The 71,552-nt window shown below is 37.4% G+C and overlaps 6 protein-coding genes and 1 pseudogene across 7 annotated transcripts; 5 read left to right on the forward strand and 2 right to left on the reverse strand.

The window, feature by feature from the left end:
- Positions 1-13,177: 13,177 nt before the first annotated feature.
- On the forward strand, positions 13,178-17,355 carry LOC141848362 (pollen-specific leucine-rich repeat extensin-like protein 4). Its single transcript, XM_074736389.1, has 5 exons — positions 13,178-13,209; positions 13,689-13,710; positions 14,814-16,003; positions 16,196-16,341; positions 16,415-17,355. The coding sequence occupies exons 1-5, from the start codon at positions 13,178-13,180 to the stop codon at positions 17,353-17,355; spliced, it is 2,331 nt and encodes a 776-aa protein (XP_074592490.1).
- Positions 17,356-23,356: 6,001 nt separating this feature from the next.
- On the reverse strand, positions 23,357-24,572 carry LOC141811728 (uncharacterized). Its single transcript, XM_074699774.1, has 3 exons — positions 24,392-24,572; positions 24,235-24,310; positions 23,357-24,146 (listed from the first exon to the last, which is right to left on the reverse strand). Exons 1-3 carry the CDS (start codon positions 24,431-24,433, stop codon positions 23,455-23,457), a joined length of 810 nt encoding a protein of 269 aa, XP_074555875.1. The 5' UTR covers positions 24,434-24,572; the 3' UTR covers positions 23,357-23,454.
- A 1,125-nt stretch (positions 24,573-25,697) lies between these two features.
- Positions 25,698-29,925, reverse strand: LOC141848483 (serine/threonine-protein phosphatase BSL1 homolog). Of its 2 annotated transcripts, XM_074736516.1 has the most exons (12): positions 29,882-29,914; positions 29,751-29,800; positions 29,426-29,642; positions 29,192-29,362; positions 28,882-29,120; positions 27,879-27,963; positions 27,702-27,800; positions 27,434-27,633; positions 27,257-27,332; positions 26,562-26,697; positions 26,338-26,477; positions 25,698-25,982 (listed from the first exon to the last, which is right to left on the reverse strand). In XM_074736516.1, the coding sequence occupies exons 3-12, from the start codon at positions 29,618-29,620 to the stop codon at positions 25,899-25,901; spliced, it is 1,425 nt and encodes a 474-aa protein (XP_074592617.1). In that variant the 5' UTR covers positions 29,621-29,642; positions 29,751-29,800; positions 29,882-29,914; the 3' UTR covers positions 25,698-25,898. The 2 variants fall into 2 exon arrangements, with proteins under 2 accessions (XP_074592617.1, XP_074592616.1); XM_074736515.1 differs by having other exon boundaries at positions 29,751-29,925.
- A 4,141-nt stretch (positions 29,926-34,066) lies between these two features.
- LOC141811906 (RINT1-like protein MAG2) lies at positions 34,067-42,836 on the forward strand. Its single transcript, XM_074699984.1, has 5 exons — positions 34,067-34,443; positions 34,540-34,650; positions 35,042-35,142; positions 35,221-37,381; positions 42,542-42,836. Exons 1-4 carry the CDS (start codon positions 34,152-34,154, stop codon positions 37,063-37,065), a joined length of 2,349 nt encoding a protein of 782 aa, XP_074556085.1. The 5' UTR covers positions 34,067-34,151; the 3' UTR covers positions 37,066-37,381; positions 42,542-42,836.
- A 1,690-nt stretch (positions 42,837-44,526) lies between these two features.
- LOC141811924 (protein DMP3-like) lies at positions 44,527-45,233 on the forward strand. The gene has a single exon (XM_074700004.1). The coding sequence runs from the start codon at positions 44,562-44,564 to the stop codon at positions 45,162-45,164; it is 603 nt and encodes a 200-aa protein (XP_074556105.1). The 5' UTR covers positions 44,527-44,561; the 3' UTR covers positions 45,165-45,233.
- Positions 45,234-57,382: 12,149 nt separating this feature from the next.
- On the forward strand, positions 57,383-64,338 carry LOC141811446 (cation-transporting ATPase HMA5-like). The gene is made up of 9 exons (XM_074699479.1): positions 57,383-57,709; positions 59,200-59,814; positions 59,956-60,385; positions 60,595-60,920; positions 62,107-62,165; positions 62,252-62,594; positions 62,694-62,891; positions 62,982-63,239; positions 63,691-64,338. The coding sequence occupies exons 1-9, from the start codon at positions 57,383-57,385 to the stop codon at positions 64,165-64,167; spliced, it is 3,033 nt and encodes a 1,010-aa protein (XP_074555580.1). The 3' UTR covers positions 64,168-64,338.
- Positions 64,339-70,677: 6,339 nt separating this feature from the next.
- LOC141848363 (AAA-ATPase ASD, mitochondrial-like) overlaps positions 70,678-71,552 on the forward strand; it is a 1,498-nt pseudogene continuing 623 nt past the window's right edge.

Raw genomic sequence — 71,552 nt, forward strand, 5'->3', positions numbered from 1 at the left:
CACGCCCCGAGAAGGCCGTCCGAAAAATTTCGGCAGCATCTTCCCAGTAACTATAACAATTCCCCTAAATACATGCATAAATACACGGCCACAGGCAGCCGGGAATAGGACTACACGTCCAAGAAACACACACAACAATCAACAAATATAAAATAAAGGCCTACACGGCCATACACCACTAACACATGCATACTACACAACCCAGACAGGATATAAGGCCTACACGGCCATAACAACCACAAAATGCAAATGAACCACCAAAACATTAACCACCAAAAATTCCACACACCATATCTGAAACCTCGAAACCGAAAACTCCAAGAAACCACAAAACATGAGTCCATGTCCACGAAACACAAATAAACCATACTAATAAACGTTAAACCAACTGCAAATCAACAAAAACCTCCCGAGGTGAGATAGCAGCAGTCGACCCAAATCTCCAAGCTCCAAGTACCTATCTGTTACCTGGGGAGAAAACAAAACAATCCCCAGGGTTTGGGTAGTGAGCATTAGATGCTCAGTGAATACAGAAAATAGTGCATGTAGATATATCAGAACGGATAACCAGGATATAATAACCAGGATAATCAAGTATAGAAGAAACAAGATATACATGGCAGCAAGTATCAACAGAGTATCAAAAGTATCAACTGATCAAACAAGGTATATCAACTTAGACGATACGAAAAGATCAACTGTGCAACATGGTATAGATATCAGGTACATGTAAGCATGTATGTCATGTCATACAAGTGCAACAATCATAGCAAGTAAATGCAACAATCCACAAGCATATGAATAAAGTAAACTATGTAATAGTCCTACCAACAAATGCATGTAATATGCATCAATCAACGCAACCAAAATATCCGTCACTGTTCGCACTCGTCGTCCCAGTCACTCTCCCAGAGCTCAGTGAACTGGGGGCAAGCCAGGATATATTGCCAGCTCCGACAACTGACCACTAAAAATAAGTGGGGAGGGGCAGTGTGGCAGGAGGGCAATGTAGTCATTCCTGGTCGTACCCAACTGTAGTGCAACCTCTTACCTATGTGGCACCATAACACGGTGCAGGTAAGATCCAACAACAAACAACACCTACAACTACTATGGATGCATGATGATCATCCCAACATGTAATAGCTAATTAATTAGCATGCTCAACAGGAATTTATGAAGGTCAACATATGTCGAGAATACAGTAGTAATACTGGTCTAACAGTGGATAAATAAATCAGGATCAGATAACGTGTGTCAATCAACATCTAACACTAGTATCAACAGAGTAACTGACATGATTAGCAAAGGTATCAACATGATAGGAATCAGAGCATCGCAAGGTCAACAGAAGTAGCAACAGAATAGCATTAGATCATGTCAAAGGTCAACTAGGTCATCAAAGGTCAACTAGGTTAACAGCAGGAGCAACAGGATAGTTATTAGATCATATCAAGGGTCAACTAGCAAGTAGCAAGCAACAGGTATCACAAGGTATCAACAAGATAAGCATCATCACTAACCAGAGTATTGACAAGATAGATAAAAGCAACATACAAGAGATCATAATAAGGTCAAAGATAGGTATCAAGCCATGAATCAAGTAACGACTATGATAAGAATAGTAATAAAGTAATCGTGCACTACGAAAGGAGAACCTGTGTTGACCAAGCACAGGAGTACCCACCTAATCAGACGTCTGTCAACGCTAGAACCCCCAGAAAATAAGCTCACTCTGTATAATAGGATCAATAAGGATCAAGGTCGTGCAACAAACGACAATACACATTAAATACGTCATCATATTAAATTTATTATACACAAGTACTAACCCAACCTGATAATCCTAACTAATTCGACAACAACACATAAAACCCAACAATTCGGTTAACATAACCCAACCGTGGTTAATCCTCAACTCACAACCCCACTTAACTCAGATTTAACATCAATTATATATTATCAAGGTTACCCAACTTCCAATTACGAATAACCCCACCAACGAATCAACAATAAACTTACCTTGACTAACAAGAAAGCTCCTATTCTTCCTTCTCTGTTTACTGCCGGAAACCCAATCAGCTGTGGAAGAAGGCCAAATCCAGATTTAAAGAGATTCCAAATCATCCTACAATTTCCAACTAAAAAACCCAACAATCAAGACCTAAATTAACTGATACTTATCGTTCTTCTCCCTTTCTTCTTTCCCTTGCTCGTTGCTTCACCTACCGGTCGATCTTAATCAGCTCCCCTCAGTGAGCTGTGGAACGAAGAAAAATCAAGTTTCAGAGAGATTTAACGAAATCCTAATCAGATCGTATCAACCTTCTCTTAGGTCCGGCGATACCTTGGGCGATTGGGAGTAGTAGGCGGCGGGGAGGGAGGCGCGGCGGCACCGTGCTACCGGGTGCGGCTAGGGAAGAGATCTCAGCGAGGCAGAGGAGGAACGCGAGGAACGGCGATCGGCGGCCTGTGCAACGACGACGTCGAGCAGAGGAGAGGGTAGAGCGGCGGCGGTCGGGTTTCGGCGGCTAGACAATGAAGGTGGCGTCGGCGTCTTCTCCATGGTAGGCGGCGGTGAGGGCTCGGTTTGGGGAGGCGACGACGGATAGGACAACGGCGGAGGGAGGAAGCGGCGGCTTTGGTCTTCATGCAGCGGCGGTGATGCTGATTCACGGAGGGAGGGAAGCGGCGGTGGTGTCGAGCGACGGCAGGGCGTCAGACGATGAAGGGGAGAAGCGGGGATCGAGGGAAGAGGAGGTGCGGCGCTGGGGTTAAAGGAATCACGGTTTTTGTTTTAAAGAGGAATGAATAGTAACCTAAACCGGTTAAACCTAAATCGGCGCCGTTAAACTAGGTTTATTGGGCTAAATCAACTTAAAAACCTAGGGTTTAGTATATGACTGAGCTGATTACTGTAGCAAACCGGGTTCAATCTTGGTTCGCTTGGTTTACTAACCAAACGATCTCTGATTTGACTCAAACCAACTTTGTTGGATTCATCTTCAAAAGACGAATCTTTTCATCTATTTTATTTTATCAAAACCTCTTCCAGTACGAACCAAACCAACTTGGTTCAATTTGACTCAATCTTGATTCGTTTGGTTCACTAATCAAACGATCTCTAATTTGACCCAGTTTGATTTCGTCTATGCGAGACGAGTTCCATTCTCTACCACAATGAAATTTTTGGTATTTTACACATAGACCCCCCTCAACGTCATTTTTGATGTCTGAATCCTCGACCCACCAGAACTTTTTGCCCCTCGGTCCATCCGACCTACTAGGACTTTCCACCTCGCCGCAGCTAGGACTTTTTGCCCCTCAGTCCACCTGACCTACTAGGACTTCTCACCTGATGTCTGGTCCTCTTGATTCAGACATGGGAGCACCCACTTCCTTTGTTTAAGGTTCAAACCACATGGTTAGATCTGGATCATGGCTCATCCGACGGTTAGTCCGGTGAAGAGCGGTCTCGCTCTGATACCACTTGTTAATACCAATGGAATTAAAATATCTCCACAATGATATGATATTGTCCACTTTGGACTTAAGCCCTCATGACTTTGTTCTTGGGCTCTCCCCAAAAGGCCTCATACCAATGGAGATACTTTCCATCCTTTTAACCCCATGATCTTTTCCATGTACTTTAGATGTGAGACTATGTTTGCACCCTTGCAACCCAACAACCTCTACGCACCGCCTTCCTCCTACGGCGGTGAGGACAACCATGAAGATGCAGAACTCGACAACATCGAATATGATCAATCCTACTCTTCTGATCGTCCAATCATAGGAGGCGGCGAAGATGATGACAAGATTGAAATATTTGGTGATCCAGTTTATGACGATGTTGATGAAGAGGAGATAGACCTAGACGAAGCGTTGATCGAAGACCAGAAGCCCACTTTGTCTGACGGTAATCAACAGCATGATTCATCTATCGACGAAGTCCAAATCTCCATCGTCTCACCTTGTATTGATTTGACATCCCAATTCATTCAGCATGAAGAAAACGAGACCGAGTTCCAATGTCTAACGACGCAAGATCTTGAAGATCGTGAGGTACGTGGTCAAGATCATGATAGACAGGTTCCAGATGAGGAAGCCTTACACTATGATAGTAGTGCCAAAAATCTTAAAGGTCATAAGTTCTTTTCTTTTTACTTGGATACAAATTTTCTTGAAAAAGATATGGATGACAAGATCGAAATAGTCGGTGATCCAATTTATGATGAAGACGAGATCGAGTCAATTAGTGAGCCAGTGTATGACGAGATATTTTATGGTGATGATTATAAGATTTTAGATGACAGATTATCTGAGAATGCAGTTTATTTTCTATCAGAAGTACAACAACTCCCTAAAGATTTGACAGAGTTAATATCAGAGGATCTTCCTCCCATTCCACCACTTATGCAATGACTTTTGATTCATCAGCACTTAAAGATTTTTTATTTTGAAGACACTATCCTGAATTTGAAGATGAGTTCTTTTCAACCTGAGTCGTCTGATGCAGGAGCATCCAGCAACACGATCAATTCATGTCTTCCGATACAATTATATTTCTCTCCGAGCTGTGACGAGAAAAACTTGAGACTACCAGCTTCCCTTTTGGGCATTGAAAAAGGAAGATTGAGGCTACCGACAAGGAAGATGATCAACCTGTGGCCTCCTGATGTTATATTCGTCAGTGAATCGACGAGAATTTCTAAAGCCCAGCAACTACTAATGAATTTTATTGATTTGGTGCAAGACAATCTTCTTCCTGGGTGACCACCTGACATCACTCTAAACTCGAGGACGAGTTTCTTTCAACCTAGGGCGACTGATGCAGGAGCATCTAAAGAATTTTATTATTAATTTTGATAATTTTTATTTTTAGTAATTTTTAAAGTTTTTGATATTTACAGTAGTTTTGAAAAGTTCTAATTTTTTAGGATTTTTTAAATCTGTTTAGGATTTTTAGGAATTGAGTCGGTTAAGAAATTTTGATTTAATAATATTTTTGGTAATGTCGTTTATTTCCCTATCTCTTGTTATTCTTCCGAATTAACAGGTTTTAGAAGATTATTTCCGACGTTCGTAGTCGAACCAACGGATTCAATATTGCCCCCGGGATAATCGCTATCCCGTCCGGCGTCATTATTGTAGCTCATGTTCCTAAATATTAAATAATATAATTAAATCAAAACAAAGTCATTGATAATTAAATAATTCTAATATAAATATATTAATTATAAACTCACCAAGTCCATGACATGCTTGATGATGGAATAGGATCCAACTGTATGCTTTGTGGATCCAGTGTTAGGGCTAGTCAGCTCGGTGTTTCTATTTGTTCAAGCTGTTGCTAAATTTGACTGTCATCTTTCTGCAGTCCAGATGGTTTGTCATGCATCCCAAACATCATCTAGGATAAAAGATGATCTTACGCCCTCTCTTCTGTATTTATATAACAGATCCTTGTACAGTTTAGCATAGATATTATTCCATATTTCTTTAAATGTCTCCTTGTGCCCTAGATCCCAGGTATATATATTTTCTTTGCAAAAAAAGTTTACAAATTAGTATAAAAAAATAAAACTCCTAATAATAAAACTAACTTACCAAAAACTCCTAGTAGTAAAAATCTCGCATGCTCTTGTCTACATGCCTCCATGTAGTATCAGAAAGACACACTCTTTCTTTAAATTTACGTAGATATGTACGCCGCAATTCAATGGTCATCTCGAGTAAAACTACATTACAAAATATATAAATATTATACATATGTTATAAAAAAATGTATGAATTGAAAATGACTAATAACACAATACTTACTATAACCCCCAATAACTCACAAAATAGTCTGGCCACCTGGTACTGCTGTCTGATCTAACATATCTATATCTGTACAATAACATTATAACACATACACATTCGAAATTATAATATTATAACACATACATGTAACAAAATACATATTTTTAACTTGTTCTGAATTAATTTACAATAATGCTAATATTCAATCATCGTTATGATCTAAATCATCAACATTAATATTTTCAGGATCCTCCTCACTAGACTCAGTTAGTTCAATAAGCTCTTCACTGTTGGACATCTCTCCATCGTCTATCTCCTAGTAAGGTACATTAGTATCTACAAGTAAGGAAGATGCTGATTGAATCTGGGAATCATCTAAATGTGTCTTCACTTTTTCATTTTGAAATGCATTATGGTGTTGGGTCATGATGGAGTTCGATATTTCTATGGTCAAGCGAGCCTTCATACGACAAACTACTAACCGTTCACTAACTCTTCTTGCATTTATCGGGTATTCAAGATAGAAAATCTGACCCACTTGAACCACAAAAATGAAAGGTTCAAACTTATTGAATATTTTATTTGCATTAACCTCAACTAAATTATAGTTTGAGTATATTTTGGTTCCTATTTTGAGAGTAAGATTGTACCAAAAATATTTAAATAACACACACATTTTTATTGGTAAGGCAAGATATTCAACTTTGATGATTTCTTCAAGTCTCCCGTAATAATCAAACTCAGAATTATTATTGTTGATAGATCCTTTTACATAAATACGAGAATTAAAGGTTAGTCTGCGTGAATCTCGTTGTGCCACATGGAATTTGAAGTCATTAACGTAGTAACTAGTATACACTTGTATTTTACGGAGAGGTTCAGATGCAAGATTGATTATCCTTCCATCTTCCACATTGATATTCTATAATCGTTCACCTACAATAGTAAGTATGATATAAATTAGGTCAAAATTTGATACTGGTGTATGAAAAATTATTTATTCTTTAACTTATATAGATTTGAAACTACAATACAAATTCCATCTCTAACTTTTCTTCTATCTCACTTGCATTGATTGATGGATTTTGATACTGAAGTTGTTGTTCGTAAAGTTGTGATTGATGAAAGCTAAATTTAAGACAATTGGGATGCTAAACAAACAAAAAAATTAGTATTTAATTATATCAATCAACTCATCTTATATAGGGTTTGACCTCCCACAATTCATGAATATGTATGTTCTTGCAGTAACAAAATCATTTCTACATATATGTACTTTCATGGTATCCTCATCACAGAAAACTTTATTTCTAGATTTACAATAATTACACGGACAACAAAATTTTGTACCATTCATATTAGGTTGCAAGGGTGCAAACATAGTCCCACATCTAAAGTATATGGAAAAGATCATGAGGTTAAAAGGATGGAAAGTATCTCCATTGGTATGAGACCTTTTGGGTAGAGCCCAAGAACAAAACCATGAGGGCTTAGGCCCAAAGTGGATAATATCATACCATTGTGGAGATATTTTGATTCCATCGGTACTAACAAGTGGTATCAAAGCGAGGCCGCTCTTCACCGGACTAATCGCCGAATGAGCCATGATTTAGATCTGACCATGTGGTTTGAACCTTAAACAAAGGAAGTGGGTGCTCCCGTGTCTGAATCAAGAGGACCAGACACCAGGTGAGAAGTCCTAGTAGGTCGGATGGACCGAGGGGCAAAAAGTCCTAGTTGCGACTAGGTGAGAAGTCCTAGTAGGTCAGATGGACCGAGGGGTAAAAAGTCCTAGCTACGACTAGGAGGGAAGTCCTAGTAGGTCGGGTGGACCGAGGGGCAAAAAGTCCTGGTGGGTCGAGGATTCAAACATAAAAAAATGACGTTAAGGGGGGTCTGTGGTCCTTTGTTTGAGGGGGAGATTGTTGGGTTGTAAGGGTGCAAACATAGTCCCACATCTAAAGTACATGAAAAAGATCATGGGGTTAAAAGGATGGAAAGTATCTCCATTGGTATGAGGTCTTTTGGGTAGATCCCAAGAACAAAATTAGGCTCAAAGTGGACAATATCATACCATTGTGAAGATATTTTGATTCCATCGGTATTAACAATTCATGCATTCTGGATGACTTTTAGTAAATTTCACAAACTCTTCAACTCCAATATAATATTCAATTAGGATAACTCTATTTCTAATCTATTGTACATCCAAGTTTTATTCATATATATTATAACCTTCTGCAATAATAAATTTCCATTGAATAGAAGTAATATATAAAATTGAGCATGCAAATAGGTTAAATTAATTCTTAAGCACTTATACTTAATACTATCAATAATATTTAAACTTAAACTAAATATTTAGTTTGAGTTTGAATATTAATATTGCGGCCAGCCAAGGCCAAAAGTAGGAGGTCACAGCCGACCAACCTATTGAGCGACCATCTTACATAAAGTTTAATTAAATCATTATAACCTACAAGATATTTTTTTATAAGGTTAATGTTATCATATTTGTGTTAAATTTGTAAGTCTAATAAATAATAGTTAATATTAACCGTTTTAAATTTGCTCTACTTTATAGTTGCTTGGAACCACTAAGAGCCCAAGGCACTATACAAACAATCATAGAAAACATTATCGAAATATCAGTTTACTGTTTACTATTCAAATACTAAGGAATCTATCAGCTACAAACTCATAGGAGACCTACTAAAGATGCAACTTTGCAATGATATTTACTAATGTATGAATCTGGGTGTCAGAACTTCTAGAATCTTGCTTCGGCTTCTTCAATTAACCTAAATGTAAAACCGAGCGAAAGTATCAAATACAAGGTTAATGATTTATCACAAATTTTAAAAGTGCAACTATGAAAGCATAACTCAAGTCGGGGCCGATGAACTTGGCTAGGTCGTGGCCGTGCTCGGCAAGCTCGGTTGTGTCGAGCCCATGGTCTGCGAGCTTGATCAGGCTGAGCTCGTGCCCATGTGAGTCCCTGACCGCGACAACGATCGAGCACGTGGCCGCGGTAGAGCCCGTGGCTGCAGCAGCAGCGGCAACGACCGGGTCGAGCCTGTGGCCGCGGAAGTAGTAGCGACTGGGCTGAGCTCGCGGTATCAGCAACGGCCATGCCCGTGCTAATCCCCTGGCCATGTTAAGATCGTGATCGCCGAGCTCAGCCAGGTCGGAACCGACACTGGCGATAACTAGCTACCCTAGAATCGCGAAGAGGAGAGGAGAGGGAGAAACTTACTAGGCGGGAATCATGAATGGAAGGCCGGAGACCCATGAGGGGAACATCGACATCGGTGATCGGGAGAGGGAGAGTCGGAGATTGGGAGATTTTGCGCGAGGGAGAAAAAAATTAGCCGCAAAATCCTAAAAACACGACATTAACGATGAAATATTATCTTTCATCGCTAATTTAGCAACATAAATTAATATTCCGTTGCTATATTAGCAACGGAACTTTATTTCTACCGCTAAAATAACCATTAGCGACGGAACTATATGTCCATCACTAAATTAGACTATATTAGTAACAGAATTAATATCGTGAACAAATCAATAGACCATGACATAGAACTAGTAGATCAAGTAGATCAGAATCATATTAAATATCATATATTAATCTTATTTATCTTATTTGTGTTTGCATAATTTATTCTTAATTTCTTCTAATATCCTTGATATTGCTATAGGTTTAGTTCGTTAACATTTGTGAAAATTGCATTTGCAAGAGGAAGAAAACAAAATAACATTTTTAGGTTTGTAACTATATTCATCCCCTTTAATTTTACCACTAACCCTAAAAACAATAGGAGACAAGCAAATTCAAAATTAAGAATAGAGATAGTAGTGAGGGTGATAAAGATGATCAGGATGACATTTTTTCACCTAATTTCATATGATCATAGATGATGAAAAAAAAAACTTTCGATCATTTAAGACTAAAATAACCAAAATTTGAAAGGCATTTGGCTCCCTTTTTAAGTTCACTTCATGATAAACATAACTCCCACAAACCTAAAAATGAAATTAGATATTAATATTAAAAAGAAAAATAATGATATGTTACATGAAAAAGTAGCATGATAGACACATGGAGCTAGGTCCCACCTGCATGCAGTTGGGTCCCACTTCTATGCATGTGTCTGTCATGCTATACTTTCATGCTACGTTTTCATGTAGCATATCATTACTCTAAAAAGAAAAGGTCCACTGTTATCTTGTCCTTATATTTTCTTATTCTAAGACATAAATTAATTTGAAATAGTTTATCGATTAGAGATGATTTAACAAAAAAAGAAAATGCATCTATCACTCAAAGTGGTATCTCGATGGCTAAAACGATATATCAAGAAGTAAAAAAAAAGACATAATCCACACGGCCAACAAGTTGACTGACCAGTTCTAAACTTCTCGTACCAAACTCATTAATTGACAAAAAAATTCTTATAACCCCTTTTTTTTCTTCAGTGATGTAGGAGATCCGAATTCAGAAAGATCATAACTTTTGAAGTAAATTGAATTATGAGATTTTTAATATATCAAATCAAAACTTGTTTAAAGATCTATCTTTTATTTTAAATCAATTTTATTCGATTAAATATAGAGATCACGTCTCTACATTTGATGATTTTCGATCACTTTTCAAAAATTCCACTATGAAATGAATATGAATCTTTAATATAATTATTATTCTGTCCGGTGGTCATCCGACAGACCACCTTATCCTCAAATCTAGCTCTCCTTCCACGCGCTTAAATATTGCACCACTAAAACTCAACTCAACTCTAGAGCTAAGGAAGAGGAACCAACTGCCATGGCAGGTTCAGGTGTTCTCATGGAAAGCCCAAGAGCCTCAACCCCACGCCCTAAGTTATCTCCAAAATTTTCCTTCCCAAGGAATCTTCTTCTTCTCCTCCTTCCTCCTTCCTCCACTTCTTCTCGCCATGGGAACATCCGAACATGCAGCTAGTGCTGTTCCCTTCGCAAGGACATCTATGCACAGGTCAAATTTGAGACTGATTTACAATCCTGATGAAGGTTAAGTTTCCTACTAATCAACTATGAATAAAGTATATAACCCTACCTAAATAATATTATGTGAGATAGAAAGTTGCCTTTGTTTTTTTTTTTTCAATTCGTTTCAAAAATCAAAACTAGAACTCGATATCGGATTCGGATTTTTCAGGTTGCAAATAAGATCCATTATTACATAACGGTACAAGAGACAGCGTACTACGCTATCTAACATTGCGCCGCGAGACATTCGAACGAATTAGGGCACGCATCAGAACGAAGCTTGTATAACCGGCCCACTCTGTGGAAACCGTACTCGGTGAGGCAGCGGCGGAGCTACGATGAGTCGCAGGGCTAGCGGTGCAGGAGCGGCGGCGAAGGGTGCCAAGAAGAAGGGATCGACCTTCGTGATCGACTGCGCAAAGCCGGTTGAGGATAAAATTATGGATATCGCCTCGCTGGAGAAGTTTCTCCAGGAACGGATCAAGGTTTCAGGCGGTAAGGCCGGCGCTTTGGGTGACTCCGTAACAGTCACCAGGGACAAGAGCAAGATCACCGTGACCTCGGAAGGTCCCTTCTCAAAAAGGTAGTTGCTTTTTCTTCTTCTCCTTGGAATCTATTTAATCCGTTAATTTGCCGATTTTTTATTTTTCCCGTCACATGATAATCTTTCACTTTAATTTTCATTCCGCGGAGATCTGTCTTCTGGTGTTCGAGGTTAAAATTGCAGTTACGCTGCATCGGTGAATAACCATCTTCATTTGTATTAGTTTCTTATCATTTGTGGTTGGAATTTGAGTAATTGTTGTTTCAATATTCACTTTTGAGGCACTTTGCGCCGTGTTTTCAAGAAAAAGATATGTTTTTGCGTGTGAATAAAGGAGCTGCACAATGCTTGATATATTATATTTCATAGGTTGGACTCCTTATTTTGAGACAGTGTTCATGTTAAATTTGTCTTGTTTTAGATAGTTTGGAGGTCAATACTATTCATCTTGGAAAGCCATTCACTGCAGGGTTTGTAATTTGTGATAACATGGTACTAATGTTTGTAGGAGGCAAAAGTGGATTTGAGATTTTGGTCTGTCCTGCATTTCCTTTTTCCATGGATAACATTTCTACCTAGTACCAATTTTAGGTTTCAACGTATGAAGTTGGTATCTCTGTGTGTGATTTATGTGACTTTTGATTTCCCTGCTCATAGATTACTAATTTGATTATTGTCTTATTCTCTAAGAATTTCTTCCTTGCCCCACCTTTTCTTATGCCTAACCTAAAACCTAAAATTGAAGTGAGAACTAACCGATCAAAAAATGGAATATGCAAGGTTGGATAAAATAGAAACAAAAAGCTGAGTTACAATCTTAACCTGGTTAAGGTGTCAATGAGTCGACTCTCTATAGAGTAAATCTTGCCCCCAGAAAACCTCTCCCAAGATCCAACAACAAACTTTGTTTGTTCACTTCAATATGCAAAGCAAAAGTAAGACTTATGTTGACAAAGATAGAATAGAAACAAAAAACTGAGTTACAATATTAACCTGATTAAGGTGTCAGTCAGTCGTCTCTATTTAGAGTAAATATTGCCCGCAGAAAACCTCTCCCAAGATCCAACAACAAACTTTGTTTGTTCACTTTAATATGCAAATATAAAGTAAGACTTATATTGACAAAGAGAAACTTGAGATAGTAAAGTAGAAGTGGGGTTTCTATGGTGGTCTGTTGTAGGTTCAAGAATTTTCTCTTTTTTTAAACCAAAACTAGAAATTTTTTTACAAACCTTGAAAACACAACCTATTCAAGATGATTGTTTGAGGATGATTGTTTTTGCCAACAAATTAAGTCCATAGGTAATGAATTCGTCCAACAATGATTATGTTTTCAAAATTAAAATAATAAATATTTTGTATGAAATTTCTTGTTGCTCTTGTGAGCAATTAACTGCGCTATTTGCATCTATGCAGTGTCACATGCACGCTGTGCCTGATATAACTCATGCTCAAGCCCAGCCCAGCCCAGCCTGTGCTTGAGCTCAGTCCAGGACATTGCTTGTGCATGTCACTGACAAAGTTAACCCACAGCCATACATATCCATATGCATCCACCATATGCAAGAGGAATATGATAGTATTTTTTTTATGAGTCCCCTTTGTTCCCTTTTACTTCTGGATGTCTTTGTTCCCTTTTACTTCTGGATGTGGGACTAGAAACAACACCCTCTTAAAAACCAACAACCCCATCCCCCTCCTGATGATTTGTGTTTATTTTCATACATCTAAAAGTAGAGCGGAGAAAAGGATTTATAAACAATCACAGTGGATTTTACTAAGTAGAACTCAGTCAATATGATGTTTTTGTCAATATACATTTTTTTTCTGTTCCAAATAGTGTTTCCCAACTCATGCACATTTCTTTATGTTCTCATTTGATAACCTTTGGTTTGTGTGGCTTTGGTTGCACTTGCATTCCAGTGGTTATTGATGTACTGTATGTGTTTTAACTTTCAGGTACTTGAAATACTTGACAAAGAAATTCTTGAAGAAACACAATGTTCGCGATTGGCTCCGAGTGATTGCTTCGAACAAAGATCTAAGTGTGTATGAGCTCAGATACTTCAACATCGCGGAGAATGAAGGGGAGGAGGAAGACTAATCTTGCAATTGCTCTTGCAATTCACAAGTTCTGTTTATTAAGAGTTTCCGAGTTATTAGAAAGTTGACATTTCATCTGCAGTCTGCTTTGATATACTGGAGTGTTTGGCCTTTTGTTAAATTTTCTAGTATCAACATTTCTTTGGCTCATTAATTTAGTCTCACTCTACTCTGGTCGGTTCATTTCAAAGAAAACATTTTGTAGTATCTCTTTTCACTTTTCTCCAATCAATTAAAATGCCAGTGTTTCACAGTGAGAATTTAATATTGCCACTGTTCTCATTGCTGCTTTCTCTACTAGAAAGCAGTCTCAGTGATCACAACAAGATTGAGATCGTGGCAATTGTGGCAAATGCAAGTGATTTTCTAATGAACTTCCTCAAAATTGGGTCCTTGATCAAAGTTTTGTATAATGGCCTTTGTAAGGAATTAAATGACGGTATATTTCATTGTTGAATCCTTTTGGAGTGTTTTCACATAATATGAGAAAAAGCAAATTTCTTGGGCATAGTTGAGTTGGTTACCACGGAGTAGAGTTGTTAAAGTGGATAAGAGTTAAATTTCAGTGAAGTCGAGATAATATCTTCATCTATCGTGATCAATTGTAGTTTTTCTATTTATTTTTTCATAGATGATCGTGTGGTCAATCGTGTAGAATTAGGATAGCGGATTTAATCTTCTGTTGAAAAGAAAAGGCATTAGAAACATGAAGAAGCACAATAAAAGACGGGATTTGCCTTCCTAAGTTATTTCAATGTGCTCCTAAAAATTCAAAGCCCACATGGAGGAGGTAACGAGAGTAACTAATTTAAAAATCATCACATTTAATCTTGTTTTTTATATAAATCGACATGGAAGAATGCTTTGGTCTGTCAATGTAATATATACATCATTGTTATTACGACATTAATTATTTCTTGTCAAATTTTAGTATAGATAGATAAACATAACACTTTATCGTAATCGAGAAGAACATTTGTTTTATGATTACTTTATGTTATCTCAAATTTATATATATCTTAATTTGGATGAAAATAACTTACCAAACTTACGGTTAATCTAAGAAAGTTACAACCTCTAATTTTACACGGGAACGACAACATAGACACCGTTATTTTCGCGCCAATTTTAGTCTTAAATGAACAAACTCCTTCAAGAAAGATGGGTAGCCATTGCTCGACCTCTATCTTGTCACCTATAATTACCTTTCTTTCTTCTTCCCCCTTCGATATCCCATTGCCTCGGGCTCTCCATCATGGGGATGCCCCTTAATCTTCCCCTCATGAACATCTTTGCCCAATTTCTCCTCCTTTCCATCCTCGCCTCTTACTCATATGCTCTCACCGATGCTGAAGTCGCCTACATCGCCCGTCGACAACTCCTCAGCCTCTCTAAGAACGTCGACCTTTCTGACGACTTTGAATTTGACGTCAAGGTCGGGTTCCAATTCGCCAACCCTCGCATTCGACGTGCCTACATTGCCCTTCAAGCCTGGAGACATGCCATGTACTCCGACCCCTCCAACATCACCGGAAACTGGGTCGGCCCCGACGTCTGCAACTACAACGGCGTGTTTTGTGCCAAAGCACTCGATGACCCCTCTCTCGACGTCGTCGCTGGCATCGACATCAACGGTGCCGACATCGCAGGTTATCTGCCAAACGAGCTCGGTCTGCTCACAGACATGGCGCTCTTCCACATCAACTCCAACAGGTTTTGTGGGATCATCCCCAAGAGCTTCTCGCGGCTAGTGCTCCTCTACGAGATAGATGTCAGCAACAACCGCTTTGTCGGGCCGTTTCCGATGGTGCTCGTTGGCCTGCCATCCTTGCGCTACCTCGATCTCCGCTATAATGACTTCGAAGGCCCCTTGCCGTCGGAGCTCTTCGACAAGCAACTCGACGTCATCGTCTTGAACAACAACAGATTTACTTCAGGCATCCCTGAGAACTTTGGCAATTCGACTGCGTCAGTCATTGTTTTGGCCAACAACAATCTCGGCGGATGCATCCCTAGTAGCGCCGGGAGGATGGGAATCACCCTCAATGAGCTGGTGTTGTTGAACAATGGGCTCGTCGGTTGCTTGCCGTCGGAGATCGGACTCCTCGGCAATGTTACCGTGCTCGACGCGAGTCGGAATTCGTTGGTCGGCATGCTTCCGACGAGCTTTACAGGATTGAATAAAGTGGAGCAGTTGGATCTATCCGACAATGTTCTTACTGGGGCGGTGCCTAAGGATCTTTGCCGCTTGCCTAGCCTTGCTAATTTTACGTTCTCTAACAACTATTTTAACGTGGAAGATGTGGAGTGCATGCCGATGCCATCGTTGAAATCTGATGTCTGGTTTGATGATCAAGGCAATTGTTTGGAGAACAGGCCAAGGCAAAAGCAGGGGAAGGCATGTCTGCCTGTGGTCAGTCACCAAGTGAATTGTAGCAAACAAAATTGTGGATCTTCGCCTCCATCGCCGTCACCGAAATCGACACCGACGTCTCCGAAGACGCCACCAACTCCCCGACCGTCGACGTCGCCGGGACAGGAAACACCAACACCACCTTCGAAGCCATCATCTCCTAGAACATCAACACCGGATTCTTCACCACCATCACCGAAGCCTGAAAAAGCATCCATGTCGCCTCCTGAGAGCTCTCCTGGATCAACAACTCAAACTCCCCCACCATCATCTCCGTCTTCAACGGTGTCACCGCCGAGATCGGCGCCGCATGATCAATCACCAGTGCAACGATTCCGTGCACCGCCTCCTCCTAGATCATCTGCGGAGGCGCCGACATCAACGCCCTCACCACAAATGCCACCGGAAGCAAAGAGCACGCCGCCACAATCACTCGCAAACTCCAGTTAACTCTCCACCGATACCAATGGCAAATTCACCTGCTCCATCAACGACCAATTCTCCATCTCCTCCTATAGCAAATGCATCACCACCTCAACCAGTAACTAAATCTCCACCTCCTAAAGTGCAATCTCCACCACCGACAATGGATTCATCACCACCTCCTTCGGTACGATCCTCTCCGCCAATCGTTCAATCACCGCCACCGCCACCTCCGTTACAGTTTCCTCCACCAGTCACTAAATCTCCACCTCCTGTAGCAAACACACCACCACCACCACCTTCTATAGTGCAATCTCCACCGCCGACAGTGGATTCACCCCCATCTCCTTCAGTACAATTATCTCCACCAATCACTCAATCACCACCACCGCCGCCACCTTCGCTACAGTCTCCTCCACCACCATTGAGCTCACCGCCTCCTCCAATACAATCTCCTCCGCCACCTATGAACTCTCCGCCTCCTCCTGTACAATCTCCTCCTCCTCCAGTGTATTCACCACCCCCACCAACGTACTCACCACCACCGGTGCAATCCCCTCCACCACCAATGTACTCACCACCTCCGGTCCAATCACCACCACCAACACAAGCTCCTCCACCTCCAGTCCAATCACCACCTCCGCCAGCACCAACACAATCTCCTCCACCATCAGTCCAATCACCACCTCCGCCATCACCAACACAATCTCCCCCACCACCGGTTCAATCACCACCTCCGCCATCACCAACACAATCTCCTCCACCACTAGCAAAATCTCCTCCACCACCACCTATTTACTCACCACCACCACCAATATATTCTCCTCCACCACCAGTGACATATCCACCCCCATCTATGTTCTCATCCCCACCTCCAACCTCCTCCCCATCACCACCACCACCACCACCACCAACTTCATCTCTTTCTCCTCCTTCAACAGAAACCCCGGAAACCCCAGAGCAGTTCAAAATCTTGCCACCGGTTGGTGGGTTGAGCTATGCATCACCACCTCCACCAATCTTCAAAGGCTACTAAATTTAAATTTCAACACTTTCATGTAACAGAAGAGGTCAAAAATCAGCCCTGACATATTCCATTACTATAATTTTATGTCATATACTTGTTCTATATTTATTCTTTTTTTACATATTTTAATGTCTCTCATTTGATATTATGTCACAATATGTATTTTTATTTATTTGTTTAGAGGAAGAATTTTTAAGATGCTGAATTGCCTAGCTAGACTTGGGTTTGTGGATGAGGTATATGAATGCCTAGATAGATAGATAAATATAGATATATAAACAACTACTTAAGGTAAAATAATGCAACTCCTAAAATAATCAAAAGGTTTTCTCCATAGTCACTCTAGACCAAATCAATTGGTATAATATCAAAATCAGTACTCTTCAGCAAAAAAGTGGAATCCGTCATCCTAACGACCCCACATAGTCGGTCCCACGACCATCTATGAGAAGGTAAATCAAGAAGCTGTAGTTGATCACGACGGTAGAAGACATTATCTCGATTTCGTCGAGATTCGATCCTTGCCCACTTCAACAACTTTGCTCCGTCATAATCAACTCAATTATGCACGTCAAAATGAGTACTCAAACATAGACCTTATATAGGATATTCTTAATATTGAAGTGTGTCATCATGCTAATAGCTTCTCGGCTTGCATCTCAATTGAATGATTCACACCTTTCGCATGAAACCAAATGTCCTCTTCCCTTCTCGTTTACGACCTCTTTATGTTTGTGGACAAATCAGTTAGGCTGGCCCAAGCAAGGGGCTGAAGAAAAGATGGAGGTCAATAGTCGAGACCGAGTTGAGGTTGAGGTCTGCAACCAAGACTAAACTGAGGTCGACAATCGAGACTGAACTGAGGTTGACAGCTAAGACTAAGTTGAGATTGACAGCCGAGACCAAGATGAGGTCAGCAACCGAGACCAAATTGGATATAAGGTCGACCACTAAAACCGAGCTAGATATGAGGTCGACCACCAAGATCAAGTTGGAAATGAGGTCGATAATTGAGATCAAAATGAATATGAGAACAACCACTGAAGTCGAGATCGGTGGCTGAGGCTTAGGTCATGTTCGAGTCGGATGGGCGATTTGTCTTTGAATTGGTTTAACTAAGTTTGGGTTCGGGGCAGGTTTAATTTTGTTATCTCCAAACCTCGTATAGCTTACCTTAGCTTTGACTAACAACTCAACATGACTTCAGCCCCCATGTGACACGTGAAGGGAGCAGGTTTTCATCATATCAGAAGTCTCCCTAATTAGTCTAGTCGAAGGAGGTGAAATCCGATTGATTGGACTGACCTAAACTGTTGTCCGTCTGTCGAATCGATTATTCCATAGAGCTGAGCTGAGGTGTCAACATTTTACTTGGACAGCTAGCTTGGTCATGTTATAGAGGAGATAAGGCTTCGCATTTAATGAACTTGATATGACAAATCATATATCACCTTATCAATTGGCTCACCATACTACTGCATAACAGGTTGACATGCGGGATCCTCCCTAAACCATGAGAGCACCATGCTGCCTTAATTATGGAGGCGGGTGTTGCTATCACTAGTTGACACAGCCTTAGATCATGTGGTTGTTAGATTTGAGAGGTGTCATAAGGTAATCGCCTTACGATTATACTATGTATTAGATAAATAGCAATTCACTATTTGAGTGCACATTTTCTATGTGTTTGATTAGATTTTAAACTCAAATACTGAATATCCGCAATACGATTCATAGCAGGAGAGAATTTATGATTGGATCACAACTCATGAGCATCTCTATATGTGCAATTATGAATGTATTAAAATTTTCCCTAGTCGAGGAATTGATGAGCACGGATGTCATCGATTCTATAGAGACTAACACGTTTAAACTCCTTGGTTAGTCAAGCAGCCGATCTCACTGCTAAAAACATTGAATGTTGAGAGTTAAACGTGGATGTTGGTTAAAGGTAATCACTTCATTGGAGTGACCTGCCTTGAGACTTCATATGGTTCTATACATATGTCAATGAAGATCTCAGTGCAGCTTAAGTGTGAGTTTTCCTTTGACTTGTGGTATTCAAGTCACCTTGGTCATGGAGGCTTATACTTTGACATCTTAAGCAAACATCTTTGAGGAGGTGTGGACCCGAGATGATTGGGTATAAGTCGAAGTGTCCAAAGGTGTTTGAATAGCCCACAGAGGATTCATTGCTCCTTGGAAAAGTAGACGTATACCTTGCGGCCGCTTGTCAGGATTGTTACTAAAAGTCTTTGACCAAAGCATTACATGTCAAGAGTATGGTACTCTTGGACACATGTACAAGTAACTTGAATCAACAAGACAAGAAAGCAGCTTGGACTAGGTGTGACGTAGTCAGCCTAGTGGGGACCGACACATAGACCATGTCCTGAACCAAGTGGGTATAAGACGGTGAAAGGAACGAGACACGTTTAATTGGAGCTGCTGAAGGGTTTAGAATTGTTCTGGAATTAATTGTTGATTTTATGATCGGAATCACTCGTTGATTTTTAAATAATTGGGAATCATGATATACTACTAGGTGTCACTCATAATCGTTCTGTAATTAATGATTAATTACGGACAGCCAATATAATCGAGAATTTATTAAGTCACACGCACTACAAGTTCTTGAAGGACTTAAAACAAGTTTGAGAATTAGATTCTCAGAATGAGAGAGATAAAGTCTGGTTTGACCAGACAAAGGACAATATGATGGAATTCGTCTTATGAAGACGAAATGAATGAAATTGATTTTATTCAAATCAGAGGTCGTTTGGTTAGTAAACCAAATGATTCGATTTTGAATCGAATTAAACCAACTTGATTTGGTTCATGATGGAAGACATTTTGGTAAAACCGAAGAGATGAGAACCTTCATCTTATGAAGACGAATTGAACGAAACTGTTTTAGGTCAAATCGGAGGTCGTTTGATTATTGAACCAAGCGAACCAAAAATGAACCGGTTCGCTACAATAACCTAGTCCAGTTCAATCTGAAGTTAGGTTTTGATTTTTTGATTTATTCCTCAAATCGGTTCAGTCAAACCCTAATTGCCGGTTAGCCTTAAACCTAATTTGGTTCCGATTTAAAAGGAAAGCACTGTAGCTTCTCAAACCAACGAAATTGCGATTTTGGTTCCCCTATTCATCCTCTCCGCACAGCGTCGATCCTCGTCTTCTTCTCCACGCGACATGCCACCTGCAGATCGTCTCTGCCCCGAAACCCTAAGGCGCCGGGCTTCTTCCTCCCGTGCGCGTGCCGACCCTGCTTCTTCCCCGCGAGAACGACGACCGGTCCTGAGCGGTGAGGAGAGGCGCAAGTGCCGGCGACTTCAGCGCCGACGGTGTGGGGATCGGCTAGAGAAGTGGAACGTGCGATTTAGGCTGTTGTTCGCGATCTGCCAGAAGATGCATCGGCCGCGATGCTGAGCTTTGCCCGAAGACGCGCCTGCCGTGATGCCGGAGCTCTGCTCGAAGACGCGCGCGGCTGAAACAGAGGATTGCGACCTCTTCCGCTGGTGTCGGTCTTCTTCCTTCCCATCGATGTCGATCTTCTTCCCGGGATTTCTATGATCGCCGCGACGCTGCCTTCTTTTTCCCTGTCAGAGAGCCACCTGCTCGACCCGATTGAGACGGCTGATCGTGCCGGAAGAGGGAGAAGCCAACCCTTCCCTTATTCTCCTGTCTGTTAAAGCGGTTCATCTCCAAGATTGTGATCATGTTCGTATGGATACTATTAGAGGCATGATCATTTTGATCGTGTAGAGATCTGGTGAACCAAGGACTAGCAGGATACGTTAAAGGCACACAACAAAGGTATAAATTTTAGTTAAAACTTTAAACAAATTTTTGCATGGATCATTAGAAGGGATTCTATTTTTCGCTGTGTATATTATTATTTTTTGTATAAAAGATTCCAATATTTCCTTCCTTGGCCAGAATAAGGAATAGAGAAGAATCCATCCAATGAGCAAACTTCTTCCTCACATTCTGCTCCTTTATCTTCCTGGTGAAAGCATTCAGGTACTATTCAATTCATGACATACAACCAGTGCTTCATTGCAAACGTTGTCAAATTGTTGTATCTTGAAAAATAGATGTCATACGAAGCCTCTAAACACCCTCAGAGAGGGGACAAATTTATTTTAAAAAATTGGGGACCTCTCGACTCTATCTTTCAACCTCCAACTACCTCTTGAGTCATTCAACTACTCAGCTTAGCCTCCCTGCTAAGCAGGTCAGCTTAGCCTCCCTGTTAGGCAACTCGACCTCTTTGTCAAGCAACTCAAATTGGCCTCCCTACTAGGTAACTCGACCTTTTTGTCAAGCAGCTCAGCTCGGCCTTCCTGTCAGGTAACTCAGTTCAACTTCCCTATTAAGCAACTCAGCTCGACCTTCCTGTTACATTAGCTCAACCTCCCAATCTTGACAAAACCAAATAAGTCTAAATTTTTAAATTTCAATAATTTTTAAATCCAATAATTCTCTCATTCATTCTATTCTATGGTAGAAAGCCAACATTTGTTAGGGTCTCTTCCCCAAAGACCTTTACGGTTTGTCTTCAATTCAAGTCATATAGCTCTTCAAGATTACTATATATCAACAACATGGATAATTATCATGATTGTAAGACATTTGCATTATATCGATTAGAAACAACTGTGAAAAGCTCCTTGGATTAATCCAACAGAAGAAACAACAAAGAAAAGCTCCTTAAGTTAGTCCAATAGAAGGGCCTTCACCTTAACCTCCAACATGATGATTAAGATTGTTCCTATTTGCACATGTATCTTGTTTCCATATGTGATCATTTAGGCACATGCATACTATATGTTGATCAACTTCCTATGATATCTTAGGCACCAAATGTGTGTCCCCGGGGCCACGGGGACATCCAGGTTGTGACCTAGGTTGATCTACGACGTATTTGTAGAAACTATCACAATCAAAGGATGCTGAGCATCTGGGTTGATGATTTACCTTGTGGTCAGTGGGAAACTTTAGGACCGGACCGATCACCCCTAGAGATTGAGTCCATGAGACTGACTGAGATTTATCATTTTTTTTAGACACCAAATGTGTGCATCCCCACGGGCTAGTCCGTTGGTTCTTGCATAGGAACTATCACAATAAAGTCTAAGAGTCAATTTCCAATGGATGCGAAATTCTCTGTTGATTGTCTCACCTCTTCATGCAATGGGCTACTGGGCCAAGGCAAAATCCCTCATGATTTATCTCTCTTTCATATTGTTTGGGGCAGTACTGAAAGGGCCTCCAAGATGAGGATATCACCTTTTACCACAATTACCACAATTAAGCACCAAATATATCTTCTTTTATCATACCATGATATTTTCATAGTTATGTCCTCTGTCTTACCCCATTTTCATTTAACAATTTTAATTTTATTTAACATAACGCAAAGGTGTTGTATTATGAATACTACATAAACAAATCACACGTCCATAAGTAAAGTTGATTTTTGACTTAACAAAAATTTATTTATATTGCTTGAACATGCATAACGTTAATTAGATGAATAATTCATTAAATTAAATAAATAAGTTTAAACTCATGTGTATTTAATTTATTATTATTCAAGAATAACGATTATAAATTATCCGTGAATAATAATTATAAATAAGATCCACAAACAAAACAAAACTTTTAAATCATATTCATCAACAAAGTTTTTATCAAAATTATAAATAAAACAAAAAGCTCTTAAAATGACCAAATAAGATTATAGTTTACTAACAACCCAAACAAGTTTTAAAATATAAATACTTTAAATATAAAAAAAACATAAATTAAAAACTCAACAATATCTAAACTAACCAAGCTAAAAAATGAAAGAAAGTAAACCAAACTTGAATAACTATTTCAACAATTTAATGAATTTTAGATTAACTTGGCTTAACCATATAAAAAAACTCAACAAGATTTAGAGCCCTAGTTAGTAGATTATGATACAAAAATTCAAGTTTTTGCTAATATATATATATATATATACTGTCTGATTCTCCATTTTATTGACATTCCAAAACTACACGAGTAGCAGCTGAAGCTTACACACCAGAGCTTTGTTCTGTTTCACTTTCATCACATAACAGAGCAAGCGTTGGCATTCTCTTCGCTGAATATGTAATAAGATCCCGGCGACGCCGTCGAGTACACGTAGCTGCCCTGCTGCACCGGCGACGGGTCATGGCAGTACGCCCTGCCGTGGCCCATGCCCGGCTGCACTGAGCTATAGCTCACCACGTAAGTCGGCAATTTGCCAGCCAAAATATTAACCGCTGGCGAGCTCACAGTCCCTCCGGCCTCCACCTGCGCGGCCGCCTCAGCTTCGTTTCCGCCGCCGTTGCTATGGCTGACCTTCTTCCCCTTTTTCTTCCGGCCACCGCCACCGCCCCCGCCCCCGCCCCCGTTGGCCGCGGCTGGCTCCGCTCCGCCCTGCTTCTCCAGCGCTGGCGGAGCGGCTTCGGGCTTTCCGGGAGCTTCGCTCGGGTTCTCTTCCTCGTCGGAGGAGCTTCGGTCGCCCTCAGGCTTATGCGGCGGTGGCTCGTTCGCCGGGGGGGCGTCGGTGCTGCTGTTCCTGTTCTTGTTTTTCTTCTTCTTGTTTCTTTTCTTCCTGCCCCCTGCGCCGGCGGTGTCTTCGAGCGGCGTCGGCTCGGGCCAGAGCTCCGCGTGCTTCCCGGTCTTGTTCAGCTTCTTTATGAGCGTCTCCGCCGCGACGTTGCAGGTCACTACCACCTTGTGCTGCGGCAAGTCGATGCTCACCCTGTAAACCCCTGAGAAAATTTCTCACAACTCCACACATCTCAGACCATAACTCGATAATTCAACAAGGAAAACAAAAGGAACAACACCCTTTTCTACCTTCGATGTGCTGCAGCACCCTCTTCACCTCCCTCTTGCAGCCTTCGCAATGGATGGAGACCTTCAAAGCCACAGTCTGAGTCATCACCAACAAACAGAAGTTAGGTCTCGACGCATCAAAGGGAACAATCAAGAGCAAGACCGATGAAGCAGCAACCTGGTAGTTGAGTGGCTCAGGGACCTGCTCAGCCGCTGCCATGAGGAGAAGAGCAGTGGAATCGATCAAACCTCAAAGAAAGAAGGAAAAGAAGAAGATGATGAAGAAGGAGAATAAATAAAAGGGAATAAAAGGAAGAATGTGCTCGGTTTCTGACTCGGTGCGACATGGAGGCGGCATATTTTCAGCACTACGTTGCATGAGATCTATTCATGAGGACCACCGCCCGTTGCTTTGTAATTTTTATTGGTCAGTGATCGATCAGGAACAGTTACTGATTTCTAAACACTTGAATTCTTTTTCACTGCCTAATACACTGAATGATACTTATTGTCCTCGTTAATCACATCACTTTGATTACTTTTACTGAATGTTCCTGACATGAATGAGGCTCATTTAGTGCCCGAATCTCTTGGAGAAGAAGAGTTCGTCCTCCTCTGTTTTTACCAAAATGTATCCTCTGTCGGCACGATACAGGGATGAGGACATAATTGTAATTTTCAACTTTGATAGGATTGGACTCTATTTTCTTTCAAATGAAATCCACCACTCCAACGATCTCACACGATTAATTTTATGATAATTTATGAGGAGGTAAATCGAAAAGTTACAGTTGATCACAACGGAAGAGACCATTATCTCAGTTTCGTTGAGATTCGACCTTGCCCACCTTAACAAATCTACCACGTAATAACCAACTCAATTATACCCTAAGAATAAAAAAATACGTGTTAAGATTCTTTCAATTCCACCCCATTCAGGTGAGTGGTGATGGAATATATGTGGGGAAATTAATCTCCCTAAAATTTTCAAAGAACATATGTGCAAATAGTGCATGGTGATTGTCTTTTTCTCTTTTGTTTATCTAAAATGATAATAGTAATAACAACAAAGAGGATCCCTTTGTGAGCGATGATACATTCATATTCCCTTCCCATATGTTGCTGTCGCCTCTCGTAGCATCTCTTCTCGGCCAACAGCAGCAAATTAAAGGAATCAGCTTTTGAAGGAAACTGTCGATGCTAAATGGCCACTGGAGATCGACATATATATTATATTCCTCATATATTCCACAGGATTTATCAAGATTTAGTGCACACCAATTAGCTTGGTCTCCAGTTGCCACCAGATTTATGCATTAATTACTAGCCTGAGAATAATGACAGCAGCTAAGAAGAATCACTTTAATCACAAGTTACTACAGGGAGTCATCATTAAGAATGGAAATAAGTGTTTCGTTTCCAAAGAAGCATGATCGTTAATCAGAAAGAGCAAGAAAGAAAAGATCAGGACACGAAGACAACTTTTATATCTCCATGGCCGCACAAAGCTTTATAATTTAAGGGATGTAAAACAGGGCTTCCACCAAACCTGTTCGTGGTATTCACAACAAAGTTATACAAATAAACACGGTCGCCTTTATGGCTTACAGATCATGTACAGATGGTACACTGTAACAATGCACAATATCGGTTAACAGATACAGAAGAAATTTTGCCCATACTGGTTAAATGTAAGCCAGAGAACTCCGGTCATTAGCTGATTGGGGTCGACCTCGAGTCGGAGTCGGTGGTCTCTGAATGTTAAGTTCCTACATAAGCCACCATTTCAAAAGGGTTAGAATCAATCCAAAGGAATTGTTTGCATCAACAAGAAGTAGCATATTACTAAAAAATTGACCTAATAAGGGATAATAATTTGCACAACAGGCGCATGACAATGATTTAAATCATGAACGACTTGATAATAAACCGGTGCCTTAACCAATAATTACTAAAGCAGCAGTGTGTTGGTCTTTTCAGATTTTGTTACCACATCACATTAAGTTGACATTTGAATGAACAGCTAAGAAACACAGATCAAGATGGTTGTCCTATTGATTAATAGGTCTAAGCCAAGTTCACTTAGTTAATGATGCATATTAACATAATACTGGTAGTTTCGACCTGCATCCACGTGTCCTCTAGGACATGCTCAGGAGAAGACTCTGGCGATTGAAGTGGTGGCGGAAGTGGATGAATCAGCTTTGGAACAATAACAAACCCTCTACCAATTACAAGTATTGCCCCAGCATTGTTAGCAGTCCCTGATGCAGATCATGTATCAGTGGGTAAGACATTTTTATTTGCTAAAATCACAGGAGCAAAAAAGTTGAGTGAGGTAATGTTACCGCAATAATTAGTTGCTGAAAATAAGGTGATTAGTTGCCCTTGGGCAAATCTTTCAAAGCCATCCATGACACATTCATGAGCTCTTATTATGAGTTGTAACTTGTTTCTTTTGCAGAACTCAGTGACGCGGTCAGGCTGCAAGATCAGAAACTTATTCAAATAGCATATATGAGAAAGAATCATGGCCAACAGACCATGCACTCTTTATCTCTTAATTTTCTTAACAGGCAAAAGAACAAGGATACAAAAACACATACATACATTAGTGCATATCAGTATATGCCTAGATAACTACACGGGATGAGTACATTTAATAACCTTTTGTTGACTGATACACAAAACGATCAAGGAAAAGCATGGCTACCTAAAAACCCAACAAGGAAGACATAGCATAGAAGGCCAAAACTGGAAAACCAAAAAAGTTGAAATCCAAAAACCCTTCCTAGTTCCTACAAGTAACTGCCTCTGCCAATAAATAAAGATATTCTTCAAGAGTGTATCTACAACTCAACAGACTCCAATCACCAAGGTATTACACGTTGGAAAATTTCTAATATGAAGTATCTGTATGGACAATTTGTCATACACACCAATCTATCCAATATATTTACTCCGGATTGGTGGCAAGTGTATCTAAAATCCGTTCAGCAATGAGAAGTATTAAGTATTTCAAGATAAACATCCGTCCATATACCCCGAATGTGACAAGCCCAGGTCCTCTTGCATTTGGTCTCAAACCCTCTATGCTATCGTTCTCTGTGGGATCAGACCTGCAAGTTCAAATGATACATCAAGATAAAAGAATGATAACCTCATAAGTTACAAAAGCATGACAGGTCATGTATTGCAATTGCACAGGAACTACAAATACCAAAGAAGATCCATTAATACAATAGATCCAACATCCATGTTAATAGGCCTTTCAAGCTTCTCTATTTGGTCAACAGAATTTATGGACCTCCCAATACCACCATGCATACAGATAATCTTCTTCTCTATGAGAGCCGCAAGTGGAAGGTAGTTGAAAAGTTGATTAAAGCGTGTCCATGCCCATATCCCGTCACTTTCCCCCTGCAAAACTTTCTGCTTAGCAATTTCTCATACATAATCCAGATACAAATACTAATTCGTCTTCCTACCATTCTCTCAATGCATTCGAGACGAAAACCAAAAAGGGCATTGATGTCAGCTGCTTCGTGGTTTCCTCGGATCAGGTGAATGTTCTCTGGATTCTCTATCTGTATAAAAGATATCTGACTTGCAACACAAATATATAGAGGGAAAACTGTCATGTAATTGAATGAGACAAAGCTTACTTTCAGAGCAAGTAGTAGAGTTATTGTTTCCAAGCTATGCTGACCCCTGTCCACATAATCCCCCAAAAATAGATAGTCTATGTACCTGAAATGCCAACTCTTTATAATGATAGGAAAGGCGAAATGCACTGAAAGTGCAGACTAACACTGTACAAAAACGTGCAAGTTATCATTTACATTGTTAAATTTGTATTCACCATACTATAAGGATAAGTGCAACTAATTCTAGTTCCCAGCTCTAGGATTAATAGCATCAATAAGTTTTTCCCTGAGTATGTTGTATGAAACAACCAGTGTAAAGCACATGAAAGGACTTGGAACTCATAGCATAGTAGAACTGACTTTGTCAAGAAATAAGTAAAATATTTATTTCTTCAATTATGTAGATAAAGCAACAAATTCCCAGATGAATGATGATGATGGCACACCAAAGCAGATTACCCACCTATGCCATCCTCACAGACTTTCACCTTATTAAATGTATCTCTAATCGGTAGGTGCACACCAAAATCGCCATGCTGAAATCCGTAGTTTATTCTAACTTTGGCTATCATACTAAGCGGGAACCTCAAATATACCAGGATGCAGAACGCTTGTCTGATACCTAACCCATGGTGGGACAAAAAAAATCTGAAATCAAAAACTAATACAAAACTAGTACAACGTTGGCCTAGAATGCTCTTAAGAGTTTCCTGAGAATGCAAGGCCAGGCTTCTAGGATTCCTTTCTGCAGGTTTATATTGTCCTGAATCTACTTTATACCACGGAAAGTTAACTAACTATTGTCTGAAATTCTGAATCAGAGAGTTTCATTTTTATATTAAAAAAGACAAAGGCTTATTAAGCCTACCATCCACCAGGGTGGTAGAGGCAGTGACAATTTGCCATAAGACCCAGTATTGGGTCCCTATCTTGTACTATTGCCATTGCAATTCCTCAATTACACAAATTTTTTAAAAATAAATTTAAAAAAAAACTTATTACACCAATTTCTGTATCTTACGTTATGTCTCCAGCGGTTGAGGGAAAGCCATACTCATCAAATAATCTCATAAGATCACCAAACTGACCATGGAGATCACCAAATACTTTAACTGGAGCTTTTAGTTGCAAAACTGTTGGTTCCTGCCTAAAAATCTGTTCAGCAGCATGACAAAGTTCACCAACTTCATAGGAATCAAGGAAAAATCTTCTATTAGCAGGAGGTTTCCAATTTCTTGGTCTGAGCAAAAGTGATATAACCTGCAACAGAAGAATAGATAACAATATCATTTATGTTATAATCTTGAAACATTAGCTAATTGTATGCTTGCCTTCTTATGCAACCCTTCGGGAGATTTCTGCCTGTTCAAGAACTTTTTTGGTGGATAAGTTTGTTCAACATTTGTTGGGTACATTCTTCTACTCTCATTCTCAAACTGATCCAGTGAAAGCTGCCTTACAAGCCCTCCTAGGTTGCCGACAGTTTCTTTAGCAACCACCACCTGAAATGCTAGAATAAGGATCACTTCTTTAAAAAATGGTAAAATGTAAAGATGAAAGTATACCGCTCGAGGATGAAGCCGTACACCTGGCTCAAGGGAGTCAGGAACATCTGAAGAATCATCTGCACCTGAGGTTTCATCAATGATAGGAGACTCTGAGTCTCCATCATCTGAGATATTTTCTGCAGATGCTTCCCTTGCAGCCCGCCAGACAGCGCTCACAGCTTCAGCTTCAGCAGCAGAAGCCTGGGTGAGCATTTCAATTGATTTCTGATCCACACTGATAAAAATAAATATTGTTCATCAACTCTCAAAAATCCACTTGGTTTCATAAAATGCATTAAGTACCATAGTAAAAAATATGAGCATCAAACTAGAAAGCTTCGACCTGGCAGAGGAAGCTGAATCTGGCTTCTTATTCAATGGTTGTTCAGCAAACTGGGAATCCAAATTGACATTTTGATTAGGTTTGTAATTTACAGAAGGGACACTACCAGAATTGGACATTGAGGAACTGACTTCAGATTGAAAAGTAGAATTTTCAGCAACCAGAAAATCATCGAGTAGAACATCTGCAAAAGGGTGCATGTTGCAATTTCATAATTTGCAAAGAGAAAAGAACAGACACAAGATTCAGATGTAAAATAATTAGAGACATGATGCAGTAGGATCAAATTAACTGATAGGGTTGTTTAAGTAATGGCATACTAAGTGTAAATCTATATTTTAGGTGTCATAAAGACATTGTTGATGCATGTTATAGGGGAGTAGGGTTTTAGGGGGAGTGTGTGCTTAAACGAATCAATTTGATATTACAAAGGCATGAGGCTCTTTCTTGGTTATTTGCCTTAACTCTTATTTGTTTCTGCCTCCTTAGAGTTTATGATCTTTTTGCTATTTGTCAAAAAGGGGGAGAAATGAGTTTGTTTTAAGTTAGAATCTAAATGTTTTTATGCTTTTATTCATGCTTATTGTCTTATGATTCATTTTTTTATCATTATGGTTATTCTGCTGATAATATATCTTGTTATATTAAAGATATAACTTAAATAAGTTTTTGCCAAACATCAAAAAGGGGGAGATTGTTGGTGCAGTCTTACCCCAAACATCATTGGATTTTAATATTTGCCTAAAATAAGTTTAAGTTAGGCAATGTTGGTGATCTAATTAACATGTGCGAATTGAGTTCACAAGAAAGTCCAGGATTGAAGACTTGGCAAATGGTGAAGTCCCGGAGGCGTGGTATCTTGTCAAATGGTGAAGTCCCGAAGGCGTGGCCTCTTGGCAAAGGGAGACTTAACATGACGAAGCTAAGGGAAACATCTGAAGCAAGTGCTAGGATGGGCACGAGGCTTGTGGAAGATATTTGAAGGCTTGAGTCAAGGCTAAGGGATGAAGAATGAAGCTGAAAGGAGATTTTCAGCTTCACCAGTCGACTGATACTGCCATCAGTCGACTGATGTCTTGATCAGAAACACACAAAAACTTTGGTCGAGTGAAATTCACTAACCAGTCGACTGGTGGAGGTTTCAATCGACTGCTAGATGAACGTTGGACTGACAACTGGAGAATTAAACGCTATCTACAAGAGCCGTTGAAGTCCATCAGTCAACTGATGTCGAAAAAAATATAAAAACACAGATTGAAGATTAGAAACGCAAGTGTTTTCACTTTCTCTTCTTTACACGAACTCCAATCTCTGTAATCTCTTAAAACTCTTCCCTAAACTTCACTACTCAATTCTGTAAGAGGAAGAGATCGTTGTAAAGGTTTCTCTGCCTTCAAAGAGTACTTTGAGAAGGAGAAGTTTTCATAGTGGAACGGTTGCTATGTGTATGGATCCTTGGATTAGTCACCTCGTAGAGGTGGATACCAAGTAAATCGAACGAGTTAACATTGATTTCTTTTTGTCTTGCTTTTGTTTTTGTGCTTCCGCTAACAATTTTGTAGGCAAGAGCAAGAATTTGCTATTCACCCCCTCTAGCAAACGCACCGGTCCCAACAAACTTGATGATAGAAAATCCATATTTGACTATACAGTCTTACTAAATGGTGGCGCCATCTCATGGAACAATAAGAAACAGACTTATGTAGCATTGTCGACAATGGAAGCTGAGTATGTGGCTTGTTCAGCAACTATGCAAGAAGCTGCCTGGTTAAAAAGGTTTTTGAAGCATCTGAAGATTGCTAAAGACAGTGGAAGTCCTGTTACAGTGTACTGTAACAATCAAGCTGCGATAGCTTTTTTTAAGGATCTCAAATATCACAGCAAAGGCAAGCACATAACTATAAAGTATAACTTTATAAGAAATATAATTGCTAAAAAAAGATAATTTCTTGAGTATATCCCTACACATGCTATGCTTGTAAATCTTTTTACTAAGTCATTGACTAGAGCAAGGACATGTGAAATCTTTGGAACTTCGAAGAATATAATATATTGTAAGACAATCAAATATTGTAAGATGAAGACAATCAAATATTGTAAGATGATTATTTATGAAATATCATGATCTATTCAGTGTATATGTCTTTGTGACATTTTGAACAAAGTCTCGGTGAGCATGTTGGCAGATTGAGATTGGTCCTCTCACATGGACAATTATCTCTATTTGTTAAGTATAAATAGAGATAAGACTATTGTGAATGGAGACATACCTGTAAGTTGGTGCCGCCTTGATAGTTGTATCAAGATGAGATCATTTGTGAATTAATAATGATCGAAATAAATGAACCCACCATTTACTAAACCTGCAAGAAGCCAGATTAGAATTCATAAGTTGAATTCAGGATAAGGCTTTGTGAATGTCTAAATTGAAATTTATACGATGTTTGAAAATAACATGCGCTTTCTATTAGTAAAGAGAATAACATCGTAATATGTGATTCATACCACATGTGCAATAGCGACAATAAAAGTAGTAGAAGAATGGATCCCTGTTTTTCTACTATATGAGATCTTTGAGATTATGAGTTAATCTCGATTTGATCCTAAGTGACTATTGAGCTGTCTTCTTGAAGTTTTAATCAGGATCTACTACTTTAGCATATATCCTATTGACTCTGTATAATTCGAGCTGTGGAAAGTAATTAGGAAAGCGACTGATTCAAATGAATAGATTTTAGTTAAAAAGGAAGATTAAAATAGATTTACATCTTTGACATTTATTCACTGATCGATCAATTATATTTTTGTTGAATACATAAAATATAATTGTGAATAATTATATTGAATGGAGATATTGTGAATATGTTCTTGACATAATAATCATTATGAGGGTTTGAGATGTTCATATTGATCTAAATGATTTAATATAAGGTAAATGCAAGATGTTGATGTCTTCAATTTATTTGGAAAAGTGACTATCTAAGATGTAACAACTTTCTTAGCATTAATCGCTCAGAATACTTGCTGTCACATGAACCATTTTTCTTGATGTATGAATTGGATGTTTTTTTGATCTTTGTGACTAATTAATCTTTGTGGCTATATGATCTTTGTGGTTTAACTTGAACGAGTGGGAGATGTTGATAATGAGAGTAGTGGGAAACGTAGGCAGTTACCAAAATTGCCCACTTACCTCACGATTTATCATACTATTCTTCTTTTTTTTTATAAAAGGGTACGTTCAAGTTCTGGAGAGGGACTGCAAAATTTTTTCAAAAATTGTGCGTGTTACGGAGATCTCTCTGGAGGAGGAACATCCTATAGAGATTTGATTCATGAATCGTGAAGGATTGTTCGATTCTTAACGTCCTTCCGACGATAAATATGAAGAATAAGATCGACAACATTTTTATTTGATAATTCATACATTCAAATCAACAGACATAGCCTAGGATATACCTAATATGGTTCCATCTCTACATGTAATAGTCGAATTTTAAAATCAAATTAAAAGTACATGGTATAAATCAGATTTTATTATTTTTTTATTTTAAATAATTTTGTTTTGATAAAATATTATGAATATATATATATATATATTATTTAAACATAATACTAAAAAAATATAATTTTTCATATACAAACTATATTAAAAAATAAAAAAATTTATCCAATCTAAAAAAAATACACTTATAGATTTTTAAAAACAACACTTCAGATATTAAATTTTATAAAAATAATTTAAATACATGAATGATTTATCAAATACTACCGTAGTTTCAATAGAAATAAAATTTTTAAAATTAAAATTAATAAAATCTTATTTAAGTTCAATAATATAAAAATTAAATAATTTTATCAATTTAAAAAATATTATTAAAATTTAAATATAAAAACTTAATTAATAATTTTATATCAAAAAATCATAAAATTAAATTTATTCATAACAGTCCCACACTTTTTCTGCAAAAGCTGGATCCGTCACGTCCCTTGCCCTTTTCTACAAGTCTACTACGTCGTAATCAACTCATCTATATCTCGGGAACCATAACAGTCCCACACAGTACTATTACTAGTGCCTCATACCTCATAGATAATTAGGCCGATCTCGTGGCTAGCTCATTCAGATTGACTCGATCAGTTTGCTGGATCAATCGCGTTGCATGGACGATAACAAAAAGATTATTCTAACTTTGATGGTAATTTAAAAATATTGTCAATATCACGGAGCAAAATGAAAATTACCCCCAAGTCGATAAATGCAGGCCGGATTTGCTGACCACCGCCATTCCCATCTCTCGGTGGTCTTCCTGGTCGCCGTGGTTTTCTCCGCGGCGGCGCGAGAGCATCTAAATCGCTAACCCTATTCCTCATCCTAATCCGTCGATGCGGTGACCGCCAATGGAAGCGGTTCCGACGCGGCTGCCCCGGCCGTCGGCCCTTACTCCGCCGATCGCCCACTTCCTCGCCGAGCAATTCCAGAGCGAGGCGGACCTCCATCGGTCCCCAGACCTCGAGGCGGAACTCGCTCTCCGGTGCTCCGATCTCGAGGATTCTCTGAACGATCTGCGCATCCGGCTGTCGAAGAGCGTTGTGGCATATGCCGTGCGCTCGGAGGAGGTTGGTACGCTGCTTGACGGCGTCCAGAAGGAGCTCTTCGATCTCAGGTCCTTCCTCCGTGGCCCGTCAAAAGGTTACTTAATTTGGTTCCTGAATTCGGTATAGTTCTTGTCTAGATCGTTGCGGTGATTACGGCGTTTAATATTGCCGGAATCTGTTGTGTTTTCAGGGGATGGTAACATAATATGTGGATTGGAGAGAAGAGATCAGATCTTGGGGGATGAATTGCCGTCGCTTGCGAAGGAAGTTTTGAGAGTGGAAACTGTCCAGGCTTATGCTGGTAGGTTCTCTACATTTTCTTTAAAAACCTCGTAAGAGTTCTGCGGTAGGGTTCTGATTCATTTGACTCCACGATATCTCACTGCATTTTACTCTTATCAAGAATGAGAAGATCGAAAGTTCTTAATTTAGATTTAGGGATTATTAGTATTATTGTTCTTGATAAAGGTGAAGTTTTCACTCCTCCTGAATAACTCTACTTAAAGTTGGTATAGTGATTTTTCCCCCTACATTCTGTACCCGGTGTTTGTTTTTATAACAAGTCTGGTTGATGACATTTGGTTCAATTTTGTGAAAAAGAAACATCAAGTATAATTTATCCTTTATTTTGCTAATAATAAATCTTCTTGCAATATCCTGATAACGTGTATTATGTTTTTTGTTTAATCCAGAAACAACGTTGAAGCTTGACAGATTGATTGGTGACATTGAAGATGCTGTCTCTTCTTCAGTCACACTAAAACTTAAAACTCCTGGTGCAGTTAAATCAGAGGTGAGAATTGAGATGAGTTAAAATGCAAAATGATGTATAACTTGTCATCTTCCTAAGTGCTTGTTTTCTTCATTGTAGGATGTTTGTATGATGACAATCAATTCTTTGAAGCAAATAGAGGATATCTTAGCTTCTGTTACAAACTCAAGGCCTCAGTGGTCTCGGCTTGTCTCAGCTGTAGATTACAGAGTTGACCGAGCTTTAGCTATGTTACGACCCCAGGCAATTGCTGATCATAGAAACCTTCTAGCGTCCATTGGTTGGCCACCTCCACTTTCAAGCTCAAATATCATACATCCAAATCCAGAGGCATCAACAGATTTTACCAATCCTCTTCTGATGACTGGGAACTTGAAGGCCAAGTACTGTGAGAGCTTTCTTTCACTTTGTTATTTGCAGGAATTGCAGAAAAGAAGAAAATCCCGACAACTCTCTGGGCATAATTTAGAGATTGCCCTGAGCCAACCACTTTGGGTGATTGAGGAGTTAGCAAACCCAATAATGTTATCAGCTCAACGATATTTTGTAAAGTGGCATGATAAACCTGAATTCATCTTTGCTCTTGTTTACAAGGTTACAAGGGATTTTGTTGATTCCATGGATGAGATACTGCAACCTTTGGTGGACAAGGCCATGATTTTAGGGTGTAGCTGTAGAGAGGAGTGGATTTCAACAATGGTGTCTTCACTCTCTACTTTTTTATCAAAAGAGATTTTTCCGAACTATGCCAATCTTCTAGATGGTAGCTCTCCAAGTAGTGATCCATCACAGACTAGATTCTCATGGCTTCAGCTTGTCGATTTGATGATATCTTTTGATAAAAGAATTCATACCCTCATTTTAAACTCTGGTGTGGTGCTATCATTGACAGATGTTCTGAATTTGCAGCAAGTCTCAACCATGTCCATCTTCTGTGATCGGCCAGATTGGCTTGAGTTGTGGGTTGAGTTAGAGCTTAGTGAGATGCAAGAAAAGTTGAGAGTGGCTATGGATGATGAAAAGAATTGGAAAACAATAATAGGAGGGATACTAGTGGAGGATTACAAATCACCTGCAGTTTCTGGTAGTGTTGTCAAATGTTTATCTTTACTAATTGACAGATCTCGACCTTTGCCAAGCATTGAGCTTAGGGCGAGGTTTATCCGGTTGGCTGGAGCTCCAATCTCAAAGAAATTCCTTGATTCTTTGCTTCAAAGGTGCCAGGAAGCTGAAGGTTTGACAGCTTTGGCAGATGATGATGCAATACTAAAAGTTTCCCACTCCATAAATGCAGCTAGATACTTTGAATCTGTCCTGACTGAATGGTGTGAGAATGCCTTTTTTCTTGAGATGGAAAGTATGGTTAAAGAGGAAGTTGACGGTAGGTGCATATTTGATGAAGAGTTGACTATGTTCAAGGAGTTCAGGATAGAGTGGGTTGAGAAGATTACAACTGTCATAATAAGGGGATTTGATTCATTGTGCCGGGAGTACCTGAAAAGCAAGAGACAATGGCAAGAGAAATCTGAAGGGATATCTCTTTCGAGGACTTTTGTAGGTGCGTTGGATTATCTCCAAGGTAAGATCTCTAAGTTGGAAGATGCTATGAATGGGATGGACTTTGTGCTGATGTGGAGAGCTGTGGCTAGCGGTGTGGACCGGCTAGTTTTTACTGGAATTCTTCTGGGCACGACAAAGTTCAGTTGTAGCGGTTTAGAGATACTTACTGCTGATTTGGAGGCCTTGTTTGGTGTGTTTTCAGCATGGTGTCTGAGGCCTCAAGGCTTTTTTCCAAGATTGTCAGAAGGTTTGAAGTTGTTAAAGATGGAGGAGAAGCATCTCGAGAATGGTGGTTTTGGGAAAAATGAGAGGTGGTTGAGGGAGAAGAATATAAAACATCTAACTGTTGCAGAGGCAGAGAAAATTTTGAAAAGTAGAATATGAATAGGATGATACACCATCATGAAGGCATACTACCAGAATTATTTAGCTGGGAAGGCTGAAGAGTTACTTGCTTGATTGCACACTATAGTTTAATGTGAAAACTACCTGCTTGATTCTATTCTCATGTTTATTGTGAGAACTACAACATTGATTCTACACCGTTGTTTAATGTAATAATTTGCAACGGTTTTCTGCAAAGTTCATTCAAATGACACTATCTCATTGAAAGATATCCAACAAATCAATATGGTTGCTTTTTCCAGCAAGGTTTCTTCAGATGGATAATATCATTTATGTTTACCATCTACAACTTATTGTAAGTTAGTAACTACTTATTTTTGTTTAGCTCATTTCACTTTATTGTATAACTAAAAAAAGTAGGAAGTATTTTGTATGAATCACTATTGACCTGATATCTCTCTATATCATAGATTTTACTTTCTTTCTTAGTGTCATATGGTTCTATTTGACAGCCTCTATTTACTTAACCTTATTGTTTTGATAATTTTGAGTTGGAGAAGAAATTTAGTAGGCTTCTAATAGTTCCATAAGTCTTTGCTTCTATATCCTACTATTACATGGGAGTTCATTATTTATCATAGTCCAAATAATTATATTTTCCTAGTTTCAACTTGATGTGTTTTGTTAGCCTATGAATCAACTATAAGCAAGGTTTAAAAACTATTCCAAAATAGTGTCAGGGGTTGGTCGGATGAGATTGTTTCAATATCATGCCACAATGCTAGAATGTTGCACATGATGCTTGTGGCAAATTGCAGGTGGAGAGAGAAGAAGAAGTAACTGTAGCTTCTTCCTTGATCGCCAGAAGTTGTTCGACACTTGGTCCTTTTAGACTTTGCAAGTTGAAGATGACACTTGCTGAGCTTATGTGATTGTCAGGACTCTGCAGAATTGTTTCATGAGTCGTTACAACCCTCGTGGAGTTGTGGTGAGTCATCATAGAGCTTGAAGAAGCTACTTCGTTGCAAAAGAGTGTTAACTAGTCAAGTGCAGCCCAGATGTTTAGGCTAGCTACTCTATTGGTTGGCATTAGCTAAACAGGTGCATGATGCCTTCATTCCAAACATGTTAAGAGTACCTCAGGCATCTTCTTGAAGATAAAATAGACTTGAGTATTCATATACGTGTCTATGAATTAGCTTGTTTTCACATGTATGCCATTCATTCAATAGCAAAACTTTGTATATTGTTTTTTCTTTTGGTCTTTGACTATGTGGTGTCCCCACACTCCAAAACCACATTTTTGTTAAATAATCTAGGAATAAATCCCCTCTCCCTCCTTTTTTAATATGTACAAAAAAATTATGGAGCTCAAAATGTATGGAAGCATGGGAGAATAATATTTTGTTAATATTATCACCATACTGGGTCATTCATAGCTTTACTATCCTTCGTTATTCATTATGGGTTTGTTATTCATTAGGACAATTTAGCTTATAATGTGTTTTGAAGTCAACAAGGGATTCCATTAATAAATGGCCATTTTGATTCTTTGGAACAACTTAATGAATTTAGTAAATCCTTTTTGGAAGCTTCCAATGACTATAGATCCCATTTTTACAATGGTTGGCTATTCACGGACTAGTTGTACCTACCTTTTCTTTTTTGGGGTCAATATTTGCAATAGAGTGATCTAACAATAACAATCAAGCCTTATTCCACTAGGTGGAATCGTTTATATGGATCCTTCTATGTCATTGAATCCTATCTCGTATTATATCATCATTTATATTTAAATAAATTTTATCTTGTTTTATTGTTAACCAAGTCTTTTTTTGGTCTTCCTCTTTCTCGTTTGATATGTACATTTGTCATAGTTTCACATCGTCTAGCTAGAGCATTTATTGATCGTCTAAGTATATGTCCGTACAATTTTAAACGTGTCTCCCAGAGTTTTTCTTCAATAGGTGTAATCCAGACTCTTTCTAATATTTGCATTTCTTATCTTGTCTATTCTTGTATGCCCATACATCTACTTTAACATCCTCATCTTCGCAACTCTCATCTTTTGTTCATATGCTCTAGTCATAGCTCAATATTCAGCTCCATATAACATAACGGGTCTAACCGTTATTTTATAAAATTTTCCTTTAAGTATTAGAGGTACTTTACTATCACACAGAATATTTGACGCTCTCCTCCATTTCAACCATCATGCATGTATTCTATATAAGATATCTCTCTCAATCCCTCCATCCTTTTACAAAAATGATCCTAAGTATTTAAAATTCTCAGTTACAGATAACTTGTCATCTCCTATCTTAACAATTGTCTCATTACGTCTAATATTACTAAACTTAAATTCTATATATTCTGTTTTTACTCTATTAAGTTTAAAACCTTTCACTTCTAGCGTTTCCCGCTAAGATTCGAGTTTAACATTTACTCTTTCACTTGTTTCATCTACTAAAATAATATCATCTACAAACAACATATACTGCGGTACTATCTTGGATGTATTTAGTGAGTTTGTTCATGATTAGTGTAAAAAGATAGGGATTTAGTGTTGATCCTTGATGTAATCTTATCTTTATGAGAAATGCTTTGGTTAATCTGCTCTTCACTCTTATCATTACATCCTTGTACATATCCTTAATTAGTTTAATATATGTTATGCTAACGCCTCTCTCTTTTAGAATTCTCTATATAATTTTCCTTGGGACTCTATTATAAGCTTTTTCAAGGTCGACGAATACCATATGTAAATCTTGCTTCTGTTCCCGATACTTTTCAATTAGTTGTCTGAGAAGATGTATAACTTCTATTGTTGAACTTTTAAGTATAAATTCAATTTGATTTTCGATCACTATGGTCTCCTTCCTTAGTCTTTTTTTATTATTTTTTTACAAAGTTTAATGGTATGACTCATTAGTTTAATACTCTTATAGTTTGCATAATTTTGTGCATCTTCTTTATTCATATATAAGGGAACTAAAGTACTTACCTTTCACTGATCGGACTTTTTTTAGTTTTCAATATCAAGTTAAATAATTTTATAAGTCATTCAATACTTTGTTTCCCTAGACACATCCATACTTATATCAAAATATCATCTAGTTCAATTGATTTTCCATTTTGCATCCCATTTAAAGCTTGTTCTACTTCTGAAATTTGAATTCCAAGATAAAAATTTAAATTTCTATACTCATTTGATTTACTTAAATTATATAAGTTAAATTGGTTACCTAAACCTTCATTAAAAAATTGATAAAAATATCTCTTCCATTGCTCTTTTATTTTCTCATCATTTACTAGTACTCTATTGCATGCATCTCTAATATATCTTATTTGAATAAAATCTCTTGTCTTCCTCTCTCTCGTTTTAGCTATTTTGTAAATGACTCTTTCCCCTTCTTTTATATCTAATTTTCGATATAAGTGTTCAAAAGTTTCATTCTTAAATTTATTTATTGCTTTCTTGGCCTTTTCTTAACTATCGTATATTTTTAAAAAAAAAAAATTCTTGTTCTTATAAGTATATAATACCTTATAAGCTGTTAGTTTTTCTTCACTTTCTCTTGTACTTTTTCATTCCACCATCAAAATTCTTTACTTGGCGATATACGTCCCTTTGACTCACCGAGTACACTCTTGGCTACTATAATTTTGATATCATCTTATGTCATGTCATATTCGAGTTGTTGTTTATTTCTCTTAATACTTGTATGTCTACCCTCTCCTTAAATATATTTTGCTTTCCATCCTTTAACTTCCACCACTTAATTTTAGGAATCATGCATATTTTTCTTCTATTGATATTATGCTTAAGATGTATATCCAACACTACTAACTTATATTGGGTAGTTAAATTTTCTCTAGGGATAATCTTACAATCTTTATAAATCTTTTTATCTTTTTTCCTAATCATAAGAAAGTCAATTTACGATTTATTATTCCTGCTTTTAAACATGACTAAATATTCTTCTCTTTTTTTAAAAAACATACTAACTAGTATAAGGTCATATGATATCAAAAAAAATCTAATATAGTTTTTCCTTCTTCATTTCTTGTTCCAAACACATAACCCCTATGCACTTTATCATATTCCTCACTTTCACTCCTACATGTTCATTTAGATCTTCTCCAATTAAAATCATTTCGGTTAGCGAAATATTTTGTAATATTTTATTTAGATCGTCTCAAAATCTAGATTTAGTATGTTCATCTAACCCTACTTGAGGTGTATATATGCTAATTAATTAATAGTTTCTTTCGCTACTACTATCTTGAGAGGTATAATCCTATTTCCCTTTCTAACTATTCGTATTACTTCATCCTTTAGCGAATTATTGACAATAATATTTACTCTTTTCTTGTTTTACTCATTTTTGTATACCATAACTTATAATCCAAAATCTCTATCATATTTGTTTTCTCTCCTATCCATTTTGTCTCTTATGCACATAAAATATTAATTTTTCTCTTAATCATCGTATCTACTACATCTATTGTTTTACCCGTGAGTGTTCCTAAATTTCATGTTCTAAATCTTAGACAAGTAGATTTCTTATAATATTTGTTCTTATCTAACCTATGATGCGAGAATCTTTCATATTTAACAATACACCCAAGTTTTCATAGAAATGTAGCATCCTTGTCAAGATGTTACAATGGGATCATGCAACGTGTTCCTTACGGGGAACATCCTAGCGTTAATATAATATTTTGATAGATCTATTCATTGAACATTGCTTGAAAGTTCATGCTGGTTGACAATCTAACGCATAACCCTCCTCCTTTTTAAACCTAGTATAGTTGATCCAACGAGAAATCTAATTTGAATTATAGAGCTATAACAATCAAATCCGAATGAACAAAATGTTGAATCGAATCATTCCGGGTGGGAGCAACAAGGTTAAACCACTTCCAATAATATTGTTATATGGATTCGAACTCCCTACCTTTGGTCGGAAACCCTCCGGCTCTAACTCGCCTACCACTAAATGAACTGTTGGTGACATTGCATCATATTGTTATGATTGTTAATGAATACTGATGGCGATAAGAGTTTTTGGTGTAGTACTTTTCTTCTTACTATTGTCACTTGAATCTATTGTTGTGTTCAAAAGATTACTTAATCCTTTGCAGATATGAACTCCATCTGCATGTACTTGCAACACACTAGTAGCACTGCACTATTATTGGAAATGCTAACCGTACATACTGCTCACTAGGCGTAGACATTGACAAAAGGCAGTAATTGGGTGACATCGAAAGTGTTCCATATTATTATTATCTCGATATACTGTTTATGCTGAACTTGATTATTACTGTAACTTGAAGTATAGTTTCCAAACACTAAGCAGACAAATCAGTTGTGCGTGGAATATTTGGCCAACTTTTCTGGCACAAAGCCAGCTACTATGGATGAGGCTGTTCTGCATATTGATATTATTGTGAAGGTGTTCTACTTCACATTCATATATTTATAGTTATTGATTTGATTATTCTACAGACACAATACTGTTGCTGTGTGGAAGAGAATGGCTACTGCAACTCTTGTTTTCCCTGTGCCAAAGCAAGAATTCAAGATCAAATCTGGACAAATCAAATGTGAGTTCTGTGACAACCTGCATCTCTCCTCTTTCATACCGAACACCATCCCAGCTGTAAATATGTAATTTAGGCTACAGCATTTTGACTCAAACAATAGTTTTCCTATTCCAAATGTTATTACTTAATCAAAAATCTTTTGGTTACTGGATGTTCGTACATTTCTGGAGAAGTAAATGATTCATTTACAATTGGAAATTCAGGAATATTTATCACTTGTCAGGTAAATTTACTGTTTTGATTGTTTCACACAGGAAGTTAAGAGACAATTCATTGAGAATTTGAAGGACAACTGTGGGATTTATACAGGTTTTATTACTTAATTCCTTAGTCTGAACTCTGAAGTCATATTCTTAAGAGAGATGCTTCTAGTTTGCTGTCCTATCTGAATTGGGATTAAAAGTATTATGTTTCTCTATTGGATATCTTTAGCCAGCCATACATTAACTCTAACTTTCATATCTTGTTTATTATGTTCTGGTTAAATTGGAGAATGCTCATTCATCTTGAATGCATTCATTACTCAATGTCACACGGTTCTTTGTGCTTCTTCACCCTAAGTGACGTAAATAAACTTATCTCGCCCTTTCTTATTAGTTTGAAAGGGGTATCGACTATATGAGAGAAGATACGAGAAAGTATGATCAATTTCATCTCTCTCCCCTACTCCGCTGTTGCCTTGTATCGTCTTGGTTTCTACTCTCTTAATTGGCGTTGACATTAGAATATTTATGCATGTTTAGATTTCATCTTATTAATCTTGAATATGGATGGTCATCTCAGATAAATTCGAAATATAATTTATGTGTAGGATCAATCTTTAGAATATTTGTTCTTATTGATATTCAAATTTATTTGTCCAAGGGTTTCATGCATTTTTTGTTTTACCTTTAAAATCATATATAATTGGTTTTATCTTGGAGGGTTTTCTTTTTACCTTAAGGTCCCTTGAGAGTTTTGATCTCCAGTTTGATGTTGTTTTTACATCTCTTGGGAGGCTCTTAATTAGCTCAAAGAGGGAAAGAGGGAGAGGGAGACTATTCGAAGCTTGATCCTTAGAAGAAAAATCTTACCATCTTTAAAGAGAGTTGTAGAAGAGGACAAAGATTTAAATCCTATCAAATTCAGACAATATCTTCTTGCATCATGATTAACTGTAGTTTCTCAATTTACTTCCTTATAAATGATCATGAAATTAACTGTGTAGGATCGTTGAAATAGCAGATTTCAGCTTTTACCGAAGAGAATGATCGTTATTGTCTAAGTGCACTTGCATAATGCTCTTAATTGTGAAAATCCTTTATAATGTCCATGAAACTGTGTTTGAATAAGTTCCTTCGAAAACATGTATGCTCACGTAATCACGTATATTAGTAGAACACAATTCATACTAAGAACCTAAAATGTTTCAGGTCAAATCAATCAAACGCACATATATAGAAATACAAACACCAAGTCTTCTCAGCAGTGACGTCCACTCCCTTATCTAAACTTTTCCGCTCAAACGTCAACCCCAAATTAAATTAAATACGATAATACGTTACGCCATGAAAACTATGTATGTGGTTATTGTATGTTCCAATTTAATTGTTGTACTATTAATTAATGATTCAATTTTTTTTTTCTCTTTGAACTAGGGAAGGCCGTATACCAATTATTAAAATGATAATAATAATTCGATTCCTCTTTGTTCACGTTACATACGTTGGAAAATTGCAATCAGTGGTTGAACTGGACGTCGCTGACGTATATATATATATATTTATTTATTTATTTGAACCGGTAAATATTCCAATAATTAGAGCATCTGCAATGCATATCGCGTTATAACGTGCCACGTCATTTTTTTTCTCTCTCTGCATGCGTTATAACGCCGAACGACGCACTGGAAGTCCACGGCGACAGCACGCTATTCCCTGTCCATGGCGGCTTCTTCTTCCTCAGCCTCCGCGTCGCCGGCGAGCAACAAGACGCTGTCGGTGATAGCCAACCTGGCCCAGCTTCTGCCTACTGGCACCGTGCTGGCATTCCAAGCCCTCGCCCCGTCGTTCGCCAACCGCGGCGCCTGCTACACCTCCAACAAGGTCCTCACCGCCGTCCTCATCGCCGCGTCGGCCGCCTCCGCCGCCTTCTTCTCCTTCACCGACAGCTTCACCGGCCGCGACGGCAAGCTCTACTACGGCGTCGCCACGCGGGGTGGCTTCTACGTCTTCAACTACGACAGCCACGTCGACGACGGCGGCGCGGAGGCGGCGTTGGGCGATTTGAGGCGGTACAGACTGCGTGCGGCGGACTACGTGCACGCGTTCTTGGCGGTGCTGCTGTTCTTGACGGTGGCGTTCAGCGACGGCATGATACAGAACTGCTTGTTCCCGGCGGCGGGGAAGAACACGCGGGAGCTGGTGGTGAACCTGCCGCTGGGCGCCGCCGTCCTGTCGACGCTGGTGTTCACGCTGTTTCCGACCACGCGACAGGGGATCGGGTATACCAATGCGACACAGAGCAAAAGTATCGGGACTGCGTGATTGCAATCGCCAGGGATGTACATGCATGTTGTAACAAATTAAACAAACAAAAAAAAAAGGAAGATTGATTCGATGCAAGTATTTTCCCTTTCTAAGAAAACATAAATATAATAGTGTGGTGGTGAAGAAATGGAGCTTTGATGTTTTTTTCTTCATTTATCTTTAAAATAAATTTAAAATATATATGCACATTTAGAATTTAATCCTCAAAGAATTCTTCTGGAAAAATTTTGATTTTTTAAATTATTTCTCTAAGTAATGTACCACATCCGTGGGGATATAATTCAATCCTTTTGGATATATCAAGAAGGTTAAGAAGGCCTCTGAGCATAGTTGAATTGGTTACGATAGAGCATAATTACAGAAATGGATAAAGATTCGAATCTCCAAAGCCGAGACAATGCTCTTTTCCTCGTGATCAATTGCAGTTAATTTCTCAATTTACATTTTAAATTTTGACCGTGTGAGGTCGTTGGGGTTTTTAAATTATTTCAAAAAAAAAAAAAAAAAAAAACAAAGACTAAGGAGGATTTATAACCTGCCTATGCCCTCTCCAATTTGATTGAACAAATGAATGGGCCTTTACCCATGAAGATTGCCAAACCACTGGGCTCTAATTAGCTTCCCTATTTGATTTGCTAACCTTAATTAGGCACCAAAATCAGTTTTGTGGCTAGCCCAATTGGTCGAACCGACTAAATTTGTGTAATATAGAAATTTTTTTCTTCGAATTAGTTCCACACAAAACAACATTTTTGTGCATATTTGAGTTAGTATTTATGTTTTCGTGTCCCTAGACTATGCAAGTAGGTGAGCTATATATAGGGTTCTTGTATCTCAATTAAATATTAATTTCTCATTCATTCGAGAAATACCTTTTATAATAATCTACTCATAAATAAATCGTCCATTCCTCTACTTAATTTTATTTTTTATTGATTAAGAAAATCCAACATTAAAATTCAAATTGCTAACTCATACAATCTGAAACATATTTATTAGAAGTAACTAAAACTGAAATGAGTATACAAGAATCTAAAATAAACTGAAGCCAACAACACTTGTCAGCATCATAAACTTATGAACTCGTATATAGGGACGAAGTCAGAAATTTCATATTATGAGAGTGAAAGATGTGTGTTTATGTTGAGGAGGGGTGGTTGTGTCATTCACCCTTCATGTCTATACCCCTACTCTTCTTATACCCTAAACTCTAAACTGAAACCTACACACAGATCAACAATAATATAAAATTCAGAATCAACATTCAAGACTTTAGAATTTTTAGCCAACAAAATATAAATTGTTGATACTCATATAATTTAAAAAGTATTTTTTGGAAGTAACTAAAATTGAAATCACTATATAGGAATCTGAAACAAACTGAAGCTAATAGTACTTATCAGCATAAGAAACTTATAAACTCATACAATTTGAGCAAACTGAAACTATATAATACAGATCTACAGAATCAACATAAAAAATTTTAGAATTCCTAGCCAACAAAATTCAAATTGCCAATACTCATATAATTTGAAATATATTTGTCGAAAGTAACTAAAATTGAAATCACTATATATGAATCTAAAATAAATTGAAACTAACAACACTTGTCAGCATCTTAAATTTATAAACTCATGTAGTTTCAGCAAATTAAAACTATAAATCATAGATCTATAACAACACAAAATTCAAAATTAACATCATAGACTTTAGAATTCCTAGTAAACATCACATATTTGTTACAAAGACTAAGAAATCAATGTCTACAAGATTTCTAATCGAGTGTATTGCTCTTATTGCATCCTAGCAATTATCCACTAAAGGTAGGTGATTGCTTAAAGCATTAGGAAGTTGGTGTCATAGGATTAGACATGTTGATACTACAAAGTTCCATTAATTCTCTATAAAAAGCTAAATTATTTAGCATGTACATGGATGATATGGCAAAGACATGCATAGTTAAATGACTAGCCATTTACCATAAAAATTGAGTGATTGCCATCACTGAGTGCACTTGGGGTTTTGTTTTCCTAATGAGATCATGCCCAAAGAGCTTTTTCTATATTTCCTCTTCATATCTCGGAAACTTACCCTACCTACTTGGCTAACATTCTTTTGCTTAGAAAATGTTTAATTATGTGACAAAGTTCAAAGAAAAAAAGTTTTCAAATGAGAGGATTCAATTGTAGAATAAAAATAATGTTAAAATTTTTTAGTGTTTAGGAGGACAAAATTTAGTGGCCATTTCTTTCTGTTATGTGAGAGAGCAATGCTTGTTTGCTCCTAGTCATGGCCTACTAAACACAGGAGATTGGCCACTCCAATGCAATCCACTTTAAGAAAGAAGGCACCACAAGTTGCTCAACATCACTTGTCATGCACATAAACTCATATATATAGAGAGGGGGCCTAACTTCCTTTCATTCTCAGTCGATCGGCATGATTGACTATCATACTTTATGTTTACTCAAATAGCACCTCACCTTGTATGAAAATTCGTAAGTGCCCTTGGATCATTTGACAAGGAGCAGAACTTGTACTCTATATTAACTTGCTTGCACCTACATGAACTCACATAATAATTGATATAGCTTGGTATATTCGTCTGGGACATCAACCACGTGGAAAGTGCACAATCTGGGAAGCAAGCCACATTAGGCCGCACAAGAGGTGTGTGCCACGCCCTATTGGACATATGCAGATTATATAACTTCAACCGTGCACTCACTTTGAGAACATTCTCAATCGAAAAGAGAAAGATCACACATGATTTCAACTGTACAATCATTTTGGGAACATCTGTGACTAACTTTGGACCAACGCCCTCATGATTTTATTTGAGTTTTACTCAAAAGGTCTCGTACAAATGAGATATTTTCCATCTTATAATCATAGAATATTTTTCATGTATTTTCAATGTGAGACTTTGATTGTATCCCGACAAGACATCCCTGGATTTTAACCGTACACTCATTTGGGAATATTTTTGACTCAGAATATCTCGGAAAGATCATAGAGGACTTCAACTATGCACTCACTTTAGAAACATTCTCGGAAAGATCATACAGGACTTTAACCGTGCATTCACTTTGGGAATATCTCCAACAGAGAACATCCTTGTAACATGTTACATTATAGGAGCATCCTCAATCAAAAACTCCTCAAGACAATGTGCTTGGGTCACAAGAACATTCCCGACCGAGAATATCCCTGCCGAGCCAAACCCCTCCGAAAGGACGATCATTTCTGATAGTTGAAACTCTGACATGGAGTTGCTTATAACTGCCATTGACAAGATCAACAATAGCAAATGTGACTGGCGGCGACTTTCGTTCGGCTCTGGTGTATGACGTCGATGTCATGCCTTTGACACCTCATGCAACCCTATGCTCCTGATGACTGTGAACAAGGGCAGAGCCAAGTAATAAGTTACCCGGGCAATAGCCTGGGGTTTTTTAAAGTTCCTAGTTAATATTTTAATCCGTCTTTTAATAGTAGCCCGGGGCCCATTTATTTAAGTATGAGCCCGGGGTATTCAAATTGGGCATACAGAAAGAAGAAAATTTAGAAAAAAATAAAATCCCTAACCTCTCTTTTTCTCAGCCGCACGATTGCTTATTCCTCCTCATCCCTCGATTTCTCATCCACTCGATTTTTAGACCTCCTCATCAACCCAATTTCTTCTTCCTCTTCACCTGCCCAATTTCTTCTTCCTCTTCACCGCTTCACCCACCGACTCCCCGCTATTACTGCTGGCCACTGGGAGCAATGACGTCCGACAATGAGATGATCTATCCCTCTTTTTCTCTTCTAGCTTTACAACTGCTCCGCTTTACAATTGCTCTCTCGATTGCTTCATGAGGTTTCACTCAACGATGTGACTATTGATTCTTTCAATACTATTGAGAGGCATTTGCTCGCAAAGATACAGGTATCTTTTATCTGATGATAGATAAATTATTTTAAAAAATTAAAACTATTATTGTATTTAATATTGACACCAATTAAAGTTAAGAAATAAATATCTCATGACTTTCATATTATAATAACACAACTGGCTTTTTTACTTAAACAGTTTTTAATGGTATCAACTCTCATCCTTCTTCGTCTTATAATTAAAATGAAAATTTACCTGCATCCTTTTGTTTTATTGCTATCTGACCTTTCATCATTTCCTATATGCATATGTCTTGCAAAATAATTTCTATTTGTAAGTATGATATTACGTTTTGTACAGTATAAGATGTATTTCATTAATCATTATATATGTTCATAATTTAACATCAATAAGATTTCTCTTCCGTGAACCACGACTATTGTAAGTGATTGCTCCGTGATTGTTGCATGCCCTCGCTTAAGTCAACTCTTCTGTGATTGCTCGATTGATTTTGCGATTGCTCCTGTGAATTGTGATTGCTCTGCTGATCACTCTTTTTCTCTTCCGTGATTGCTCTATAATTTCTATTGCTCTGCAACTATTGTAAGTGTAAGCGACTGCTATCTCCATTTTAATCTTCAATTAAAATGTGTGTGATTTTGTCCTGATCCTAAGATTAGTTGTGGATTGGATTCTTTCATTTTATCATAGTTAATTGAAATGTATGTCTAACCAATATATTGTTCGCCTAGTTATTTGATTAAAATACAGTCTAATCAAAGTTTTAATATATTGTTGGAGTTAATCAAAAAAATTTTATACTAGATGTATTGTCAAGCTTTAATTTTTAATACATGGTTATGCTTTGTACAAAGGAGCCGACCACCCCATTATATGGTAGGGCAGCAATTTCACTCCTCTACTATGTAATTTAACTACTCTGTGTAACAGTTTCACTCCTCAACATATTTTTAATTATGTTTTACAAATACTGTTCTTATGTAGAATTTAAACTAGTTAATTTCTTAATTGTTTCAACTCATCTAAAATTTTGCTAATTTAAATTATTTTATGTGAAATATTGAAGAATACAATTATAAATATTTTTAGTACCTTTTTAATTCAATAAATAATATTGAATTTTTAGTTACTACTGTTGTTGTTGAATCTATGTAAGCAAAGGTGAGATTTATGCTGGAAACTATATTAAAAATTATTTTAAAGATTTATAAGATTCTAAGCAGGGTCGTCTTAAGGTTTTATGAGGTCCTAGGCTAATTTTTTTAAGACATTTAATATATTTTTTAAAATATAAAATTTTCTTTCATCCTTTTTCATTCGGACTTGGGACCGACAACGGCGGATTTAAAATATTTTTAAAATAAAATATTAATTTAAAAATAGTTTTTTATATAAAATTTAGTTTTCTAGCTATTAATTTAAAAAATAAAGCTTCTTGTCACAATAAATTTCCTGTCACAAATTTGTCACAACAAATCTGGACCGTTCGATTTTAAAGTTAAGATTAAATCCAGGCCGTAGATTGAATGGGTGATTGTGATGACTTGGATTTAATCTTCTATTTTAAAATCTAACGGTCCAGATTTGTTGTGACAAATTTGTGATAGGAATTTATTGTGACAAGAATCCCAACTGTAATTTAAAAATAATTTTGTATATAAAATTTAAGAGTGATGCTACTTGTCACAATATATTTCCGTCACAAATTTGTGATGGAAATCTGGACCGTTCAATCACAATCACCCATTCAATCACAATCATCAATTCAATCTACAATTAGGATTTAATCTTAATTTTAAAATCCAACGGTGCAGATTTCCGTCACAACATTTGTGACGAAAATTCTATTGTGACAAGTAGCTTTTTTCAAAATTTAATTTTCTAACCTTTTGAGATGCAAAATTATTAATTAAATTTTTATATTTAAATTTTGTTAATAAATTTTTTTCAATTGATAAAATTATTAGATTATTTAATCTTTCTTGGGATATTGTTGAACATAAATATATAAGACTTTATTAAGACATTGTTTTTAGAATGATGCATCAATTCAGCCATGCATTAATTCGCATGCATGCAGCAACTTCTCATGCATGTAGGCGTGAGCAGTGCATCAAATGCACGAAGCGACATCAAATTCTCATACGTAGCCATATAAGTGTGATGTGGCCCTGCGAAAATCGAAGCACCATGATCTTGCGAAACGAACACGTTGTTCGATTGATATTAAAAAAATTATTAAAATAATTTTTTAAAATAACAATGGGCTCCAATTTTATTGGGGCCCTAGGCATAGGCCTTAATGGCCTATGCCTTGAGCCGACACTGATTCTAAGTTGATCATGTCAAAATTTATTTGTGTTAGATTATTTTAATGTCATATCAAGAGAGAAAAAGAGAAAATAATATTCTATCATTCTTTAATCCAAGAATTGATAATCCTTTATCATTCGAGAGGTTCGAGAGTACTAATGCATCCATTCCTAATGAGGAGTTTGAACCACTTTCTAAATCTCAAATAGTTAAGTTTAATAAAACTTCGCTTAAACAGGATCTTGGATTGCGTATTTAATGTGGCTACATCTTGTTAATTATTGTGATGAAATTAGATGAGCTTATATCAAAATGAAATTATATCAACCTAAATTATAGGAGTACCCACGGTATGAATCAGGAAACAACATTGTCGATTTCAAAATACATGGTTTAAAAAATTTTGATGGTTAGAGTACTCTTCATCAAAGGATGCAATATTTTATTTTCCTTGCTATCTTTTTGAATTAAGTGAAGCACAACAATATGCATTTATAGTTAAGGGTTTAAAAGTCGGAAATGCATTAATAATGGAGACAAGTGTGCCTTTTTGTCTCACATGAGAAGTTATAATTTGGTGCATAATAAATCTGCAAAATCTATTATTGATGTAGATGAATATAACTCGACATATAGATAAAGTTAAGAATCAGGAATTTTCTAAACAAATTCAAAAGATCGATTAAGGCTTGCAACAATAATTGAGAATGCCTGTGGCTTAGTTTGCAAGCATGTGGATTAAGAGGTCATGATGAACCTTTAGATTCGCAAAATCATGATAATTTTATTGAAATGTTAAATTTTTAAGAAAATAGAAGGCTAGTATTGAGGATGTTATCTTAGATAAAGCTTTGGGAAATGCATATACCTCACTAGAAGTTCAAAAAGAAATCTTGCATATTATTGGTAATAGTGTCAGAAATAAAATTGGAGATTTTAAGTTTTGTATTTTGGTGGATGAAGCAAATGATGTATCTGACAAAGAACATATAACTATAATTTTGAGATTTATTGATGTTAATGATTATTACGAGAGTATTTTTTTCCCAAATTAATATTGTGCATGTTCATGACACCACAGTTGCAACAACACTTAAGAAAGAAATATGTGATATGTTCACTAGATATAATCTATAAATTCATAATATGTAAGGTTAAGGGTATAATAGTGCTAGCAACATGTGTGGTCCTTTTAATGGATTGCAAGCTTTATTTCTCAAAGATTATCTCTATGTATATTATGTGCATTGCTTTGCCCACCGACTCCAATTAGCATTAGTTGTAGATGTTAAAAAGGAGATCTCTATATATATGATTTTCTTGTCTAAATATGATGACTATTGTTAATCTTGCTACATCTTCTTTCAAACGCAATACCGAGTTACAATATGCTTAAGTTAATGAAATTGCACATTCTATTATTGCTGGTGAATGGGAGACTAGACGAGGAGCTAATCAGATTGGTACTTTGTATCGACGAGGAAATACTCGTTAAAACTCCCATTTTGATTCTATTTATGACTTAATAATGTGCTTGAAAGCATTATCACTGATGGTTCCTCTACTTCGATACATGAGGAAGTTGGTGGTTCCTTAATAGTGATGAAGTCTTTAGATTTTATTTTTATTTTGCATTTGATGTATAGATTTATAGGGATCAGAGATTTACTTTGTTGTGCCTTGCAACAAAAATCTCTTGATATTATAAATGCAATGGATTTGGTCTCTATAACTAAAGCAGTTCTCCTGACATTAAGAAATGATGGTTTTGTTATTCTTCTTTCACATGTCAAATCATTTTGCACAAGATTGAACGTTCATATACTGGATATGAGTGCTCGTTATAAACATTCTAATCGTTCGTTGAGCATCACTTTCATTATGATATTTATGCAATAGATTTTCAATTAGAAGAGTTAAACTCTAGATTTAGTGATGAGACAATATAATTTCTTGTGCTTAGCTCTACTTTGAATCCGAAAGATAATTTTAAATGGTTCGACATTGATAAAATTTGTACTCTTGTTGAGAAGTATTATCTTGAGGACTTCACTAAACAGGAAATGCATAATTTGATGTGTCAATTATAACATTATGAGCTCGATGTAGTTTGTCGTAAAAATTTTTAAAAAATATCCACTATCTCAGAATTGTGCCAAGAGTTATTTGAAAAAAAAAAATTTATAATATTATAATTTGATCAACAAGTTGATCTGTCTAATTTTAACTTTGCATGTTTCTATGCCAACTACAGAGTGCTCATTTTTTTGTTATGAAACATGTTAAAATAATTCTTCATAATAAACTGAGAGAGGATTTTCTGACAGATTTTATGATTATCTATATTGAAAAGGAGTTTGCTTCAACTACATATTGAATCAAATTTTATAATTGAAAAGGAGTTTTCTAACATATTAACTGAGAAATATGTTAAAACAGTCAATGTATAGTCCTTGTTGATAACCTTTACTCTAAATCTCTTATGCAGTATAAAAGAGTGGATGATGATGATTGAAGGTAAGCTTTTCTACATAAGAACACAAGTTTTCATTCATGCTCTTGCACTTTCCTTCTTCTCAGGCTGGCACTGACTTGATCATCGAAGAGATCACATCAGCCACCTCGATGTCCACTGATGCTTGTTGACATGCAAGCCCAAGAACCGTCGAGGTGCAAGGAAACAGAAGCTCTATCGGTCCAAACTAATGGAGAGGGTGTGGTTGAGCAACATCAATCGACATCACTAATGTTATCCATTATGTCAAGTTTCACATGTGACAACTCCATTGCCTTGAGTTAATTCTTTCTCCATCTACATTGTTGTTTAGCCGTTGTCAATTGCTCCTTTTAAAAATATATATAATGTGAACTATCCACTAAGAATAGAATAAAAAGAAAATCACAAGTTCCTTTTAAAAATATGAGTAAAGATACACTACATGAAAATAATGACATGAAATTTAATATGAAAGACGTGGCAAGCCATGTGTGTCATGTCACATGACTTTTTCGGCCGAACAAAATGTCCTTTTAGCGATCCCGACAACGAAGTTGTAGGATTTAGGATTCAAAATGTTAAAAGACGTGGCAAGCCACGTGTGTCATGCCACGTGGTCAAAAAAGTCACGTGGCATGACACACATGGCTTGTCATGTCTTTCATGTTAAGTTTCATGTCATTATTTTCATGTAGTGTATCTTTACTCTAAAATTATATATATTGTGAACTACCCACTAAGAACAGAATAAAATGAAAGTCATGAATTCCTTTTAAAAATATATATAATGTGAACTACCCACTAAGAATAGAATAAAAAAACCACGAGATCCTTTTAAAAATTGTATGACTCATGTTGTCAAATTACCCCCAATCAATATCAAGTCTTTTTAAAATTATCATTCAAACGAATTGGATTCCCGCTCATAGTCCTCTAATTCTTTCAAATAAATATAAAACATGGAACACCCACAAAGAATATAATAAAAGAAAAGTCAAGTGCTTCTTTAAAAAAGTTTATCTTATACGACCCATATAGTCAAATTCTCATGGTCGGTACCACGGCTCATATATTTTTCTAAAAATTATATGAACTGAATACAACAAAATAAAATTTACATTATCATTAGCAAACTTACAATCTAATTTTAAGTGTACCTTATACTCTCTAATTAACTATTTTTTCAAAAAAAAGGAAATCAAAGAAAGTCTCTCTTAATTTAAACTACTACAATTACAGAAGAACTATAAAAGAAGAAGAAAAAATCTTCCTTCCCATTATAATAAACTCAACATCACCAAAAACTTTCTTTTTTGAAAATTAAAAAAAAACCAACACCACCAAAATGCCCCTTCAAGCAAAGACCAAAACAAGGAGATGACCAAATCAAATAAAAAAAAACATCCCCTTGAAAAAAAAAAACATATGACAGAGCAAGGAGACCAAACATTGGTGAGAAAGTTTCTCTATCCTTACATTAATGCATGCATTCAGTCAGCTACTAGGGTTACTTACTTTGTGCAGTACACAGGCGAAGGAGAGAGGGTAGTACAGACTTGTACTGCTCTTACTGTTCTAGGGTTTGAAAAGTAAGTTTATAGTTTTATATTTCGGTTTGACAGGTAGGTCCTTTGATTAATTATTATATTGCTTGATCTAGGCATTCTGCAAACGGAGCCACCCACTGGATTTGGGTGTTTCCTTTTGAGATATTATGGCTAAATTAGTATATATATATATATTTATAGAGCTGTCAATTCATATTGTCTCGTTGATCTATTTTATTAAATAATTTAAATAAATTAGATTGAAATTTTATTAATTAATATTAAAGTGGATTAAAATGGCTCAATCCGTTTAGGCTTATAGTCCACGTGGATTAGTGGGTGGTAGATTTGAATTGGCTCACGAGGGAGAAAATTTATTTTTTAAAAAATTTAATAGATTAATGATCTTGATCCGTCTAAATTACAATTCTCAATTTAAAAATTTCAATTTGATCGATTTAAATTATAATTCAAATTTAAAAATTTTAATATTTTTTTATTTTTTAAAAGATTCGTGGGCTGGTCCGCTTAATTTGTAACTCACCTTGTATAGGATTAAATTGGAGATTTTTTAATCTATTAAATTAATGGATCGGTCTATTCTACTTCGTTATATTATGAATTTTTGATGGATTATTCCGTTCCATTATAAATTAACCCGTTTGGCACTTGTCTTCAACTCTTTCATTAATTTTTATTGTTTAATGCACAAATCAGTTTGTTTATCTGGAGAAAAAGACAGCATGCAACAATGGATAATAAGGCTTTTGTTCAAGCTTTAGTGATAAAAGGAAGAGAGTACCAATATGCATTAAAAGAACAACTCTATGCATGAATCTTTAATATGCGGATTGAAAAAACAAGAATCATATTAGATTATTATACGTATCCTACATTATTTTATCAATTCAAACTCATGACTTTGACTAAAAAGTCATATAATAATAATTTTATTATTATGCCAAAGTTACTCTTTGTATGATTTATACTATTGAATATTTTTTCAATACTATTGAATACTATTAAAAAACACATATAAATATTTTTACATACTAAAAGATATATATTTATAATTTTAATAAATTTTTAGATTTTTTTTAAGTGTCAAGATAAAGGAAGAAGCCATAAATGGTGAAGTAGGTTGAGTCGTTGGCTTGAAGGCTGGTGAGTAGAGTAGGTCAACAGATTGATCGCTAACCTAATCACGCCAACTATATATATATATATCTATATAATTAGAAGGTGAAATAAATCGGGTCGGGTCTCAGATCAGCTTCTTATGCGTTCTTATCGGGTCGGGTCTGAGATCCGGTTTCCAAAGTCAAAGCCTGTGATGTGAGCTTACCGGGTCGGGTGTATCTGTGTGGGGTCCAACGTGGAATCATACCTGTCGATTGATTGATTGATTATTCTAGTTCCTTAGCGGACACGGCCGGCCCCCGCAGACCGCATTGAGAACGTGAAGGATTAAATTATTATTATTTTTATTTCTGAAATATTTCGAAAAAAATCAGAAAATAATTATTTTAAAAATGGTTTTTCTCGCAGATAAAAAAAAATCATGATTCTTTAAAAGTACCTTGGCGTTCTTTTGGCGTCGTCACCTGATCCATCGTTTTTCCTGCTCTCACCTAATCCATCGTTTTTCATATTTTTAAGGGAAAAAAAATACTGTTAAAAAATAAAAAAATATTAAAAATATTAAAAATTTTAAGGGGTGAAAGTTTTAAGTTTGAATTGTAATTTCGTAAATAGATCCTTGTTTTATACTTTAATTTTAAAATTTAATATAAATAAATAAACTTTCTGTAGAGACGGAAGCTTTGGGTTGTCGCTGTTCTGCCTTTCTTCTATTTTCTGTCAATTTTTTCCTCTCTTTTCTTCTCTTTTTAATCCTCCCTCCTCCTCCTGCTCCTGCTCCTCCTCCTCCTCTCGAGTCCTCACTCTCTCGAGTTCTTCGATGGCTCCCAGCTTGCGCGACATCCAATTGACGGCGGGCGGCGGCCGGCGGGGCATCTCGGCGAGGGACGAGGACGGCGGCGACTTCGAGGGCGTCCGCCTCCTCGATTCCTACGACGAGGAAGCGGCGGCGGAGCCAGCGGGGACCGGGAGGGGGGATTCGGGGAAGGAAGCGAGGCGGATTCAGGTCAGGGTCGCCGGGATGACGTGCTCGGCCTGCACCAGCGCGGTTGAGGGCGCGATCTCCGCCCTCCCTGGCGTCGTCCGCGCCTCCGTCTCTCTCCTCCAGAACAAGGCCCACGTCGTGTTTGATCCAGCTCGCGTAAAGGTGGGATTTTTGCGCTTGTTGCTTTGTGGCGCATTATTTTGGTGTTTCTCCGGTAGACTTCTTTTCTCATTCAGTTTTGATACTGCCATTTTAATTTTGCTGGATCGCGAGCTGTGCTGGAAAGTTGTATTTCCTTTTGAGGTCTCATATTCTCTTTGGAAGAGAAAAGGAAGTTAAGCATACCTATGCATATGTGTGTTTGGGGGTTTGAGTCGAGGAGAATCTTGTTGAAACCGAAAACTTTTTAGCCTTGTCGTATTTGGATTCCGTGCCATTAGTTTCATCCTAGCTGGAGGAAAACCATTGAGAAGTAGGGTAATCTTGTAAGATCAGGCGAAGGCATCCCTCTATAGCAATGTCTCCTCCCTCGTTTATCATATTTTGGGCTATTTGAACTGTGGTCCATGATGTGCCTATATTGAGTCAGCGTCACCCTCTCCCACTCTACTGACTAATCGTTTTGGGACAGATTGGGCTATGCCTTGATTCAACAAGTATCTTATTTTTTTCAAGCTCCTCCCAAGAGTACAATTTTATAATTCATTTTTATTTATAGTTGATATTTTATTTCAAATAGAATACTTCAACAACAACAACCAAACTTTTATTGCATTAAGTGAGGTCAACTATATGGATCCTAGCAACTTGGGCATTTATAACCTCACATTGCCTAGCTGAGACATTTATTGGTCGCGTATGCATATATTCATACCATCTTAAACTCATCTTTCGGAGTTTTCCCTCGATAGATACAACTCTGACTTTCTCTCTAATATTTTCATTTATTATCCTATCCATCCTCGTATGTCCACACATCTATCTTAACATCCTCATCTCTATGACTCTCAACTTATGCCCATGTATTCACTTTATAGTTCAACATTTAGCTTCATATAACATAGCAAATCTAATCCTTTTTTTATAAAACTTCCTTATAAACTTTAGAGGTTCCTTCTAATCCCAAAGAACATTTGACGTTCTCTTCCATTTCAACCATTGTATCTATGTAAAACATTCTATCAATCTCTCTATCTTCTTCCAAAAACATTCCTCAAAACTTAAAACGTTTAGTTATGGATAACTCATTATTTTTTATCTTAATAATTATCTTATTATATTTACTACTACTAAATTTAAATTTCATATATTCTGTCTTTACTTTACTAAGCCTAAAACCTCTAACTTCTAAAATCTTTCGCCAAGATTTAAGTTTAACATTTGCTCGTTTACATGTCTCATCGATCAAACAATGTCATTTACAAACAACATGTACCATGGTAACATGTATATATCCAATGAGTTCATCCATAACTAGTTTACCCTAAATGGAATACTTATGAGATAAAAATGACAGCATTATATTCTCCTTGCTAACTTGCTTAACATTATTATAAACAAGGGAAGTGTATTGCATGTACCAGTTGTAAAATAATGTTATGCAAGTTTTTCTGTATCTCACAACTGCTAACTTGATACTAGTCCCTATGCAGGATGAAGACATAAGAGATGCTATTGAAGATGCAGGATTTGAAGCCGAACTTCTTCCAGAATTTAACAATAGCCAAACAAGGTCCCAAAAGACCTTGACTGGGCAGTTCAGGATAGGAGGCATGACTTGTTCTGCCTGTGTAAATTCCATTGAAGTTATCTTGACAAAACTTCCTGGAGTGAGAAGAGCTGTTGTTGCTTTGGCAACATCATTAGGAGAAATCGAATATGATCCGTCAGTCATTAAAAAGGATGAAATTGTTTCTGCAATTGAGGATGCAGGCTTTGATGCTTCTTTTCTGCAAAGCAGTGAGCAAAATAAAGTTTTGTTGTGTGTTGATGGACTCGCAAGTGAAATAGAAGTACGGGATATACAAGGAATATTAAGGAATCTGAAAGGTGTGTGTCAGTTTGAGGTGAATTTTAGCATTTCAGAAGTGGAAGTCATCTTTGATCCCGAAGCTGTTGGTTTGAGGTTGATTGTTGATTCCATCGAGAAAGGAAGCAATGGTAAATTAAAGGCACATGCACAAAGCCCTTACACACTAGCTACTTCAAACCATGTAGAAGAATCCTCAAAAATGCTTCGGCTTTTTCTCTCCAGTCTGTTTCTCAGTGTGAGTTTGATCCTTAGCGTTGTTAACTGAGTTCACTATATTTCTCTAACATGAAGATCTAGGAACTTTTTCATTCTACTGAATTTTTAACCAAACTGATATTCTTCTAGATCACTAATTGTTGGTGTTTTTATATTACAGATTCCTGTCTTCTTCATACGGATGGTTTGTCCTCGTATTGGTTTATTCAGTTCTTTCTTGCTCATGCACTGTGGACCTTTTTTAATGCGAGATTTAATCAAATGGGCGCTAGTGAGTATTGTTCAGTTTGTTATTGGTAAAAGATTTTATGTGGCAGCGTATAAAGCACTAAGACATTGGTCTACAAACATGGATGTTCTGGTTGTACTTGGGACTTCTGCATCTTATTTTTATTCAGTCGGTGCACTGTTGTATGGCGCATTTACTGGCTTTAATCCTCCTATATATTTTGAGACAAGTGCTATGATTATTACATTTGTTTTGCTTGGGAAATATTTGGAAGTTGTTGCCAAGGGTAAAACATCAGATGCTATCAAGAAGCTGGTTGAACTTGCCCCTGCAACAGCTATGTTGTTGATCAAAGATGAAGGTAAAACTGTTATTTGGTATCTGGGAAAGTATTAACTGAAAGAGTTTTGTAAATCGTAGTTGTTATGCGATGTGTGTCTGTTTCTTCCCATTTTTATGTTTCTTGGCCATCCTGATTAAAAATAAATAAGGTGCTGATGTTTATCCTCCAATATGATTATTGAAGTTCTGTTAATACATAACTGAGTCATGTAGTCTTTTGGATTGCAGAAGGAAGATATATAACGGAAAAAGAGATAGATGCACTCTTAATTCAACCAGGTGATATCTTAAAAGTTCTTCCAGGTTCAAAAATCCCTTCTGATGGTATAGTAGTTTGGGGTACAAGCTATGTTGATGAAAGTATGGTCACTGGTGAATCTATACCAACCCCCAAAGAAGTTTCTTCTACTGTTGTTGGAGGTACAATGAACTTACACGGTGTCATTCATATTCAAGCCACAAGAGTAGGATCTAACACGGTTTTGAGTCAGATCATTTCTCTGGTGGAGACTGCCCAGATGTCCAAGGCTCCAATCCAGAAATTTGCAGATTATGTCAGTAACTGCAACAATCCTTTTTCCTGATTATTTATCCTTTCAGCAACTATTTATTCTATTTGTATTTCATTTTGTCTTGAACATTATTATTATACTGCAATGATGATTTTGCCTTTGCTGGACATCTTTTGCTTTATTTTAATTTTGTCAAATATGCCATTGATATTCTTTAATTGATGGTTTCACTGGATATCTTTCACAATATCCTTTTTTGTTGATGCAGAGAGCTGAACACCACAATCCACTCTTCCTGTCGTGAGGAAAAAAAATCTGAAATGAATAATAAATTCCATTGTATTTCTGTAATTTTTTTATCGTGTTCAACTAGTCATCCTAGAGGAAAAGCAAGGTTTTTTTTTGTAGATTATAAGGGTCTGCAAATTGGCGGTTGCAAATAGCAATTACAATAAATACCCATTACCAATTCTAGCGATTTGGTTATTCCAACCTTCTGCAAATTGCAAACCCATCTCTAGTAAGTCTTAAAAGCTGAAAACTCATAGCAGTGTCGGAAGTGACATTTCCCCTCGATTGTCGTTTGCCAGGCATTACTTGATTAGGCAACCAAATGCCCTCTAACTGTCTAGCAGGAAAGAGGGTTATTCATAACAAGAAGGAACCAAGTCATATATGGTCATAGGCTTGATATCATGATTGTATTCATGCAAGCATTAGCAATAACCATACACAAGCAGAAGTTCTTTATTACAATTGCTTCCTTGAGGAGTTGATATGGAAACCACTTTTCAAAAGCATAATTTGTTTGAAGCATCCATCTTGACTAACAGAATTTTCCACAATTAACAAATGTTGTGCTAGTATGAGAGATTTATCAGGTTAATAGTCAGTTTGACTTTTATTTATACCGAGAGTAGCTTGCTTACTTTTAGAATTGATGTGCTAGTGTTTTTTAAATGTCTAAATATAGCAAATTAATACACTGATTCTTCAGAATTTTTGCTGTCTCATACGTTACATTTACCAATGTCAGACATCTATTTGAGTGAAAAATGAATAACTTGCAGTCTGCCTAACCTTCATATAATCTATTCATTGTGGATTAGCACTCCAACTTTTCCAGTATCCTACATGACTTCCTCTAACTGATATTTTCTTGACCGATGGTATATAAAAAAAACACCCAATTTCTGTTTTTCTTACAAGCTATTTGTGCATCTTGTAGGTTGCCAGCATCTTTGTTCCCATTGTTATCTCCATCTCCTTGATGACATTCTTGGGATGGTAAAAGTTCACACTCATCCTTCAGTTTTCAGATATACTTTTTGAAACCTGAATTTGGTGCTTATTATTCTGTTTATCCTCTTTAGGTTTTTCTGTGGATTATTGGGAGCTTATCCTGATTCATGGGTCGAGGAAAGTAGCAATTGTTTTGTTTTCTCACTGATGTTCTCAATATCTGTGGTGGTTATTGCTTGCCCTTGTGCCCTTGGTCTAGCAACTCCAACAGCAGTCATGGTAGCTACTGGTGTTGGTGCTTCTCATGGAATCCTAATCAAAGGTGGTGATGCTTTGGAGAGAGCTCAGAACATCAACTATGTTATCTTCGATAAAACAGGAACTCTCACCCAAGGAAAAGCTGCTGTTACCACTGCAAAAGTTTTTGCAGAAATGGAACTTGGAGACTTCCTTACTTTAGTTGCATCCGCAGAGGTGAGTCAAAGAATTAGTGTCTTCATGACAAAATTTATGCCACAGCAGCTCCAATATTAACACAGGAACCACCATTTTTGCTCTATTGTTGTAGTTCAGGCTAGCAGTGAACACCCTCTTTCTAAGGCAATCCTAGATTATGCCTATCATTATCACTACTTCGATAAGCTTCCTACGAGTGATGCTGCAAAGCAGAGTAGAGATCATATCTTGTCAGAATGGCTTCTGGAAGCCATCGACTTCTCTGCTGTGCCTGGGAGAGGTGTGCAGTGCTTGATCAATGGAAAAAGAGTCCTGGTGAGTTTATCAGTCAGTTTTTATCTCTCCCACTCTATGTGAGTGTGTATTCCTTGTTTGAATTTTTGGTCGCTTCGGTGTCATGGACAGGTTGGCAACCGAGCTCTATTAGCTGAAAATGGGGTCACTGTTCCTACAGAAGCTGAAAATTTCTTGGTTGACTTGGAATTGAATGCTAAAACAGGTGTTCTTGTGGCATATGATGATAGGTTCATTGGAGTCCTGGGGATTGCAGATCCCCTAAAACGAGAAGCAATGGTTGTTGTACGAGGCTTACAGAAGATGGGTATCTGTCCAGTCATGGTAACTGGCGATAATTCAAGGACTGCACATGCAGTTGCAAAGGAGGTTTGATTCTTAGCTTTGCTAATTCACTGGATTAAAAGGAGATTTTTTTTTTTTTTTTTACTTCTAGAACCAGTTTCATTTCATACTTACATTTGTGGTTGATAGTAACACCGGAATGCATTCACAGATGCATACTTTAGTAAGAAATGAACTGATCGAGAATTTTGATTATTTTTTAAAACAATGCCTCAATAGACAAGTGTTTATATCATCATCATTACGTTTACTAAGCCCCCAGAGCATAGTTGAGTTGGTTACGACGGAACAGAGTTGCAGAAGCATTATGCTTATTATATGATTTTTTTTTTTTTTTGGAAATTTGGCATCTGGTGTTTTTCTATGTTCTTGTTTTTGCATACTTAACTTTTCTTAATGGGGTTCAAAATTTTAAAATTTGCCATCTTCTTTCCGAAGATGAGCTAACCACACCGAAAATATTTCTTCTCCTCAGGTTGGAATCGAAGATGTTAGAGCTGAAGTAATGCCGGCAGGAAAAGCAGATGTGATACGCTCGCTTCAGAAAGATGGAAGCACGGTTGCAATGGTTGGTGATGGCATAAACGACTCCCCTGCTCTCGCGGCTGCTGATGTCGGAATGGCCATTGGTGCTGGAACTGACATTGCTATTGAAGCTGCAGACTATGTCTTAGTGAGAAACAACCTTGAGGATGTGATCACTGCCATCGACCTCTCGAGGAAGACCTTTGCTCGGATCCGGTGGAACTACTTCTTTGCTATGGCATACAACGTCATTGCAATTCCTGTTGCAGCTGGCCTCCTTTTTCCCCTCGTGGGACTTCGGATGCCGCCATGGTTGGCAGGCGCCTGCATGGCTTTCTCATCTGTAAGTGTCGTCTGCTCGTCTTTGCTTCTGAGAAGGTATAGAAAACCTAGGCTCACCACGATATTGCAAATAACAGTAGAGTAACTGTGTGAATCTCTTGTTGTCTTTTTACTACAAGATTGAATGGTCCTGCTATACGAGTGTCGTCAAGATCTTGTAAAAGATTAAATAGAGGAGGACCAACCATGCCATTAGCCATGGATGGTCTGTTTGTTTATAGAAAGCATTATTGGATATTAAGTTTTAAAGGACTAATACGGTTTTGTGAAAAATCGAGGTGCTATCAATCAATGAAAATCGAAATTGATTTCAAAATTGAAATCTATATTTTGCGTAGATAAATCTAGATTATTAATTTGTTCGAAACCGATTAAGGATGAATGAGAAATTAAATCTATAGAAGGAAGTGTATGGTGAATAATTTCACATCGATAAAATTCGATGAGTTTCTATTCCTTATTAATATTGTTGTGTTAATGAAGTTAACACAAAAGCTCATGTGTTCTCTTTTCACTGATGAACAAGTGCTCACGCTTGCGAATTTGTGGTCCACCAACGCGTCGTGCGCGCAATGGACGCTTTGTTTGCTTCAGATGACGTGGAAGTGTCTATGTGACATTCGGTTGGGCAGGGAGAGATGACTAGACTGCTGATTTGACGAATAGATGACAACCGTTAGATTAAAGAGGTGTAATGGAGTGTTAGATCGTAAAAAGTTGTGATCTGACGGATGAGATTAAAGGGCGATTTGAAGGGTTATAACTCTTCAGATCTAATGGATAAGATTTAAGGGCGATTTGAAGGGTTATAACCCTTTAGATTGAATGACCCAGATAAATTCTGTCCCAAAAGTCACAACCACTCATCAAAGGGTATTCTACCTCTTCACTTTCTATAAATAGATCCCTTCATATGCTGAAAAAATCATTGAATCATCGATTCAACAACTCCCTCATCCATTGAAGCATACATTTCATCTTGTGCATTCGGAGTCCAAAAAATCTACAAAAGTTTGTTTATCTTGAAATTTAAAGTGCTACTATTTCGAGACGTCTATATCTTGAAATGAATTGTTGCTATCCGTAAGTACCTGTGGCGGAACAATATCATTTTATCAAGATAGTATTAAACATTAGTCTCAACGATCTGATATCAATTTGTATCCTCTCGGCATCCATCGACAAATAAGTATGGCCTTGTTTTCTTGCCTGTGTTGGTAGGCATTATTTGCACACAACTTGAAAAAAGTAGTTTCTTTCTCTCTTCTCTTAGAGAGTAAACATTTTCTATTGAGGCGAGACATGCCAAAGGTGAATTAGTCGAGCCGCCTGATATTGTCGATGCGCCATATGGTTGCATGTCTATGTGGATCCAACGTATAACTGTGATGGGTTTCGACTGTTGATTAACCGTTTGGACATGTGCCAATTTCTCACTGGCTAAAGTAGATCATGTGGGCCATTCCAAAATGCACATGTCATCAATCCTAGCATCTTCCGGATTAGTAAGTAATTAATTATCTATATCATTTATGCCTCTCCTAACTCATCGATTTAATAGAATTTAAATTTTTGGTCGGTTATTTTATACTCAAAATTTTACCTGCTATTGACTACTACTATTTTAAAAGTACTGATAATCAAATAAATTATGGAAATAAATAATATACAATCACGTCCTAATTACTTGAACTCCAAGGATGCAAATTTGTTGACTAAGGCTACGAACGTCATTCCATTGACGGATTATCGGTCAGTCAACTCTCAGGTAATATCTGAATGAATTTATTAAATTATTATATTAATATTAGGATGTTTCTAATAAAGAATGTGTTATAGATTTTAATTGTAATATTTCGACGAAGATCGTTATTTTTTTTTTGATGGAAACTTAATGATAGTATTAAATATATAAGAGTTTTTATATTATTAATTGAGTATGAATAAATATTATAAGAAATATAATTGTGTAAGATTTAGAACATAAAATTTAATAACACTTACTAGTAAATCAATAGAAGTAGTAGATACGATGATTAAAAAAAATTAATATTTTATGTGTACAAGAGACAAAATAAGTAGGAGAGAAGACAAAAATGATAAAAAATTTAGATTTTAAGTTATAATACACAAGAATGAGTAAAATAAGAAATGAAGTACATATTATTGTTGATAGTTAGTTAAAAAAATGAACTAGTAGTGGTTAGAAAGAGATATAGGATTATAACTTTTCATATAGTAGTGGTGAAAAAACTATTAATAAAATTAATATATATGTATCTCAAAAAAGTTAGATGAACACATCAAATTTAAATTTTAGGATGACTTAGATGAAGTATTATAAAATATTTCGTCAACCGAAATAATTTTAATAGACGGAGATTTAAATGGACATATATGAGTGAAAAATGAAACATATGATAGGGTGTATGTGAGTTATGAGTTTGGAACAAAAAATAAAGAATGGAAAACTATATTAAATTTTACGATAGCATATAATCTTATACTAGCTAATATATTTTTTAAGAAAAAAAGAAGAATAGAAAGATTTGTAAAGATTGCAAGATCATCCTTAAAGAAAACTTAACTACCTAACATAAGTTAGTAGTATTGGATATAAGCCTCAAGCATAATATCAATAGAAGAAAAATATGCATAAGTGGTGGAAATGATGAGAAATAAAATATATTTAAGCAGAGGATAGAAGTATAAGTATTAGAAAAAATATATGGCAACTCAAATATGACATACTATAAAATGGTATCAAAGTTAAAAATAGTAGCCAATAGGGTACTCGATAAGTCAAAGGACGTGCATCACCAAATAAAGAATCTTGATAGTAGAATGAGAAAGGACAAGAGAAAGTGAAGGAAAAAAATAAATTGTCATGTCCCGAGAGACGATTGTCTAAAAAATTCGAGCAGCATTTCCCCTGTAATAATTCAACTTTTCCTGATACATTTTAACATAAAGGCCTATATGGCCGCTCAACAATACAACATATGTATAAACCAATTCCCAATCTCTAAGAACGGAATCCATAACAAAATAATATCTCTATCAACCCTAGCTCCAACCAATTCCCAATCTCTATCAATTCCACCGGAATCCAACATAGCATCAACCCTAAACAAGATCCTAACAGGTCCCAAAAGTCCCAATAGAAAACCCTAAATAAAAAAAAAAAACAAAACCTACTAGGAATCAATCCTAACAAAGTTCTAACACTCCGATCAATTCATCAACCCGCTCATTCCAATCTACCCATTCCATCAAAACCCAACAGATCGGAATCTAAGATGAAAGGATAAGATAGAAAGGAACCATAAACCGAGAGGGTACCTTGATTCGAATTAACAACGAAGTGAGTAGGGTTCGGGGAAGAGCAAATAGACTTTATTTCTCTCGTTCTGATAATCCAATTCTCAAACTCATTTTAAGTCTTTCGGAGAACTTGTTGTGCAGGTGACTCAATAGGTTCTCGGTTATGTTGGTCGTCCGTAATTAATCATTAATTACGAAACGATCATGAGTGACATCTAGTAGTACATCATGATCCCCAATTGATCGAAAAATCAACGATTGATTCCAGAACATCTTCTAAACCTTTCAGCAGCTACATTGAATCATGTCTCGTTCCTTTCACCGTCTTATACTCGCTTGGTTCAGTACATGGTCTATGTGTTGGTCCCCATTAGGCTGACTACGTCACATCTAACCCAAGATACTTTCTTGTCCTATGGATTCAAGTTACTTGTACATGCGTCCAAGAGTACCCGTACTCTTAACATGTAATGCTTTAGCTAAAGACTTTTAGTAATAATCCTGACAAGCGGTCGCAAGATATATGTCTCCTTTTCAAAGGAGCGGTGAATCCTTTGTGGGTTATTCAAATACCTTCGGGCACTTCGACTTATACCCAATCATCTTGGATCCACACCTCCTCGGAGATGCTTGCTTAAGATGTCAAAATATAAGCCTCCGTGATCAAGGTGACTTGAATATCGTAAGTCAAAGGAACTCGCACTTAAGCTGCACTGAGATCTTCATTGACATATATAAATCGAACCATATGAAGTCTCAAAGCAGGTCACTCCAATGAGCTAGTTACCTTTAACCAACATCCACGTTTAACTCTCAACATCTAATGTCGACAGCAGTGAGATCAGCTGCTTGGCTAACCAAGGAGTTCAAAACATGCTAGTCTCGACAGAATCGATAATGTTCGTGCTCATCAATTCCTCGACTAGGGATAATTCTAAAACATTCATAATTACACGTGTAGAGATGTTTACTAGTTGTGTGATCCAATCACAAATTCTCTCACGCTATGAATCGTATTGCGGACATTCAGTATTTGAGTTTAAGATCCAATCAAATATATATGGAATGTGCACTCAAATAGAAAATTGCTATTTATCTAATAAATAGTATAACCATAAGGCGATTACCTAGGACACCTCTCAAATCTAACATATGTGTCCTGACTTCCCGTAGTTGTAGCATGAGTCCTTGAATTTCTTGCCTTGAGCCTTCTTTTTGAACTGGTTGGGCTTCTTGGCATTTGGCTCGGCCAGGTTGGGCATCTCGTCGACAGTCCGCTTTATTCCTCTAGAGTCGGATAACTTTCGATTATCCTCTTCTATTCGTAGCCTTAGGAGCAGGTCTTCAAGCCTCATCGCCTTTTGCTTGTGCTTGAGATAATTTTTAAAATCCTTTCATGATGGAGGGAGTTTCTCGATTACCACGGCTACTGTGAACTACTCGTTCAGCTTCATGCCTTCAGCGTCCAGATCATGCAGTATTAATTGCATATCTTGGACTTGAGATGCCACGCTCTTGGAATCCACCATTTTGAAATCCAAAAATCGGCCGACGATGAATTTCTTCAATCCGGTATTTTCAATCTTGTATTTCTTTTCAAGTGATTCTCATAGAGATTTTGCCATCTCCATCGAACAATACACGTTATACAACATGTTGTCCAATGCGTTGAAAACATAGTTGCGGCATAGGAAATCTTTGTGCGACCACCCATCGCATGCAGCCTTGCTACCTTCCGTAGCGGCTGGCGGATCTTCACGCAAAAACCGTACAAGGTTTAGCGTCGTCAGATAGAACAGCATCTTTTGCTGCCATCTTTTGAAGTCGATTCCGTTGAATTTTTTCGGCTTCTCTCCATGCGGAATTGATGTCGGTGGAATGACGGTCGGAATGTTGTTGGTAGTCATATCAACTTGCAGAATATCATTTACGACTGTTGGTCCCGGTAGCTCCGGGAGGATGCAAATTGATACGGATCGTCGAGGCTAGTGTTCAACACTATATCCGTAAACGATATTGCTCCGCTACGGTGCTTACGGATAGTAGCAACTCATTCCCAAGATACAATGATGAACGTCTCGAAATAGTAACACTTTAAATTCCGAGACCAGCGAACCTTCTCGTAGGCTTTTTGGACTCCGAATGCACAAGATGAGATAAATGTACAGAAGATGAGTAGAATCGATGATTGATCGATGAAATTTTCAATATCTAGAGAGATCTATTTATACCAAATGAAGAGGTTGAATACTATTTGGGTGAGTGGATATACTCTAGACAGGATTGATCTGGGCCGTCCGATCTGGAGTGTGAAGTGAAAAGTGCAAAGTGCAAAGCGCTCATTGTGTGCATACGCACGTGGCGGGCTGTGGGCTCACAGGTGCGAGCACCTGCTCGCCCATGAAAGAGAGCACATGGGATTTTTTTTTGTTAACTCTATTAACACAACATCATTAATAAAGAAAGGAAGCCCATCGAAAATTTTTGATGTGGGACTATTCCCATGTATTTCCTTATATAACATTAAATAACAATTAATGTTATTTTGGATCGATTTTAATTAATTAATTTTTCATTCTCTCTTAATCGATTTTGAACAAATTAATAATTTAAATTTATTTACACGAAACGTAGATTTCGATTTTGAAGTCAATTATGACATTTGATGATATTTCAATTTTTTTATAGGTCTGTTAAGACCCCAATATCTAATAATATTTATAGTTTGAATCTTAATTATTATGATGAACTGTTAAATTTTTTTTTAGTGGGATGAAAATTTTAAAATATTAATTATTAGATGAGAACTGTTTATACTTTCGAATTTATCTAATGGACAAATGAGACCAAGATAGTTTCCTTTCAAAATTAATTGGTTTAGTAAGAATTTGAACATATGAATTATTAAGAAAATATCAAGAAAAGTAATAAATAAAATATGAAACAAATAATTATAAGTTGCTTCGACTACATGCTTAACACCGTATGTCACCGTGGGGTCCACCTAAACCTGCTAGGCTAACGTCAACGACGTGGTCGATTCCTTCATCCTTACGCACCACGGAAGTCAATAGTCAATGATCTTATAATTTCTTTTTCTCCTCTACATTGAACCAAGACGAAACAAACCAGTCAGAGGAGAGACGAAACCCTTATGAAACTTTCTAATGAAATTACAGGAGTTAATTTTTATTGCGATCTTCTTTCTCGCTATAAAATACATAAATGGCGACGAGAGTTCAGTAGTATCGATCGATTCAAGGAGTGAAGGATGGCTCCGAGCGATATCGGCGAGAAGTGGGCGGCGGCGTTGTGGTCGCTCGCGGCCACCGCTATGTTCCTTTGGCCCCTCGTTTACCGTTACTTCCCCGGCATCCAGTTCTTCGAGTACTCCCTCGCTAAATACTCCCGCCGCCTTGTCGCCCTCGTCTTCCCCTACATCCACATCACCTTCCCCGAGTTCTCCGGCGAGCGCATGAAGCGAAGCGACGCCTACGCCGCCATAGAGTCTTACCTCGCCGCATCCTGCACTCAGTCTGCCACCAAGCTCAAGGCCGAGCTCGGTAAGGACTCCTCCTCCCTCACCCTCAGCATGGACGAGTACGAGGAGGTCACCGACGACTTCCGCGGCGTTCGGATCTGGTGGAACTCTGTCTCCCGCTCGCCACCTCAGAACTCCTTTTCCTTCTACCCGCAGCCGGACTCCCGCCGCTACTTCCGCCTCGTCTTCCACCGCCGCAACCGCGACCTCGTAGTGGGATCCTACCTCGACCACGTCCTCGCCGCGGGCCGCGAGGCCGCCTTACGCAACCGCCGCCGCAAGCTCTACACCAACAACCCCAGCGACAATTGGTACGGTTACAAGAAGGCTGTCTGGAGCCACGTCGCGTTCACCCATCCCTCGACGTTCGCGACCCTGGCGATGGACCCCGACAAGAAGAAGGAGATCGTGGCCGACCTGGAGGCGTTCCGAAGCGGGAAGGACTTCTACACCAAGATCGGCAAGCCATGGAAACGCGGCTACCTCCTCTACGGCCCGCCGGGAACCGGAAAGTCCACCATGATCGCCGCCATCGCCAACTACCTCGACTACGACGTCTACGACCTCGAGCTCACCTCCGTCAAGGACAACACCGAGCTCCGGAA

This window comes from Curcuma longa, chromosome 17 (genome assembly GCF_044706935.1).
Source record: "Curcuma longa cultivar G26 ecotype Majalengka, Jawa Barat chromosome 17, ITB_CL_G26_1.1, whole genome shotgun sequence".
NCBI classification, from domain to species: Eukaryota; Viridiplantae; Streptophyta; class Magnoliopsida; order Zingiberales; family Zingiberaceae; genus Curcuma; species Curcuma longa.

What these genes read in the sequence shown, in the direction of transcription:
- LOC141811728 (XM_074699774.1), bottom strand. Translation starts at nt 24,433, where the DNA reads ATGGCAGCGGCTGAGCAGGTCCCTGAGCCACTCAACTACCAG. An exon ending in CTGAGCCACTCAACTACCAG is followed by an intron (nt 24,311 to 24,391) that starts GTTGCTGCTTCA and finishes GTGATGACTCAG; the next exon opens with ACTGTGGCTTTGAAGGTCTC. An exon ending in GGTGCTGCAGCACATCGAAG is followed by an intron (nt 24,147 to 24,234) that starts GTAGAAAAGGGT and finishes AAATTTTCTCAG; the next exon opens with GGGTTTACAGGGTGAGCATC.
- LOC141848362 (XM_074736389.1), top strand. Translation starts at nt 13,178, where the DNA reads ATGATGTTTTTGTCAATATACATTTTTTTTCT. An exon ending in TCTCTTTTCACTTTTCTCCA is followed by an intron (nt 13,711 to 14,813) that starts ATCAATTAAAAT and finishes CTCGCCTCTTAC; the next exon opens with TCATATGCTCTCACCGATGC. An exon ending in ACAATCACTCGCAAACTCCA is followed by an intron (nt 16,342 to 16,414) that starts GTTAACTCTCCA and finishes CTCCTCCTATAG; the next exon opens with CAAATGCATCACCACCTCAA.
- LOC141848483 (XM_074736515.1), bottom strand. Translation starts at nt 29,869, where the DNA reads ATGTCCAATTCTGGTAGTGTCCCTTCTGTAAATTACAAACCTAATCAA. An exon ending in TCGAATGCATTGAGAGAATG is followed by an intron (nt 27,634 to 27,701) that starts GTAGGAAGACGA and finishes AAAGTTTTGCAG; the next exon opens with GGGGAAAGTGACGGGATATG. An exon ending in TAGAGGACACGTGGATGCAG is followed by an intron (nt 25,983 to 26,337) that starts GTCGAAACTACC and finishes TGGCTTATGTAG; the next exon opens with GAACTTAACATTCAGAGACC.
- LOC141811906 (XM_074699984.1), top strand. Translation starts at nt 34,152, where the DNA reads ATGGAAGCGGTTCCGACGCGGCTGCCCCGGCCGTCGGCCCTTACTCCG. An exon ending in AACTGTCCAGGCTTATGCTG is followed by an intron (nt 34,651 to 35,041) that starts GTAGGTTCTCTA and finishes TGTTTAATCCAG; the next exon opens with AAACAACGTTGAAGCTTGAC. An exon ending in CTGGTGCAGTTAAATCAGAG is followed by an intron (nt 35,143 to 35,220) that starts GTGAGAATTGAG and finishes TCTTCATTGTAG; the next exon opens with GATGTTTGTATGATGACAAT.
- LOC141811924 (XM_074700004.1), top strand. Translation starts at nt 44,562, where the DNA reads ATGGCGGCTTCTTCTTCCTCAGCCTCCGCGTCGCCGGCGAGCAACAAG.
- LOC141811446 (XM_074699479.1), top strand. Translation starts at nt 57,383, where the DNA reads ATGGCTCCCAGCTTGCGCGACATCCAATTGACGGCGGGCGGCGGCCGG. An exon ending in TCCAGAAATTTGCAGATTAT is followed by an intron (nt 60,921 to 62,106) that starts GTCAGTAACTGC and finishes TGCATCTTGTAG; the next exon opens with GTTGCCAGCATCTTTGTTCC. An exon ending in CACATGCAGTTGCAAAGGAG is followed by an intron (nt 63,240 to 63,690) that starts GTTTGATTCTTA and finishes TCTTCTCCTCAG; the next exon opens with GTTGGAATCGAAGATGTTAG.